The sequence below is a fragment of the Zophobas morio genome, unplaced genomic scaffold, assembly GCF_036711695.1.
Source record: "Zophobas morio isolate AGI-343-1 ecotype UQ-CSIRO unplaced genomic scaffold, CSIRO_AGI_Zmor_V1 ptg000030l, whole genome shotgun sequence".
NCBI lineage: Eukaryota > Metazoa > Arthropoda > Insecta > Coleoptera > Tenebrionidae > Zophobas > Zophobas morio.
In genome coordinates, this window is record NW_026972135.1 from 7,831,205 (window position 1) to 7,894,211 (window position 63,007).

The 63,007-nt window shown below is 32.1% G+C and overlaps 6 protein-coding genes across 8 annotated transcripts; 1 reads left to right on the forward strand and 5 right to left on the reverse strand.

The window, feature by feature from the left end:
• Positions 1–3,743: 3,743 nt before the first annotated feature.
• Positions 3,744–11,625, reverse strand: LOC135138471 (uncharacterized). Its single transcript, XM_064068445.1, has 2 exons — positions 11,484–11,625; positions 3,744–5,232 (listed from the first exon to the last, which is right to left on the reverse strand). Exons 1-2 carry the CDS (start codon positions 11,567–11,569, stop codon positions 3,744–3,746), a joined length of 1,575 nt encoding a protein of 524 aa, XP_063924515.1. The 5' UTR covers positions 11,570–11,625.
• A 7,174-nt stretch (positions 11,626–18,799) lies between these two features.
• Positions 18,800–34,211, reverse strand: LOC135138828 (cytochrome P450 6k1-like). 3 transcript variants are annotated; one of them, XM_064068851.1, is made up of 7 exons: positions 34,125–34,211; positions 20,768–20,932; positions 20,546–20,707; positions 19,645–20,494; positions 19,381–19,596; positions 19,076–19,327; positions 18,800–19,019 (listed from the first exon to the last, which is right to left on the reverse strand). In XM_064068851.1, exons 4-7 carry the CDS (start codon positions 20,492–20,494, stop codon positions 18,856–18,858), a joined length of 1,482 nt encoding a protein of 493 aa, XP_063924921.1. In that variant the 5' UTR covers positions 20,546–20,707; positions 20,768–20,932; positions 34,125–34,211; the 3' UTR covers positions 18,800–18,855. The 3 variants fall into 3 exon arrangements, with proteins under 3 accessions (XP_063924921.1, XP_063924919.1, XP_063924920.1); XM_064068849.1 differs by having other exon boundaries at positions 19,381–20,494; XM_064068850.1 differs by lacking the exon at positions 34,125–34,211 and having other exon boundaries at positions 19,381–20,494; positions 20,768–21,081.
• On the reverse strand, positions 26,767–28,438 carry LOC135138805 (insulin-like growth factor-binding protein complex acid labile subunit). The gene is made up of 2 exons (XM_064068825.1): positions 28,329–28,438; positions 26,767–28,267 (listed from the first exon to the last, which is right to left on the reverse strand). Exon 2 carries the CDS (start codon positions 28,256–28,258, stop codon positions 26,813–26,815), a length of 1,446 nt encoding a protein of 481 aa, XP_063924895.1. The 5' UTR covers positions 28,259–28,267; positions 28,329–28,438; the 3' UTR covers positions 26,767–26,812.
• Positions 34,212–45,800: 11,589 nt separating the features above from the next.
• LOC135137974 (UDP-glycosyltransferase UGT5-like) lies at positions 45,801–47,641 on the reverse strand. The gene is made up of 4 exons (XM_064067776.1): positions 47,282–47,641; positions 46,438–47,235; positions 46,163–46,382; positions 45,801–46,115 (listed from the first exon to the last, which is right to left on the reverse strand). Exons 1-4 carry the CDS (start codon positions 47,526–47,528, stop codon positions 45,824–45,826), a joined length of 1,557 nt encoding a protein of 518 aa, XP_063923846.1. The 5' UTR covers positions 47,529–47,641; the 3' UTR covers positions 45,801–45,823.
• Positions 47,642–53,325: 5,684 nt separating this feature from the next.
• On the reverse strand, positions 53,326–55,226 carry LOC135137915 (UDP-glycosyltransferase UGT5-like). Its single transcript, XM_064067695.1, has 4 exons — positions 54,805–55,226; positions 53,963–54,760; positions 53,688–53,907; positions 53,326–53,640 (listed from the first exon to the last, which is right to left on the reverse strand). Exons 1-4 carry the CDS (start codon positions 55,049–55,051, stop codon positions 53,349–53,351), a joined length of 1,557 nt encoding a protein of 518 aa, XP_063923765.1. The 5' UTR covers positions 55,052–55,226; the 3' UTR covers positions 53,326–53,348.
• A 541-nt stretch (positions 55,227–55,767) lies between these two features.
• Positions 55,768–57,389, forward strand: LOC135138388 (short-chain specific acyl-CoA dehydrogenase, mitochondrial). The gene is made up of 4 exons (XM_064068357.1): positions 55,768–55,912; positions 55,959–56,344; positions 56,499–57,166; positions 57,208–57,389. The coding sequence occupies exons 1-4, from the start codon at positions 55,882–55,884 to the stop codon at positions 57,332–57,334; spliced, it is 1,212 nt and encodes a 403-aa protein (XP_063924427.1). The 5' UTR covers positions 55,768–55,881; the 3' UTR covers positions 57,335–57,389.
• The last annotated feature ends 5,618 nt before the right edge of the window (positions 57,390–63,007 follow it).

Genomic DNA, 63,007 nt, shown 5'->3' on the forward strand with positions numbered 1-63,007 from the left:
GTATATTTTTAGTGTGCATTTTTCAATGTCAACAAAGAAATATTTCACATTAGCAACTGTACTTGCAGGTGAAGCGAATAATTACTGGTCCTGTTATTTCCAAAAGATTTCTACTACAGTATTCTTTCATTTATAAATATGGCTCTACAAGAGTCCCGAAAATGTATATTAAAAAATTAAAAAGCACGATGTGGATATATTTTTAAAAATTTAACTACATGGCGGCTCGTCCATGGAGTCAACAATCAAATATTTTTTGCACTTTTCAGTTGTGTATTCAAAAAATTCAACAACCATTTCACCCACAGGATTATCAAGTAAAATTTTGAGACGTTTTTATTTTGAACTAACATTTGCCTTTCATTGCGACTTTAACAAAGAAATATTCTGATTGTAATTGTTACCTGTGGTGACATCCTGCATGATGACCTAATATAACCGTTCGTGGCAAATTTAGCCCAGCGCGGTATTTCTGGCTTCTCTTAACCATCATTGTTTCAATACACTTAGCAAACGGAAGTGGCTGTCTTCTATGTTCTGAAAGGTCAGCTTCCTTTCCATCTAAAAATATAGCTATTTAATACTCACAAATACTTTAGTCTAACAGGACAAATGTAAAGCACCTGGTCTAAGTAGTTTATTTTTCACACAGTGTAGGTGTTAACTGTTAAATTCGACCGTAGAACACACTGTGATGACGAATTGGCGGAAGCAACGCAAAAGTAAACAAAGTAGCACCACCACCACAACACAACCCCTACCCATAGAATCCCCTACCCCTAACTTCAAGAACTATTGGAAGTTATCTAAACTGGTGCATACGAAATTGTATAGCTACTCCAGATGGTGCTCGTTGCAGTAGTTAAAATTTGTTAAACGAATGAAATTAAAAAAAAAACATAATAATTTTGAACGAAACTTTACCTTTATACCAAAAGGCTTAAATTCTGAAATTTAGCACAAGTGTGAAGATTATCATACCAAAATTTGCCGATTCAACCCTACCGACGTTTTGATGACGCCATCTAGAAAGATCTCTAAATAAATATTACTATAACTTAATTATACAGATTTTCTTATTACATTATTCCTTTTCTCGAGTTGCCAATATTCCCAACTTTTGCTTAAATTTTATTTACTTTTTCGCTTCCTGAGCATCAACTAAGAAAGTATAGTAATCGAGTCCATCGGACGACTTGCCACCTTCGTGTTTTCTCGAAGTTTCATGCCGCGTAGAGTACGAAAATAATGAATATAATCTCCGTAACTACTAGACCAATTGTTAAATTTTGTGTGTATTTTACGAATACAATATGAACAGTAAAACGATAATGAAAAATCTGGTTATTTATCCCCACCACCAATGGCATGACGTGGACTCCTGAATTTACAATGTACATACATTTTTTTAAGTTTTCACTCCAGACCTCCAGATTTTTGGAATTTTTTTCTTTAAATTTATTTTAACTTTACATTGTACACAATAAAATTCACAAATTCAAAGCTTATAGTTTTTCGAAAAAATTCGGATTTACTTACCTTCGAATTTTTTAAATGACAATTTTTCGTTCTTCCTTTTTCTTGGGTTTTACAGCTTTTGGTATCACAATTTTTCGTTTTTTCATTTATTTTTCAATTTTTCCACTCGCAAATGTTTCAGTTTTTCCATATGCAAATTTTCCAATTTTTCCTTTTTTTTATTTTTTGATTTGCAATTTTTCAATTCCTGGATTTTCCAATTTTTAAATTTTTCGCTTTCTCTCTTTTTCAATTATTCAAAGTTTTAATTCATCGATTTTTCACTTTTTCAATTGTGCGATTATTATTATTCTTTGTTTCGTTTCTTAATTTTTCCATTTCCCAATATTTCGATTTTTTAATTTTTACATGTTTGAATTTTTCGAATTGTCAATTTTTTTATTGTTCAGTTCCTCGATTTTTTAATTATTCGATTATTCGATCTTTCAACTTCTCAGTTTTTTGATTTCTCGATTTTAGTTTTTTTCGGTTTATCAATTTTTGGAATTTTCTCTTTTTCGATTTTGCAGTTTTTCAATTTTCCAATTTATTCGGCTTTCCGAATTTTCGACTTTCCAACCTTTCGATTTGTCTATTTCAGGAATTCTGAATTTTTTAATTTTACGATTTTTCAAATTTTCGATTTTGTCTTTCCCGTCCTGAATTTTTCTGTTTCTCGATTTTTCGATTTCTCGATTTTTTATCTAAATTTTAGCTTTTTCAATTTTTTGATTTTTTACTTTTTCGAATCTTCAGTTATTCGTTGGCTTAGTTTTTAATTTTTCCATTTCCCAGCGTTTCGATTAAGATCTTTCAATTTCTGGAATTTTCGATTACACTACTCATTTAATCGTATTCTTAAATCGTCGTCTTTTCCCCAGATTTGGAAAAAAGCCTTTACTTCGGAATTCAAAAATGGTGATTGACAAATATCAACCTATTTGTATCCTTTGCAACTTTTCAAAAATATTCGAATCAATAACTATTCACAAACGTATTTTCTTTTCCGTTAAAAGCTTCATCACCCCGTTTCAACATGGATTCGTAAAAAGGAGATCAACTATAACAAACGTGTCATGTTTCAGTCAGTACGTCTCAGAGGCTCTTGATGATAACAGTCAAGTAGATGTCATTTACACTGACTTTAACAAGGCTTTTGATTAGATCGATCACTATGTACTCCTTGCGAAACTCAGCTCATTTGGACCTTATAACTCATTGCTTTAACTGTTTAAAACCTATCGCCTGGACAGGAAACTTTTTGTTAAGTATCAGAATTTTGTTTCTGGCGGCTTTTGTCCCACCTCTGGTGCGCCGCAAGGGTCTAACCTAGGCCCTCTACTCTTTTTACTATACGGGAATGATATTGTGGACTTGCTGACCTGCCAAAAACATCTCTTCGCGGATGATCTTAAACTATTTTTGACAGTTAATACGGTACAAGACTGTCAGCTTTTACAGGATAATTTACACTTGTTATCTGCATGGAGCGAAAAAAACTTTTTTCTTTTTCCCAGAAAATTTTGTTAATACAGTATTGTTATTTTGAGTTTTACAGTGCACCGTTCGAAGTTGATATAAGTGTTCTTGCAAAAATGTTGATGACGTCATCACCAAATTCTGCCACTATAATAATGTTTTGAAAAATTATACTCTTTTGTATTACAAAAAGAAAATTGATGTCATTTCCGGCGAAACCGAAACTGGGATACCCGGTATTGTTTGAAATCAAGAACATTGCTAGATTGAAAAATACGTGATATTTCTTAATTAATTTTTGTTCGTGAAAATAGATATTTATTAGGTTAAAGGTAAAATTTTATCTTTTTTTATAAACTGGCTTCTTTATTATTAAAATCACAAAATAACTAAGCAATAGAATTTTTCACCAAGGGCTTGTTAAGTAAAATTGCCATGGATATTATTCTCTCAAGTGGTATCAACATACTTAAAATTTGTTATTTAGCGATTGAAAAACGGGCCCTAGGAATGTTTTTATGTTACAAAAGTCCAATCTGATTTTCGATGAACTTCCTTTTATTATTATCGACTTTATTTACTTCATATAAAACATTTTTCCGTTTTTTTAAACGGTTAAGACAACTTGAATTGGGGTAATTTTTCAAAAACGACTTAATTAATAGCCACAAAATAAAAGAAAATTTATTTCCAAAACTGCATAAACTTAACTAAAAAAATGTAAAATTAAAAAACGAGTAAATCAATTAATAAACAATGTCGTAATCGTCATTGTCGTCACTTCCGTCATCGTCAGGCAAAATCACGTTGTAGAGTTTTTTTTCCAAAGATATAATTCGTTTGAAACCGATCCCTATAGGAAGCGAACCGACCAACGTATAAAAGTCTTTCGTAGTCTTTATGTCAAATCTGCTCACCAGGTGTACTTTAAAAGCGTCTCTGGCTAGTTCTTGAAGTAGCGGCACTTTTGGAAGACACTGTATTTTATTAAAGACACGCTTCGGTAAATCTGGTGTGCCCAGAAGAGACTGGACTAATTTTGGATGAGCGAAAAAATCCAAAAGTTTATTTGCGTCGGTCGGTCTCAAGTAACCGTATTCTGTTTTCAAGATTGTTCCATAAAAAGTCCATTTTGAAAAAGAAATTGTTTCGGCGATATTATGCACAGTTATATTAAAATCGGCGACAATGACACTAAATATTTTCCTAAGGTTATTGTTGTACGGCCGACTGGGGTTATACACGTAATGAGAGGTGTCTACGTGTAACAGTGTTCGGAATAGCTGGCAGTCGCCATATTTTCGGTAGACGAAGTCCCGCAGGTGCGAAGGACATTTAAAACCATACTGTAAAATAAAAAATATAAATTTCATCGCATCTTGTTCTCCAGCGTCCTCCACAATCTCAAAAAGTTCTTCGTTGCATATATTTTCAAAAAAATCCACCGCACTGTTGAAGAAGATTTCCTGTGAAATCACCCAATCCATTCTTTTCGTAAATTCATAAATTTTCTCAGGAAGGTTGCACATCTCACTTTCTTCTAATACGGCCCTTAGAGCGTCCGGGCACCTCTTCACCATATCCACACAGCAAACAAAATCCATACACACAAAAGTTTCCATTATCTCATCCCTCATCTCGTTCTCGTCTACAGTGAACTCAAGTTCGAGATTCTTCAGCTCATCTATTATACGTCTTTTGCGGTTACATTTTCTGTACTTTCTCAAGTACTTCTCGGTCCCTACTACTCTAAGAAACGCCTTTAAAGAAATCTTCCCTGCACACTCTCCGTCTCCAAAAGTGTACAGAAACAGCTGTTCGAAAACAAACGACGAAACTTCGTCTAGCATGTGCAAACAAACGTAGTCAAAGGCTGTGTACATCTGACCATCATGTTGAAATTCTTTTGTAGGAAGTGCACCGTAATACAAAAGTAAGCAAACCATTTCGTCCAAATCTTCATAGTAGGTGTCCTCAAAGTTGAACTCTGCTAGAACGTGATGCAATAGATTGTCATCGCGTGTGCCGAAATTCGGGTCGAGTCCTTGACTGAGGCAATATTTTATCATTCTTATTTTTGTGTAATAATTTATAGGAGTAACACTGTAGTACTCCATGACATCCAACGGTGCATCGTTTGCCAAGAGGATGTAAAGAAGAGCCGGAGACTTTTTGATACATACATCTATTTCGTTGTCGGATTTGGGAATCACCAAAAAGTGAGTAATTTCTTTCCTGAAACAAAATTAATGACATAAGTATTCAACTACAAGAAACAATACATTATCAAAAACAAGCTCTTACTATTAGAGATGATTAAAATAGGAAGCCAATCTACTAATAATAATGAAAATTTAAAAATTCAAAAGTATGTCGTAAAATCCTATGGTGGTTTCAACAAAATGGAGATCCACTCCATTTTCTACGCATTTATACCGGGTGTCTGAAAAATCGCGGATAACTCTTCCGTACGTTATATATGAGAGTTTCGGGTGTCCTAGAGAAATAATAAAAAAAATTCTTTATGATGTAAATTACGAAAAAAACGTAATTTTTTAAAAGTAAAATTTGCAACACTGCACGCACCTAATGAGTGCTTACTTTCTGATTTCTTAATAACGATGGTGACTGAAATCCACCTTTTATTTTTTTAGAACAATAACCATAACAACCAGTAGTCATTAATCGTTGTGCCTGCTAAGATGAGGCTGATTTTGGTAAATAACATACCCTCCATGAAGAGAGAGGGTGGGGCGATAACATTTATCAATTTGTAGACGTGAGAGTAAAACTAAACTAAAAGATGTTTTCTACGAATTCCAATAACCGGATCAAAATGCCGACGGTCCAGACTATTTTATTTCTCTGACTTCCGCTTGTTCAATAAAACACTACTTTTTTTTTCATAAAGATCTCAAAGATGTAAAAGATCACAAAGACCCTAAATATCAACAGATAAAAGGATTATAAACATTTCACCGGTTTTAAAAATTCTAAGTTTATTAATAGATTCGAAAATTCCAAAGCTCAAAGATTCTAACATCCTAAAAGCTCTAAACATTTTTAGCATCTCAAAAAACATCAATTATTCTAAAGAGACAAAAAGATCCTAAGCATCGTAAAGTCATCACCCTAAGAAATTCCTAAAAACCCTAGAAACACATGTCTCAAAAGTACAAAAGGCTCCGTCATTCCAGAATTCGTTGAGTTCCAAAAGATTATAGAGATCATAATCATTGTACAGATTCTAGAGTCTCGAGAGTCTAGGAATTCAAAAAATTCAAGGGATTCCAGGGTTTAAAGAAATTTCGGAGATTGTAGAGGTTCCAAAGATTCTAGAATTTCTAGAGATACTATAGAGACCCCATATATTTTAAGAAATTCAAAAAATTCCAGAAATTCCAGAGATTCTAGATATTTTAAACATGATAGAAATATAGTGTTTCTAGAGATTTAGGGATTATAAAGTTTCTAGTTTCCCCGGAAATTCTAGAGCATCTAGAGATTCTAGAAATTCTAAAGATTCAAGAATTTCAAGAGATTTCAGAGATTTCGGCGATTCCAGAGATTCTAGACATTCTATATGTCCTAAAGATCCTAGTGTTTCTAAGAGACAATAAAAATTCTAGAAACTACTGATTCCAGAGTTTCTATATACTGTAGAGATTATAAAGCTACTAGAGATTTCAGGGAACCTAGACTTTCTAGAAATTACAAGAATTTTAAGAATCTATTTATTCCAAAGAGGCCAGATATTTTAGACAAAATAAAAATCCCAAAAATTCTAGAAATTTAATGATTATTATAGATGTTATATATATTTTAGGGATTACAAAGCTTCTAAAAAGTTTTAGGAATTCTGATAATACTAACGATTTTAGAGATTATAAAGATTCAGGTGATTCGAAAAATTCAAGAGGTGGAAGAAATTCAAGAATTTCAAGAGATTCCAGAGATTCTACATCCATATATTTCAGAAGTTCTACAGATTATAGATATTCCATAGATTTTAAAAATCCTAGAGATTCTAGAGGTACTAAAAATTCTAGAAATCTATTGCCTCAAGAAATGCTACGTATACTTGGGATTATAAAACTTCTAGAGATACCGGAAAACTTAGGGATTCTACAAGTTCTATAAATTCTATAGTTTTTAGATATTCAAGATACTCCAGAATTTGAAGAAATTCAATAGATGCCAGAGACACTAGAGTTACACTAAATATTAAAATCTTTAGTATCCCGGACTATGTTCTAGAAATCTAGTGATTAGATATTTTAGTTAGTAATGTTATTATAAAGCTCCTAGAAATGATAGAAATTTAAGAGATTTAATAGATCCCAGAGAATCGACATATTCCAAAGGTTCCCGGGATTCAAAGAAACTCAATTGATTCTAGAGATTTTAGAAATACTAAAGATGCTAGAACTACAATAATTTTTTCAGAAATTCCAGATCCTCGAAATTCGGCAGATGCTATAGAGATACTGTATATTTGAGGGATTATAAAACTTTTCCAGACTCTATAGACTGAAGATTCCACAGATTTTAGAGATTCTCGACATTTTAAAAATTCCAACGATTTAATAGGAATACGAGAAATTCAAAAGATTTCAAAGTTTTCAGGAATTCCGGAGATTCTAGATATTTTAAAGATGCTAGAAATCTCGTGATTCTAGAGATTCTAGATTTTCTAGAGATTTTAAAAATTTTAGAAAAGAAAAAGAAAGCTTCTAGAAATTCTAGGGATTCTAAAAAATTTAGAAATTTCAACGATTCCAGAGGTACTAAAAATTCTAGAGATCTACTGCCTCAGGAAATGCTAGGTATATTAGGAATTATAAAACTTCTAGAGATTCTGGAAAACTTAGGGATTCTACAGGTATTATAAATTTTATAGTTTTTAGATGTTCAAGATATTCCAGAGATTGAAGAAATTCAATAGATGCCAGAGACACTAGAGTTACACTAAATATTAAATCTTTAGTATCTCGCACTATGTTCTAGAAATCTAATGATTCTATATATTTTAGTTAGTAATGTTATTATAAATCTCCTAGAAATGATAGAAATATAAGAGATTTAATAGATCCCACAGAATCCACATATTTCAAAGTTCTCGAGATTCAAAGAAATTCAAATGATTCTAAACATTCTGGAAATTGAAAATTTTTCAGAAATTCCAATAATTCCACAGATCCTCGAAATTCGGCAGATACTATAGAGATTCTGTATATTTGAGGGATTATAAAATTTCTACAGACTCTATAGACTAAAGATTCCAGAGATTTTAGAGATTCTGGAGATTTTAAAAATTCCAGCGATTTTAAGGATACGAGAGATTTAAAAGATTTCAAAGTTTTCAGGAATTCCAAAGATTCTAGAAATCTAGTGATTCTAGAGATTCAAGAATTTCAAGAGACTTCAGAGATTCCAGCGATTCCAGAAATTGCGGAGCTTCTAAACGTTCTATAGATTCTAAAAATTTTATATTTTCTAGAGATTTTAAAAATTCTAGAAAAGAAAAAGAAAGCTTCTAGAAATTCTAGGGATTCTAAAAAATCTAGAAATTCCAACGATTCCAGAGAATTTAGACATACCTATTAAAAATCCTAAAAATTGTAGAAATCGATTTACTTTTGTTGTTAGTTCCAGAGATTGCAGAAATCCAATAGTTTCCCGATATACTAGACACACTAAAGATTGGAATCTCTAGTATCTCTCACTAGTGTCTAGAAATTAGTGATTCTAGAGATTCTATATATTTTATTATAAAATTTTTGAAGTTGCAGAGATCCTTGAGATTCTAGAAATTCAAGAGATTCCAGTGAATCCAGATATTCTAAAGATTCCCGAAATTTAAAAAATTTTTGGTAAAGTAATAATCCTAAAGATCTTATATATTTAAGGAATTATAAAATTTCTAAAGGTTTTCGAGATTCTAAAAATTCAGGAGATTCCAGAAATTCCACAGATTGCACAAATTCATATCAGGTTAATTATAATTTGTCTAGATATAGGGGAGGCTCAAAATCCCCTAGCCTCTTCCTAAGCCTTGTCTAGGGGTTATGAAATATCGAGAATATATATAATAGTAACAAAATGCCCTATGAACTCTATTACTGTACGTGGTTAGGTTATCCTCGTTAAGAAAAACAAATTGAAAGTGTTTATGTTTATACATCGGAAGAATGTCACGTAGAAATTAGTTTGATTTACTTAAAACAGAGGATCAAAACTATTAAGTAGTAAGCTACAATCGACAATATGTTCTGAATATCATTATTATAATTCTTATTAAATAAAGACGTTTGAATTTTCACATTTTCGGGAAAATGGGGTGACTCGTTCTTAATTTAATAAATAAAAAATATTAATGCAATGCTGAATCACATATAAAAACTCATCATATTTTGCACATTTTGGGTAGAATTTATTCGGCAAAATTTTGACATTAACAATTTACCATGCTTACAATGATCTTAAAACGTCTGCAAGATTTCAAAGCATTCAGTTTTGCAATTCTTGCTGTATAAGCAAAATCTAAAATTCTGTTTATAAATAAAGCTGGGCGGTTTGAAATTTGCGGTATTTGTACGATATACAGTACAAATAATACGTCTCATTAAATGTAAATATAAAGTGTGGAGGAAATATAAAAGATATAAACGGGTGGATGATTATAAACAATATAAGGATTTAAGAGCTCAACTAAAGAATGAAATGATAATAGCTCACAGGAACCACCTTACTAAAATTGATAATGATATCAAATCTAATCCGAAAAGAATCTTGGAGAATTTCAAAATTTTGTTCTGTTTTTAAGAAGGGTGATCAATCTGAGATCAAAAATTATCGTCCCATTTCTATCATTAATAATTTCAGGAAAGTTTTTGAATTCATTTTGTATGACAGAACTCACAATCATGTCATGAACCAGATATCTCATTATCAGCATGGTTTTGTCTCAAAAAGATCCACTGTTACGAATGTTGCGTCTATTGCACAATTTCTCTGTGAACATCTGGATAAACAGATTCGAGAGGAAGTTATTTACACTGATACGTCTAAGGTTTTCGATCGTGTTGATCACCAGATTTTAATTCATAAAATGGAGTCTTGGTTTTTCTACTGACTTACTAGCCCTGGTTAAGTGCTACCTTAGTGATGTCAATAGATGCAGTATCGTGGGTATAAATCTTCATTGTATAAGCAAACATCAGGAGTTCCACAAGGCTCAGTGCTAGGCCCACTTTTTTTTACCATGTACGTCAATGATCTGACAGACAAATTGAATGCTCACGCCTAATAATTGAGGCATTTGCGATATTCGAACTAGGTTCATTCAGTATAAACGTACCTATATCTGGGCCCAGCAGTGAGAGACAGCTGCTGTTATAGTTTATACTTTAAATGTTAAGGTGACGTTGGTTTGTAAATGGGAAAACCTGTTGACCAACTTGAATAATAAATAATAATAATAATAATAATAATAATAAAAAAAACTCAGCTCGTGTGTGCATCAGTGTGGTAGCCAAACCAAGACTTCTTTTTTTCTCAGATTAAAAGCAACAACAGTATACAGTGCGTTTTTTTACAAATACATCACAGGGATTTACAAAATGAGTTTGGAAATACTCAGTTGAAAAACCATTAACACGACTTAAATTTTACACCTTGTTGTTCAACGTTAATAATGTAGCATTTGACTGTTGTTTCGATTTGTGTCAAAATTGTAAATTTTGTGGATTTTAGCGTAGCAGCGCCCTTAACAGTTAGAGTAGAAATCATTTGAAATGAGCACAACGCTGGTTCGGGCGAGTCCACTTTCAAATTTGAGGGGCGCTTTCAGCTGTTTTACAGTGGTGTGCCTGCGGTTGCTGTTTTCGATTTCGTCCGTGTACGCCATTTTATTATTATTATTATTCTATATTTCCGTTTTATATAATCATTTCTTTTCAAAACTTTAGTTCCTGTTGGATAGTTTAAGGTGGAAGTAACAATTCGTATATTTTCAGTGTGCATTTTTCAATTTTTGTACTTGCAGGTGAAGCGAATAATTACTGGAATATTTTTTTACAATTTTCTACATTTACGTCCGCAACAATATTTTTCATTGATCCCTAAAGAACAACAATCTCGACGCCACTGGTCCTCTTATTTCCAGAAGAGTTCTACTACAGCATTCTTTCATTTATAAATATAGGTCTACAAGTGTCCCGAAAATTTATATTAAAAAATTAAAAAGTACGATGTGGATATATTTTTGGACATTTAACTACAATTTAACGTTCTGATCAGTGGCGGCCCGTCCATGGAGTCAACAGTCAAATATTTTTTGCACTTTTCAGTTGTGTATTCAAAAAATTCAACAACCAATTCACCCACAGGATTATCAAGTAAAGTTTTGAGACGTTTTTATTTTGAACTAACATTTGGCTTTCATTGTGACTTTAACAAAGAAATATTCTGATTGTAATTGTTACCTGTGGTGACATCCTGCATGATGACCTAATGTAAGCGTTCGTGGCAAATTTAGCCCAGCGCGGTATTTCTGGTTTCTCTTATCCATTGTTTCAATACTCTTAGCAAATGGAAGTCGCCTGTCTTCTATGTTCTGAAAGATCAGCTTCCTTTCCATCTAAAAATATAGGTATCTAATCCTCACAAATACTTTAGTCTAAGAGGACAAATGTAAAGCACCTGGTCTAAGTAGTTTATTTTTCACACAGTGTAGCTGTTAAATTCGACCGTAGAACACACTGTGATGACGAATTGGCGGAAGCAACGCGAACGTAGACAAAGTAGCACCACCACCACACCACAACACAACCCCTACCCATAGAATCCCCTATCCCTAACTTGAAGAACTATTGGAAGTTATCTAAACTTGTGAATACGAAATTGAATAGCTATTCCAGATGGCGCTCTTAGCAGTAGTTAAAATTTGTTAAACGAATGAAATTAAAAAAAAAACATAATAATTTTGAACGAAACTTTACCTTTATACCAAAAGACTTAAACTCTCCAATTTAGCACATGCTTCATCTCGAAAGATTTCTAAATAAATATTATTTTAACTTAATTATACATATCTTCTTATTTCATTATTCCTTTTCTCGAGCTCCCAATATTCCCAACTTTTGCTTAAATTTTATTTACTTTTTCGCTTCCTGAGCGTCAGCTAAGTAAGCATAGTAATTGAGTCCATCGGGCGACTTGCCACCTTCGTGTTTTCTCGAAGTTTCATGGACCGTTGAGAACGAAAATAGTGAAAATAATCTTCGTAACTACTAGACCAACTGTTAAATTTTGTATGTATTTTACGAATATCATATGAATGGTAAAACGGTAATGAAAAATTTGGTTAATCATCCCCACCACCAATGGCATTGCATGGACTCCAAAATTTACAATATACATACATTCTTTTAAGTTTTCACTCCTGACGTCCAGATTTTTGGAATTGTTTCTTTAAATTTGTTTTAACTTTACATTGTACAAAATAAAATTCACAAATTCAAAGCTTATAGTTTTTCGAAAAAATTCGGATATACTTACCTTCGAATTTTTTATATTTGATTTTTCAATTTCTGGATCTTCCAATTTTTAAATTTTTCGCTTTCTCTCTTTTTCAATTATTCAAATTTTATTTCACCGATTTTTCACTTTTTCAATTGTGCGATTATTATTCGTTGTTCCGGTTTTTTAATTTTTCCGTTTCCCAATATTTCGATTTTTTAATTTTAAATGTTTGAATTTTTCGAATTGTCAATTTTTTTATTGTTCAGTTCCTCGATTTTTTAATTATTCGATTTTTCGATCTTTCAACTTCTTAGTTTTTTGATTTCTCGATTTTTATTTTTTTCGGTTTATCAATTTTTGGAATTTTTTTTCGATTTTCCAATTTATTCGGCTTTCCGAATTTCCGATTTTCCAAGTTTTCGATTTGTCTATTTCAGGAATTTTGATTTTTTTAATTTTGCGATTTTTCAAATTTTCGATTTTGTCTTTCCCGTCCTGGATTTTTCGATTTCACGATTTTTCGATTTCTCGATTTCTTAATAATCCAAATTTTAGCTTTTTCAATTTTTTGATTTTTCACTTTTTCGATTCTTCAGTTGGCTTGGTTTTTAATTTTTCGAGAAGATCTTTCAATTTCTAGAATTTTCGATTTTCTGAGACCTCAGGTCTTCGACTTTTCGATTTTTGAATTTCATAATTTTTTGATTCGATCTTTCAGTTTTTCAGTTTCTCGGATTTTCGGTTTTCGAATTTTTTATATCACAATTTTTTGTTCATTTTCTTGAATTTTACAATTTTTTGATATCACAATTTTTCGTTTTTTCATTTTGTAAGTAAGTAATTTTTCAATTTTTCCAGCTTTCAATGCTTGGGTTTCACGATTTTTTGTTCTTCCAACTTTAATTTCATTCAATTTTTCAATGTCATTCCATTTGCAAATTTTTTTAATTTTTAGACTTGTAAATTTTTCCTTTCTTCAATTTGTCGATTTGTTATTTTTCGGTATTACAATTTTTATTTTTCATTTTTCAGTTCTTCAATTTTCAATTTTTCGATTTTTCAGTTTTTCAATTTTTCATTTTATCGATTTTTCAAATTCTTGATTTTTATTTTTCATTTTGCCGACTTTTTTAATTTTCACTTTTTGGATTTTATATCACAAAAGGTTTCGTTTTTTCATTTTCTTTACTTTTTCCATGTTTATTTCGATTTTGTAATTCTTCGTTAGTTCAGTTTTTCAAATTTTCAATCTTTGATTTTTCTATTCCTAGATTTTCCAATTTTTAAATTTTACAATTTTTCAATTTTTAGATTTCCAACTATGCGATTTTCCGATTTGTTTAATTTTCAGTATTCCGATTTTATAATTTTCATTTCTTCAATTTTTCAAGTTCTTGATCTACGATTTTTAGATTTTTCGAAATTTTCATTTTATACTTTTCGTTTTATTATTTTTGAAGTTGAAAAATTAAAAATCGAAAAATAAAAAAAATTGGAAAAAATTTGATAAATCAAAAAATTGAAAAAACGAAACATTACAAAATTGTAAAAAATTGTAAATCGAAAAATTATATTAACCTCAAAACTATAAAGTCGAAAAATTATAAACACTGAAAAATCAAAAATTTGAAAATTAAATATTGAGAAATTAAAAATAAATAAAATAAATGGAAAAATTGAAAAATTAAATGAATAGAAAAGTTCAAAAATTCAATCATTAAAAAATGGAAAAATTCTAAAATTGTGTAAAATTGAAAAAGCGGTAAATTGAAAAAGTAAAGAAACTAAAGAACGGACATGAAAATTAGAATTCGAAAAATTGAAGATTCCAAAAACTGAAAAATAAAAATTGAAAAATTGAAAACGCATAAACGAAAAAGTTTTAAAATCCGATAATTGAAAAATTGAACAATTCAAAAATCCATAAAATTGAAACGTGAAAAAAATTTTAAATCATTATTGTATATTGCAAAACCGAAAAACCGAAATATATCTTGTAAAATCGAAATATTGGAAAATGAAGAAATCGGAAAATCGGATAGTTGGAAATCCAAAAAAAGCAAAATTGTAAAATTGAGAGATAAAAAGACCGTAAAAAACCGAAACAAAAAATTATAGACATAAAAAATTGAAAAATCTGGAAGTTGGAAAATCAAAAAAACTAAAAATGAAAACTCCAAAAGTTAGATTTCGTGAAATTTTAATAAACAAAAAAAAATGAAAAAGTGAAAAATTGCAAATCGGAAAAATTGAAAAAAAAAGAAATTGAAAGAACAAAAAAGTATATAAGTCCGAGGCATTGAAAAATTGCAAAAGTCTAAAAATAATGTTTCAACTTTTTGATTTTTCAGTTTTTTGATTTACAATTTTCCGATTTTAGACTTTGTAATTTTTCGTTTTTTAAGCTTTTCGATTTTTCAGCTTTATCGAATTTTTTAATTTTTCGATTTTTAGTTTTTCGGTTTTTTCAATTTTTTGGCTTTTCAACTTTTCGAATAAAAAAATGGAAAAATTAGAAAATTAAAATTTTGAAAAATCAAAAATAAAACACGAAAAATTATAAAATGAAACCTTTGAAAAATCTAAAATTTGTAAATCAAGAGCTTGAATAATTGAAAAGTTGTTGAACATAAAAATCGAAAAAGTGCAAAACCGAAAAACTGCAATATTGTAAAATCGAAATATTGAAAATTGAAGAAATCGGAAAATCGGATAGTTGGAAATTCAAACAAAGCAAAATTGTAACATTTAAACGTTGAAAAATCGAAAAATTGAAAAAAAGAAAATTTACAAATCAGAAGAGAAAAAAAAACGGAAAATTGAAATATAAAGACAGTAAAAAACCGAAACAAAAAATTGGAGATATGAAAAATTGAAAAATCTGAAAGTACGAAAATCAAAAAAAATAAAAATTGTAAAGTTCAAGAGTTGGATTTCGTGATTTTTATAAATTAAAAAAATGAAAAATTTTAAAAATTACAAATCGGAAAATTGAAAAAAAAGGAAGACCGGGGCATGGAAAAACTACAGAATTCTAAAAAGAATGTTTCAATATTTTGTTTCTTTAGTGTTTTGATTTGTAATTTTCCGATTTTAGATTTTCTAATTCTTCGATTTCTAACTTTTTCAATTTTTCAATTTTTTGGTTTTTCACCTTTTCGAATAAAAAAAAGGAAAAATTGCAAAATTGAAATTTTGATAAATCAAAAATAAAAAAACGAAAAAGTAATAAATGAAACCTTTGAAAAATCTAAAATTTGTAAATCAAGAACTTGAAAAATTGAAGAAATGAAAATTTGAAAAATCGGAAGATTAAAAATTATAGAGGATCTTAAAAATCAAAAAAGTGCAAAACCGAAAAACCGAAATATATATTGTGAAATCGAAATACTGAAAATTGAAGAAATCGGAAAATCGGATATTTGGAAATCCAAAAAAAGCAAAATTGTAAAATTTAAACGTTGAAAAATCAAAAAATTGGGAATCGAAAGATTGAAAATTTAACATTGAAAAAAAGAAAATTTACAAAATTAGAAGAGAAAAAAAAACCGGATAATTGAAATATAAAGACAGCAAAAAACCGAAACAAAAAATTAAACGTACGAAAATAAAAAAAAATTAAAATGAAAAGTTCAAAAGCTGGATTTTTTGAAATTTTCATAACAAAAAAAATGAAAAATTTTAAAAATTGCAATTCGAAAAATTGAAAAAAAAAGAAAGACCGGGGCATGGAAAAACAACAAAATTGTAAAAACAATGTTTCAATATTTTGTTTCTTCAGTTTTTTGATTTGTAATTTTCCGATTTTAGATTTTGTAATCTTTCGATTTCTAACTTTTTCGATTTTTCAATTTTTTGACTTTTCACCTTTTCGAATAAAAAAGGAAAAATTGCAAAATTGAAATATTGAAAAATCAAAAATAAAAAAAAACAAAAAGTATAAAATGAAACCTTTGAAAAATCTAAAATTTGTAAATCAAGAACTTGAAAAATTGAAGAAACGAAAATTTGAAAAATCGGAAGATTAAAAATTATAGAGGATCTTAAAAATCAAAAAAGTGCGAAACCGAAAAACCGAAATACAGGGTTAGTCACGAGAGAATTACTTCTGAAAATTATTTTTACGCAACTCAAAATACTAATACCCTGTACCACTTGATATTATCTAAATTTAAAATGAAATGCCTAATCCATGATTGCTTTGACTTTGGCAGTGTCACTTTGACGTTAGTTAATTTTTAACATTTTTTTTCATCGTTGACTCGCCTATAGAGCCCCACTGGATCGACGACATGCAGTCAGATCAATCTGGGCTATACTGAAGCCGTAAGTGCTCTACCAATGTTGTTCGCCGCTAATGTGCATGTGTTAATTCGCCATCTCTGCGTCACCTAGAGCCTCTTCGAAGTGCAAATCTGCAACCTCTGGACTTCTTCGGCCATCCATTTACAAAAAAGCCGTAGCATCCCCCCAAAATGCCCAACATTTTCAACAGATTAGTAGTTAAATTATTTACTTACTTGTTTGAGTTTGTGTTGTAACCTTTGAATAAAATGCCGTAAAAGGAATTTTTAGAAATAATTTTCTCGTGATTAATTGGTTGCAAAAGATCAAGAAGCACACTGACAAATTTATTAGCGGGGCCGGAGGAGATTTCTGCCTGCCTGCGGTACCACCATGGACACTCGCGTAACCTCCTTTTCCACAATTGTCAAAATGAGATTGCCAAACTCAAAGCATTCATGGATTAAGCATTTCATTTTAAATTCATTTAGTATCAAATGGTACATGGTATTCGTATTTTGGGTTGCGTAAAAATAATTTTCAGAAGTAATTCTCTCGTGACTAACCCTGTATATATTGTAAAATCGAAATACTGAAAATTTCAGGAAATCGGAAAATCGGATAGTTGGAAATTCAAAAAAAGCAAAATTGTAAAATTTAAACGTTGAAAAATCGAAAAATTGGGAATCGAAAGATTGAAAAATTTAACATTGAAAAAAAGAAAATTTACAAAATTAGAAGAGAAAAAAAAACGGATAATTGAAATATAAAGACAGCAAAAAACCGAAACAAAAAATTAAACGTACGAAAATAAAAAAAAAATGGAAAGTTCAAAAGCTGGATTTTTTGAAATTTTCATAACAAAAAAAATGAAAAAACAATCTTTCAATATTTTGTTTCTTCAGTTTTTTGATTTGTAATTTTCCGATTTTAGGTTTTGTAATCTTTCGATTTCTAACTTTTTCGATTTTTCAATTTTTTGGCTTTTCACCTTTTCGAATTAAAAAAGGAAAAATTGCAAAATTGAAATTTTGAAAAATCTAAAATAAAAAAACCAAAAAGTATAAAATGAAACCTTTGAAAAATCTAAAATTTGTAAATCAAGAACTTGAAAAATTGAAGAAACGAAAATTTGAAAAATCGGAAGATTAAAAATTATAAATGATCTTAAAAATCAAAACAGTGCAAAACCGGAAAACCGAAATATATATTGTAAAATCTAAATACTGAAAATTGAAGAAATCGAAAAATCGGAAAGTTGGAAATCCAAAAAAAGCAAAATTGTAAAATTTAAAGGTTGAAAAATCGAAAAATTGCGAAATAAAGACAGTAAAAAACCGAAACAAAAAATTGTAGACATGAAAAGTTTTAAAATCTGAAAGTTGTAAAATCAAAAAGAAATTAAAAATGAAAACTCCAAAAGTTGTATTTCGTGAAATTTTAATAAACAAAAAAAATGATAAAGTGAATAATTGCAAATCGGAAAATTGAAAAAAAAAGAAATTGAAAAAACAAAAAAAAGGTATATAAAAATCGAAAAAGTGCAAAACCGAAAAACCGACATAAATATTGTAAAATCGAAATACTGAAAATTGAAGAAATTGGAAAATCGGTTAGTTGGATCTCCAAAAAAAGCAAAATTGTAGAATTTATAACTCGAAAAGTCGAAAAATTGAAAATCGCTGAAATGGAAATCGAATAATTAAAAAATTTAACATTGAAAAAAAGAAAATTTACAACATCATAACAGAAAAAGAAAAACCGAAAAATTGAAAAAATAAAGACAGTAAAAAAAACCGACACAAAAAATTACAGACCTGGAAAATTGAAAAATATGGACGTTAAAAAATTAAAAAAAAAATCCAAGAAGTAAAATTTTGTTTCTCTGTGTTAAAAGTGTAACTTCCTATAAAAGTAAAAACAATGTAAGTCAATTTTTTTGAGGTTATGATCGCCATATACTTGTCACAATATAAATTAAAGATTTGTAAAATTTATTATGTACAGCTTTATTCTAAAACAAATTTAGAAACACACATTAAAATAATCTCAAACTTTTGTGACTTTCAAGTGCAGACCGCCCCTATTTTGCACAAACAATGAACCAGGATCAAACCGTAGCGGCACAGGCGTTTTATCAGTGACGTCAAACACGAAATCCTTAATAATGGCCGCCATGGCCACCTTGCTCACTAGCAACGCAAATCTTTGCCCTAAAACAAAATTAGTGGCAAAATAGGACAAAAATTTGACTACAATAAAAAAATACCAATACAATTTCTGGGTCCTTCTCCAAACGGCAAGTACGTATATGGCGTCAAATTCTTCTTATTGTCGTCACTAAACCGTTCAGGGTCGTACTTGTCCGGCTGTGGGTAGTACTGAGGATCGTAGTGTAGCCCAGAAATTGGAACAATAATAGAAACGCCTTTGCCTAGTGTGAATCCGGTTTCTTCAAACGTGTAGTCCACGTCGGCTTCTCGGGTTAAAAATGGCGCCAAAGGGTATTTTCTCAAGGTTTCTAAGTAGATTCAAAGTAACGTAAAAAAGATCAAGGAGGTGATAAATCCTTACCACTTATGACCATGTCCAAGTACTTCATTTGTTGTATGGTCTCATACGTAAACGAACCATTTTCGTGGAAATTTTCGGTAACTTCTTGCCTCAGTCGATCCTGGATAGCTTTATTTAACGAAAGCTCGTAACACGTAAGCGCTAAAGTAATAGACGTTGTGTCGTTTCCAGCTGAGAAAAAAGCTATAGCTTGTGCCGCCATCTTGATATCGTCATCTACAAAAAAATGTTCAATTTTTGTCAAAATTAGTATCCACAACGTACCAAATTTGTAACCATCAGTGATCGTTTCACTCTTTCTTAAATTATTCAACAAGTCGATAAAATCATGCCTGATGATCTTCCTCTTCTCTCTTTCTTGCAGCGTGTTCTTGAACACGCTTATCAAATAATCCGATGCCGACTTATCCGCGAACGTCAGTCTAAAAATATCCACAAACCTCGGCAGAAAGAAGAAACTGAAGATCGAAATACTCCTTACAAACGACTTAAAATCTACTAATTTGGTCGCCATTTTCAAAATTTCGGAATTATCGTTACGGAAACAGAACGTGTTGATACCAAAAGCACAAGTCGAGATGATATCAACCGAGTACTTCTTCATCATCATCTTCACCTCGATTTCTTCACCTGCGTGTTGACTGAGAAACGAGTGTAGATCATCAACGCACTCTTGCATCAACGGAAACATCAACTTCATTTTACCCGAAGTGAACACTGGGGATAGTTTAGCCCGAAGGTTCCTCCATACCGCATCTTTGGCGATGAAGAGCGTGTGGAAGGCCAGAGGATCAGCGGCTTCGTTGGTCGCGATGTTCCTGTTCGTGAACTTGTCGAAGTCCTTGACCAAGACCTTCTTGAGGATCTCGGGACTCCTGATCAGAAGAATGGGTTGGTGGAAGATGTAGATGCCCACGTATGGCGTCGAGAATTCGTTGTAGATTGTCCGGATGCGCTCAAAGACGTGCTCTTTGCGGGCCGCGATGTTGTAGAAGCTTCCGAAGAGGAAGAAGGGTTTGTCGAAGGGGACTTTGAGGGACTGCCAGAAGGTGTAGTTCTTGGAGTACAGGTAGTACAAGATGAGGAAAAAGAAAATCAAATATATGAGAATCATCTAAAACAAAAAGGTGACTACTCTTAGTAAAAATGAAAGTGGTACCTGCACCTTCCCGTTTTCTTGGTAAACGCCAATTGACAATTTTTAGTTCGATTAGAAAAGTCTTATCTATTTCTCGCTAAAACGGATGGAAGTTTCCATTTCAGTGCATGTAGGGAATAGCAGGGGCACGATTTTCCCTATATATATTTCCTTCTAAAAGAATTGATTCTGAAAATAAGTATCAATTTTGACTTTCGTGTGACAATATTTTGATTAGTTCGTACTTACTTTGTATTTAAGGAGGTGTTTTGCGCTTAAAATACCCAAATTCTTGTCCTCTACCTTCCCCTACCAAGTTCTAAATTAATTAATCAACGTCTAGGATATTAATAATTGAATATTTATAGCCGTGTTTAGTAATGGTGTTGCGCGGAGTCAAAGATAAACCAAAATCTGTAAAGTCAACAATTTTTATAAAATCAGCCGTCTGGTAATACTAGGAAATCTGCTATAGATATTTTATTATTAGATAATCTGCAACTATCTAACGGTTCCTTGAATCTAGAAAAAGTGTCCGAAATTAGTGAAAAAATTAACACCTGGTGTCTCGAATTTTGGGGTCAAAGTTGATGTTATCAAAAATTGTTTTCGTATGTAATGAATTAGATATCGTTATTTATTAACACAGATGACCTCGACCCAGGCACCATTAACGAGTGATATTTGGCAATACAAATAAAAATATGTACAGTGTGTCTCACTTTTCGTTCGCCGTTTCTCATTTTATGAGACAATTCACCACAAAAATAGTTTTGGTAAACAACATTTTTTAGCAAGGTCATTTTTTCAAAATCATATTTTCCAAAAAAAGAAAGAAAAAATTGAAAAGTGGAAAAATCGAGAGATTTAAAAAATCGAAAAGTCGAAAAACAGAAAATCCAGAAAGTGGAAGAAAAAATTGAAAAATCGGGAATTTTTCGATTTTTATATTTTCCAATTTTTCGATTATACAATTTAACTTTTGTAGTTTTTCAATTCTAGATTTACCGATTTTTCGATTTTTATTTTTCTCGTCCTCAACTGATATCGATTTTTCATTTTTAGATTTCTCATTTTTTCAATTATACATATTCAAATTTTATATTTATCGATTTTTCACCTTTCGATTGTTCAATTATTCGATATCTCGGTTTTTTAAATTTTCCATTACCAATATTTTTCGATTATACAAATTTTCGATTTTTCAATTTTTGAATGTTTCTTAATTATTTGACTATTCGATATTTCAACCACCCATTTTTTCAATTTTTCGATTATTAGATTTTTGGTTTATCGATTTTTGGATTTTGTTTGTCGATTCTTCAATTATTCGTTCTCCCGGTTTTTTAGTTTTTCCAGTTCCCAGCCGATTATACAAATTTTCGATTTAACGATTTTTAGATCTTTCAATTTCTTAAATTTTCAATTTTCTGAGATTTCAGGTCTTCGATTTTTCAATTTTGTGTTTCTTAATTTTTGACTAACCGATGTTTCAGTTTTTCAGTTTTTCGGATTTTCGATTTTTCGCATTTTCGGTTTTCGAATTTTTTAACTTTCCGATTCCCGATTTTTTAAATTTTCTGTTTGGTCTTTCTGGTCTTCAATTTTTCGATTTTTCATTTTTCGATTTCTCTCCTTTTCAGTTACTCAAATTTTCAATGTATCGATTTTTCACTTTTTCGTTTCTTCAATTATTTGTTGTGTTTTTCAATCTTGTTATTTCCTAATTTTTCGATTATCTAAAATTTTCGATTTTTCAGTTTTTAGATGTTTCAATTTCTCGAATTTTCAACTTTTGTACTGTTCCCCGATTTTTCGATTTATCGATTTTTTATTTTTTCTACTATTCGATCATTCAACTTTTCAGATTTTTGATTTTTCGATTTTTAGTTTTCTGTGTTTATTTATTTTTGGATTTTTCTTTTTTCGATTTTTGAGTTTTTCGACTTTCTCGGTTTTTCAAACTTCCGATTTGTCAATTTTTTTTTCGGTTTTTCGATTTATAATTTTTCTATTTTTTAATTTTTAGAATTTTTAACATATTTTCAAGTCGAAAAATCTGGAGATTTAAAAATCGGAAAGTCGAAAAAAAGAAGAATCCAGAAATTAGAAGACCACAAAACTAAAAAAATGGAGAATTTGAAATTTGCGCTTTTTCAATTTTTAGATTTTCCAATTTTTCGATTTTACAAAATTTTCGATTTTTCAAATTTTAGATGTTTCAATTTCTCGAATTTTCAATTTTAGTTCCTTGGTTTTAAACTTTTCAATTTTTCAGTTCTGAAATTTCTCGACTTTTAGATTTTTATATTTCACTACCTCGATTTTTTCATTTCTCTATTTCTTTATTTTTCAGTTATTTAAAATTTCAGTTTTTCACTTTCCCGATTTTTCACTTTTTCAATTCTTCAATTATTCGTAAACTTGGGTTTTCAATTTTTCTATTTCCCAGTTTTCGCCTATTTATATTTTCGATTTATTAATTTTTAGAATTACAGTTTCCCGAATTTTTCAATTTTTTAATATTTCAGTTTCTTGATTTTTCCATCTTTCAGCTTTTCCATTTCAGGATTTCTGATTTATCCGATTGTTTGATTTTCGGTTTTCCGATTTTTCGATTTTTCAATTTTTCAATTTTTATCATTTTTAACATTTTTTTAAAGTCGAAAAATCGGTAGAATACTTATCGATTTCACGATTCCTGAATTTTTCGATTTTTCGGTTTTCCCATTTTCCAATTTTTCGATTTTCCGATTTCTCGATTTTTCAAATTTTCGATGTCTTTCTCGTCCGCCATCTTTCGATTTTTCGGTTTTTCAATTATTCAAATTTTAGATTTTTCAATTATTTAATTTTTCAAGTTTTCGATTCTTCAATTATTCGTTGTCTCGGTTTCTTAATTTTTCAATTGCCTCGCAGCTTTTCGGTTATACAAATTTTCGATTTTTCAATTTCTCGAATTTTCAATTTTTTGAGTTCTTTGATTTTTTTATTTTTAGATTTTTTGATTTTTCGACTATACGATCTTTCAGTTTTTCAGTTTTTCGGATTTTCGGCTTTCCACTTTTTCGATTTTTCAGTTTTTCAATTTTAGTTCCTTGGTTTTAAACTCTTCAGTTTTTCAGTTTTGCAGTTTTTCGACTTTTACATTTTTCGATTTTCGTATTTCGCTACATCGATTTTTCCATTTGCCTATTTTTCACTTATTTAAAATTTCAGTTTTCAATTTCCCGATTTTTCAGTTATTTGTAAACTTGATTTTTCAATTTTTTTGTTTCCCAGTTTTTCGACAATTCATATTTTAGATTTTTCAATTTTGAGATTTTCATTTTCTTGAATTTTCAATTTTTCGATATTTCAGTTTCTGGATTTTTAGATTTTTCAACTTTTCGATTTCTCGGCTTTTGGAATTTTTAGAATTTGTCAATTTTAAGTCAATATATCGAAAAATTTTAAAAATCTTAAAATAGAAAAATCCAGAAATTGAAAGACTACAAAACCTGAAAATTCAAAAATCGAAGAATTGAAATTTGCGATTTTTCAATTTCTAGATTTTTCAATTTTTCAACATTTGCGGTTTGTCAATTTCTGGGTATTCCGATTGTTCGACTTTTCGATTCTTGTCTTTTTCATTTTCGTTTTTTCGGTTTTTCATTTTTCGATTCCTCTTTAAGTTATCCATATTTTCAATTTATCGATATTTCACTTTTTCGATTATTCAATAATTCGTTTTCCGAAATTTTCGATTTTTTAAATGTAAGATGTTTCAATTTCTCGAATTTTCAATTTTTTTAATTGTTCTGTTTCTCGATTTTTCAATTTGTTGATTTTCGATTTTTCGATTTCTGATATTTCATTTCCTGGATTTTCGATTTATCAATTTTTTAATTATTCAACTATTCGATCTTTTAATCTCTCAGTTTTTCGACTTTTCGATTATTATATTTTTGGTTTATCGATTTTTGAATTTTTCTTTTTTCGATTTTCCAATTTTCCGATTTTCCGTTTTTTGATTTTTTAAATTTTCGTGTTTGTCTTTTCCGTTTTCAATTTTTCATTTATTCAAATATGGGATTTTTCAATTTTTCCTCTTTTCAATTATTCGTTGTTTCGTTTTTTAATTTTTCCATTTCCCAGCTTTTCGTTTACACAGTTTTTCGATTTTTCAATTTCTAGATCTTTCAGTTTCTCGAATTTTCAATTTTCTGGTACATATTTCAGGCCTTCGATTTTTCGATTTTTGGATTTCTTAATTTTTCGATTATTCGATCTTTCAACTTTTCAATTTTTTTATTTTTCTAGTTTTAGTTTTCTCGATCCAACGATTTTTGGATTTTGTTTTTTCCGATTTTTCAGTTTTTCGATTTTTCAATTAATCAATTTTTCAATTTTTTTTATTTTTCAATCTTCCAAAAAATCGAAAACTCGAGACAATGAAAAATCGAAAAATCCTAAAATCCAGAAATTGAAAAACGGCAAAACCTAAAAATTCAAAATATTGAAATTTGTGAGTTTTCAATTTCTCGTTTCTTCAATTATTCGTTGTCACAATTTTTTTAATTTTTCCATTTCACAATTTTTCGATTACACAAATTTTTAATTTTTCAATTTATAGTCGTTCCAATTTCTTGAATTTTCAATTTTTTATAGTTCTGTTTCTCAATTTTTCAATTTATCGATTTCTTATTTTTTCGATTATTTGATTCTTCAACTTTTCAGCTTTTTTATTTTACGATTTTTCAGTTTTTCGATTTTCCAATTTTTATATTTTACCATCTGTCAAAAAGTCTAAAAATCGAGACAATGAAAAATTAAAAAATCCAAAACCCAAAAATTGAGAAACTGCAAAACCAAAAAATTGAGAAATCTAGAAATTGAAATTTGTGATTTTTCGATTTCTTGTTTCTTCAATTATTCCATTCTCGGTTTTTAATTTTCTCATTTTCCAACTTTTCGATTATAAAAATTTTCAATTTCTGATATTTTTTTTCTTCGATTTTTCGAATTATCGATTTCCTAATTATATTCGACTATTCGATCTTTCAACTTCTCATTTCCTCGATTTTTCTATTATTATGTATTTGGTTTCTTTTTTTCAATTTTTCGGTCTTTCGATTTTTCAAATTTTAAATTTTGTCTTCCTCGTTCTCGATCGATTTATTTCTCGATTTTTCGATCATTCAAATTTTAGTTTTTTTAATTTTTCGATTTTCCTTTTTTCACTTTTTAGATATTTCCGTTTTTTGGATTTTCTTTCCGATTTCTCGATTTTTCAAACTCTCGATGTGTCGATTTCACAATTTCTGAATTTTTCGATTTTTAGATTTTTCTACATACCTATTTTCCAATTTTTCGATTATACAAATTCAAAAATCGAAAAATCCAAAAATCTGGAAATTGAAAAACAACGACACCAAAAAATTGAAAAATCGGAAAGTTGAAGTTTATGATTTTTCAGTTTATCCTTCAATTCTTCGTTGTCCCTATTTTTCAATTTTACAGATTTTCGATTTTTGATATTTCATTTCTTCGATTTTTCGATTTCTTAATTTTTCGACTATTCGGTCTTTCAACTTCTTAGAGTTCCGATTCTACGATTATTAGATTTTTGGTTTATCGATTACTGGATTTCTTTTTTTCGATTTTTCAGTCTTTCGATTTTTCAATTCATCGACTACCCGATTTTTCGATTTTTCAAATTTTTTTCGTCCTCGATTTTTCGATGTCTTTATCTTTCAGTTATTCAAATTTTAGAATTTTCAAGTTTTGATTTTTCACGTTTTTAATTCTTCAATCATTCGATTTTAATTTTTCCATTTTCCAGCATTTCGATTTTTCAATTTTTGGAATTTTAAAATTTTTGGTATTTCAGTTCTTCGATTTTTTATTTTTTTTAATTTCTTAATTTTTCGACTATTCGATCTTTCAATTTTTGAGTTTTTCGATTTATCGATCTCTCGGATTTTCGGCTTTTCAATAAAATTTTCAAAAAAAATTTCTATTTTTCAGTTTTTAGATTTATTCAATTTTTCAAAGACAAAAAATCGAAAAATCTAGAAAGTGAGAAATCGCAAACTTAAAGAGTGAAAAATCGCAAAACTGAAATATCAGGCAATTAAAAATTCGATCAATCGAATAGCTGAAGAATACAAAAATTGACAAATCGAGAATTCGAAAATTAGAGTAATCCAAAAACTCCTTTAAATAAATTATTAATAAAATATTGTAGCAAAAATAAAATCATACACTAATAATTCATGATTTATTCAAAATACTCTGTTACACAAAATCACATTACTGTTTCTTCTTGAACGAACACATAGTATTATTTACATTATGTTTAGTAATATATTTGGGCACATATCCAGGCTCAGTGCTTTCACAGTTCCAGAACGTTTGGTCCAGTTGCAAGGACAAATCATCACTGTTGAGCACCAGGGTTACCACATACTGCCACTCAATGTCAGTGTTACCAACAATCACATTCGCCTTTTTCAGTTCAGACAACACGGGCGACTCCAATTTCACCAAATCGTTATCCGAAATATCCAACTCCTCAAAATTAATCAACCCCTTGAAAGCATCCACTTCAATCGCTGCAATCTTATTATGAGCCACATCCAACTTACGCAATATCGGAGTATTCACAAAAGTCCCCTTTTTCAAAACCGCAATCTCATTATTATTTAAATTCAAATGTTGCAGTTCTACCAACCCCTTCAACACGTCAGACGTAACTTCAGAAATTTTATTACCATTCAAATACAAATTTTTCAGTTTTTTGTTTCGCCCCACGAAAGTGTTAGTGATTTTAGTAATCTGGTTAAACTCCAAATACAAATCCACGACGTTTTCAGAAATGTCAAACGAGGTGATTTTGTTGTGGTGCAAAAACACCCGGCGACAGTCCAACTTATCCCAGTTTTTCACAGAACTAATTAGATTTTTTTCGAGTTGGAGCATCGTCATGGAAGGAAATTTCGCAAAGTCGATTTTTTCCAATTTCCCCTGCGTCAGTTTGAGATGATCAAGCGGCGATTTCGTGAAGTCAATATCAAGAGTCTTTAGTTCAGTTTTAATAGCGATGATGCTCTTCAAATTCGGGAATTCCGAAGGCGCGAATTCCGTCAACGGGTTGTGCGAAATCCACAAATTGTCCAGGCTTTTCAAATCGCTGAAGGCGTTTTCCCCAAACGAGGTGATCTTGTTTTCGTAGATGTTCAAAGTGGTTAGGTTGTCGAGCCCCTGGAAGCTGCCTTCTTCTATTTCGCTGATTTGGTTGACGGCTAGGTTGAGCGTGTCCAAGGTGGGTAGGTTGTTCAGAACTCCCTTGGAGATTTTGGTCAGGTTGTTGACGTTCAGGTTGAGTTCTTTGAGTTGTGTTAGTTTATCAAAAGCGCCGGGTTCGATTTGTTCCAGACCCACTCCGATGATGCGCAAGGTCTGGATGTGGGTGAATCTTGACAGGGAGGAGTTGGCCGGAATTTTGGGGATGGAGGAGTCGCGAATCCAGAGTTCCTGTCGATAGGGTTTCACTTCGTAGGCGATGTCGAGGTCTAGGTTTGCGGTGACGTTAGTACAAACGATTTCTTCTAATTTAGGGGTGTCTCGTTTGAAGCGGGTGTGGGTTATACCTGTGAGGATGGACTCAGGGGTGAAGGTTTGTTTGACGCATTTTGAAGATTCGCAAGTGGACGAAAAGTAAAAAAGGAATAAAATTAGGGTGATAATTGGCTTCATTTTTCGTCACTAAAAATTATTAATTTTAAGTTAGACGTGTTTTGATATGGAAAATGGAAAATGAACTTACCGGTGTAACGAATTTGTTGTCAACGTGTCGCTGCACCTTATAAACTGACTACATAATGTGTGTTTTTCTTCGTATCGTCTTTTATCGTTACCGAACGAGTATAGGTTAATGTTCTGATAGGATGATGAAGGTCAAGACTTGTTGGAGACGCTTGATCACCGGTAAAGAGTTAATTTTGCGAAAATATCGATAATGGGACATTAAAAATTAACAGTTTGAATTTAAAAAAAAATAAAAATGTTGCTGGTAATAATTTGGCAAGAATTAGACGAAATAATTTTCTACACTTTATATGAAATTCGCTTGTTTAAGAGAATTTAAAGTTAATTCATTAACATATCCAACAGAACTTGTATTTAATTTGCTTTTAACTATGGAAACATTTTTTTGAAAATTTAAAGAAGGTAATTCCTGGACAAAATGTTGATTTGAAAACTCTGTATTTAGTATTTACACGAAATGAAGCTTGATTGCAAGTTTTAAATTGCTACTTTGTCATAATATTAAATTAAAAATTTTAAAACTCTCTTCTATGTTTCGGGTTCGAATTTTTGGTTTCTTTATTTCCGATAATTTTTGTTGTTTCTTTTGATTTACAATTCTTTGTTTATTCAATTTTTCAAATTTTCAGGCTTTGATCTTTCAATTCCATGATTTTCCACGTTTAAAATTTTTCAATTTGCAGTTTTTGGACTTCCAGTCTTCCAATTTTTCAATTTCTTTCATTTTCAATATTTTGATTTTACAATACATATTTCTTTTTTTTTATTTTTCGCTTTTTCGAATTTTAAGTTTTTCAATTTTTAATCTTCCGATTTTTCAAATTTTCGTTTCTTCAAATTTTCATGTTTGATTTTCACTTTTGACATTTTCTCAGTTTTCATCATAAACTTTTTCGTCTTTTTATTTTTGACTTTTCAATTTTACAGTTTCTCGACTTCCAAAATTTTCAATTTTTCGGTTTGCATAAGTTTTTCAATTTCGCAATTTTTCAATATTACAGATTTTCATTTTTCGATTTTTCAGTTTCTCAATTTTTCATTTTTCCCTTTTCCAATTTTTTGTTTCCGATTTTTATTTTTCATTTTCCGGTTTTTTAATTTTCACTATTTCGATTTTATATCACAATTTTCCTTTTTTTGATTTCCTTTATTTTTTTGTTGTTTCTTTCGATTTTACAAAATTTTCCTTTATTAAATTTTTCAAATTTTCAGGCTTTTAGCAATTTTTCTTCAAATTTTCAAGTTTGATTTTCACTTTATACATTTTCAAGTTTTTATTAGACTTTTTAGATTTTTTTTTTTCGATTTTTCAGCCTGTCGATTTTCCAATTTTTCGACTTTACGAATCTCGGTTTTTCAAATTTTCAATATTGTCTCAGTTTTTCGATTTTTGAAACTATTCGATCTTTCAGTTTTTCAGTTTTTCGATTTTTTAGTTTAGTCTACTTTTCGATTTCCCAATTTTTCAAGCTTTCATGATCTTTTAATTTTTCAATTTTTTGATTTTTAAGTCTTTCGATTTTTCAATTTATCAATTTTTTGATTTTTCAATTTATATATTTTTCAATCTTTCCAAAAAGTTGAAAAATTGAGACAATGAAAAACATAAAAATTGAAAATTTTCGATTTCTGATATTTTTGCATTTCCCCGATTTTTTGATTTATCGATTTCTTAATTATTCAACTGTTCGATCTTTCAACCTCCCAGTTTTTCAATTTTTCGATCATTGGATTTTTGGTTTATCAATTTTTGGATTTTTTTTTTTCGATTTTGTCTTTCTTAATCTCAATTTTTGGATTTCTCGATTTTTCAATTATTCGTTGTCTCGGTTTTCTAATTTTCCTTTCGGATATACAAATTTTCGATTTTTCAATTTTTAGATCTTTCAATTTCACTAATTTTTAATTTTTGTTATTTCAGTTCTCCGATTTTTGGATTCTTTAATTTTTCGACTATTCGATTTTCAGTTTTTCAATTCGAATTTTCAGTTTTTCAATTCGAATTTTCGGTTTTCCAATTTTTAATCTTTCAATTTTTCAAATTTTCGTTTCTTCAAATTTTCATGTTTGATTTTCACTTTTGACATTTTTCAAGTTTTCATTATAAACTTTTTCGTCTTTTTTAATAATAATAATAATAATAATAATAAGTAAATTTATTTCCAGCAGACAATTATGTCTCTAGTGGATACAACGACATTACAACATAGCAACTACAATTTTCAGTATCTTATTCCTAATCCCAACGTTACAAAAATTATTAAAGAAAATGTCAATATTTTGATCTCTGCTAATAATATAATTATACAAACGAATACAAGCTATTAGAGGACTATTGAAGTGGTGAAGTGTGTTTGGAATGTTATATGAAAAACTTATCTGGATGCGGCTGCCTAATCTGGGTACATTAAATTTAATTTCATTGAGAAGAGTTTGACTATAAATTTGTCCCGTTACAATTTTTTGTAAAAATATCAAACATGACATATTCCTCCTACTAAGTAGAGAATTTTCACTAACAATGTCAAGTAAACTACTTTGATCACAGTGTCTGACAGGATATCTACCAAACATCTTAAAATATACATACTTCGCAAACTTTCTCAGTACATTCTCTAATAGATCTATATATGTTACATGGTAAGGTTTCCATACTGTACAGCAATATTCTAATTTTGCTCTAACCAATGTATAAAATAATAATTTAATGCATCGAGTATTAGAGAAGTCTTTCGTATTTCTATAAATAAAACCTAATAGTTTCATAGCGTGTTTTGCGATATGTATAACATGTGAATGAAAAGAGAGCGTACTATCTATAATGACACCTAAGTCTAATACTTCTTTACAGTTTTCTAGAACGTATCCTCTAATGTTATAATAAAAATTAACTGGATTATGTATTCTGGCAAACGTTATTTTTTTGCACTTAGTTTTATTAACAGTTAGCAAGTTATCATCACACCAGTTAAGTAAACGATCTAAACTATTTTGTAATTCAATGCAATCTTCAACATTCGTTATAACCTTTTTATTTTTGACTTTTCAATTTTACAGTTTCTTGACTTCTAAACTTTTCAATTTTTCGATATTACAGTTTCTCATTTTTCGATTTTTCACATTCTCAGTTTTTAATTTTTGTTTTTCCGCAATTTTTCATGTCCCCGATTTTTATTTTTAATGTGGCGAATTTTTAATTTTTATTTTCTCGATTTATATCACAATTGTCCGTTTTTTCATTTCCTTTATTTTGTGTTTTTTTTTTGATTTTACACTTTTTCAAATTTTCAGGCTTTGAATTTTCAGTTCGTTCATTATTCAATTTTTAAATTTTTCACTTTGCAGTTTTTGGATTTCCAGTCTTCCGATTTTCCAATTTCTTTAATTTTAAATATTTCTATTTCATAATACATATTTCTTTTTTTTTGATTTTTCACTTTTTCGATTCTTAAAATTTTTCAAGTTTTCATTTTGTAATTATTCGTTTTTTATTTTTGATTTTTCAATTTTACAATTTCTCGACTTCCAAAATTTTCAGTTTTTCGTTCCTTCAATTTTTCGGTTTGCATCAGTTTTTGAATTTAGCAATTTTTCAATATTACAGATTTTCATTTTTCGATTTTTCAATTTCTCAATTTTTCATTTTTATTTCCCGAGCGTCTCTACTTTTACATTTTCTCGACCTTTCATGACCCCTAGAAGACGAAGAAATAGGTCTCCCATTTCCGTCTATCTGTCCGCCTGTCCGTCTGTCTGTCTGTCTGCCGTCCCGGATTTTTATTAGACAGATAATAAATCTCCGAAAGTACTGGGCCAATTGTTGTCAAATTTTGTATTTACATTAGGTATATCATGTAGATGGTAAAACGCTAACCAAAATTTGTCTAGTCAGCCCGACCACTAATGCGATGACGTCACTTCAAAATTGTACATAATAATTGGGTTTTAAATTGTATCAAATAGCATAGTCTTACACATGTAGTTTATGACTCCGAATTGAGATTTTACCTGAAACTTCCAGATTTTCGGGAAAAAAAATCAAAATTAGGAAACGATATTTTGACATTTAAATTGGAATCTACAAAAGCGAATGCTTTGAAATCTTGCAGATGGTTTACAGTTATGATAAGCATGATATAATTTTAATCATAATATATTTAGTTATCCCCTCCAAAAAATTGATGACGTTTCCCCAAAATTTTGCTGAATAAATCTAAAATGTATGAAATATGATGAGTCTCTTCTTGTGATTTATCATTCCATTCATGTTTTGGATTTGCATATACAGGATGACCCAAAAAATTAATGAATGGGTAAATTTATTTTATTGATTTAATCAAGAACTACAGAACCGAATGTTGAAATCTTGCGAATGTTTCAAGTTTATAACGAGCATAATAAATTTTTAGTAAAAATATATTTGCTTATCCCCTCCAAAAAATTGATGACATCAGCTCAAAATTTTGCCGAATAATCCTATCTAAACTGTACAAAATATGATGAGTCTCTTCTTGTAATTTATCATTCCATTCATATTTTTTGGATTTGGATATACAGGGTGACTCAAAAAATTCATTGAATGCGCAAATTTAGTTTAGTGATTTAATCAAGAACTACAAAACCGGATGCTTTGAAATCTAATGCGAGAAAAAATATAATATATTAGGCATGCAGTCGTCACGTTTCCAACAGCGAGGGAAGTACTGTCTAAACTCTTTAGACCAATTTTTTTGTTATATTTTTTCCTTTTCCAATGGGTATCATCCCGTTCTAAATTTTTTTGGTCTCAAAAATTATCGGCCTTGGCCTATTTTTGAAACATTTAAAACAATCTTGAGGTTCTAGGTATTCCTGTTTGGAAAAAATTTGAAAGTGCTTTGGAGCCTCTAGTGTCTTTTTTTGTAATAATTTAATTGAATTTCTTAGAGGATACGTCATTTGCAAAAATCAGTCTTATCTTAGCAAATGATCTCTTTTTCTTACAGGGTATCTCATTTGCCAAAATCAGTTTTATCTAAGCAAGTAGTGTGAAACAGAAAATAAACTAATATCCTGACTTCCGCTTATTGAATAAAACACTACATTTTATTTTGATTTTCGATGTTGCAATTCACATTTGGTTAATTATAACTTGTCTAGATCTATTGGACGGTCAGCACACCCCAGCCTCCTCCTAGCTACGACCTGGTCTAGAGGTTATGAAATATCGAGAAAATTTGAAAGTACCAAATTGCCTGATGGCCTCCATTACTGTAGGTCATTAGTTATCCTCGATGAGAAAATCAACTTGAAAGTGTTTATGGTTATACATCGGAAGAATGTCACGTAGAAATTAGTTTGATTTGAATGAGTTCGTCGCCTTAAAATAGAGGATAAAAACTATTAAGTTGTAAGCTACAATCGACAAAATGTTCTGAATATCATTATTATAATTCTTATTAAATAAAGACGTTTGTATTTTCGCATTTTCGAGGAAATGGTGTGACTCGTTTTTAGTTTGATCAATAAAAAATATTATTCCAATGATGAATCACAAATAAAAACTCATCATATTTTGCACATTTTGGGTAGAATAAACAATACAATTTATTGACTCAGTCACTATTTTTTTTGAGTGACCCTGTATAAGCAAATCTAAAAAATATGAATGGAATAATAAATCACAAGTATGATGTAATTTCAGAAAAATTTTAACTAACCCTAACTAAAAAAATGCAATAAGGTGATTATTTAACAAAATGACTAGACTCCAGTTTGACGATTTATTATAATAAATAAGTATGTAACACCTTACCTTCAATTATCGTTTTTAAATACTCGTATTATCCACAGCAAATAAACCTAGCCACTACTAATCAAATCTAAATGTGGATGGAAACTACAAGACACCATGGACTAAACGATATTGACGATGTCCGTTTCCGTTACATTGTCAAGTACTTAAACTCATCTTGTTGGCCAAAAACGAAATAAATTATTAAATTAGGTCTGTCTTTGGTAAAGCTGAAACTTCATTCCTTATTGAATTATTGTAAGTACTTATTATCATCTTCTTTTCAGACAAAAATATAAAGTCACATTTTTATTGTCATTGTTCTGGTTAATTCTCATCATAATGTTATTGTTTTCCAGATGTCTACAGAAACCAGTTGTTGCTTTTTCGCGCTGTTGGAAAAATTACCCGTTGAACTGAAAACTATTTAAAAGTTATTTTTCGAACTACCCATTTATTCAATTATTTTGTAAGCAAGTGCAGCCGAATGTATTCCTTAATAAACTGTTATTTCAAACCGTTTTTAATTCATCAATGTTATTGTCAAAATGGGGAAAATTATAGACTTATAGATATGCAACCAAACATACACCTGTCTTCTTGTAAGTGAAGAGTTCTAACGCTATATTAATAAATTCCTCGTCTTTAAGTTTTTATTACACCATTTTACTTAGGTATTACCAAAATGTATAACTTAATTGTTTTTTTTTTTTACAAAAACAAGGCTTGTTTTACTATGTCTTTTAAATCTCTTCATCTAAATAATGCGTCTTCATGTGCCTTTTTCAAGAATAACTCCTTTTGGTTTCATAAGGACACACTAAGTACTGACATTTCTTAACATTTACGTTGACTTCGCAGTCTTTTGTTATTATTGTCCATTGAGTACATAACCTGAAAATTGTGTCTAGTCACTGAAAAATCATTATTTTTTAATATTATCACACCACCTACATTTTTTTTTTACCAGAAACACCCAAATTGCATAAAAATGAGCAAACTTTGAGTCCGCTTTGAAAATTTTAAATCTTTACCTATAAGTAACTGGTGTATTAACATAAAATTCCCTAATCCGAAACTGCTTGTAAACCAGAAATACTCAAAGGATCATATTTGAATTCAGTCAAAGTTATAAACTTTGCTACCTTCTATTCAGCCTGTTTTTTTCTTAATATACATAGCCATCTTTTCACAACAAGAAATATAAAACATGGTCAAAATGGTCCATTTTTGCAAGGAAATATGAATCTTACAATTATGGGTCGGAGCCTAATTGCAAAATCGATATTTCCTTATAGAAATTTTCCATTTTAAACATGTTTTAAGTTTCATGTTGTGAAAAGAACAAAAAGAAAATGTAAGCCCGCCCACCCGCCCTATCTCAATTGTGATGATTTTTTTTATTCGCCCTGAACCAACATTTTGGCTTTGTTTTCTTAATATACGTAGTCATCTTGTCACAAAAAAAATTAAAACAGATGATTACATATATTACGAAAAACAGTGATAAAAAGATATATTCAGAAATTAGAGAATAATATTTCAAGTGAACCGAAATCCTTCTGGACATTTATTCAAAATAAAAAAAAGTGTACTCGAATACCAGGTGTGATGAATTTCAATGACTGCGAATTGTCTTCTCCTAAGGCCATTGTGGATGCTTTCGCTCAATATTTTGGCAGTGTATATATAAAACATGACTCACAGTACAATTTTAATAATTCTCTTGAGGTTGCACCGCAGCTATTTGTCTCTGCAAGCCATATGTCTCAAAATGATGTATTTCTTGTCTTGAAGAATTGTAAAGACACTTTTACTACAGGACCGGATGGCGTTCCTTGTTTTTTACTAAAGGATTGTGCAGGTGTCTTGGCTAGTCCTCTGTGTAAATTATTCAACTTTATCTTAAAACAAAATCAGATGCCTAAACAATGGAAAAAAGCATATGTATGCCCCATATTCAAATCAGGTGATATAACCAACATTACAAACTATAGACCGATTAGTCTTTTGAGTAATTTTGCGAAAGTATTTGAGACTTTGCTATACAAACAGCTTTTTTCGTCTTTAAAATGTTACATATCCCCGCAGCAGCATGGTTTCGTTGAGAAAAGGTCTACCATAACTAATTTAGCTTCCTTTTCACAATACGTTTCTGAATCTATCGATAGTAGAGGTCAAGTAGATACAATTTACACTGACTTTTGCAAGGCCTTTGATCAGATCGATCACTTTGTATTACTAGATAAGCTCTGTAGGTTTGGTTTTTCTGAATCCCTGTGTAAACTGTTTCGCTCCTATCTCACTGATCGGGAGCAAGTAGTTAGATATCAAAACTTTTTTTCAAAAACCATTATACCTACGTCTGGAGTACCACAAGGATCTAATCTAGGACCGCTGTTATTTCTGTTGTTCATTAACGATATTGTTGAAAATATTACTTGTGAAAAACTATTATTTGCCGACGATCTCAAATTATTTTTAGAAATTAATACTACAGATGATTACTTGAAACTGCAATATAACATCGATGTCGTGTTTGATTGGTGCAGTCAAAATCGGTTGTCACTTAATAAAGACAAATGCTTCGTCGTCTCATATACAAGAAAAGTGGAACCTTTACTCTTTGGCTATAATATCAACGGAACTGTATTAAAACGTAAAGAGAGTTCAAAAGATCTGGGTATAATCTTTGATATCAAATTTAGTTTTTCAGAACATATTAATAACATAACGAGAAAAGCTTATAAGATGTATGGCTTTTTATACAGAAACTGCAGTGATTTTTGTAACATAGAAACTTTAATTAATTTATACTATGTTTTAGTCAGGTCAGGTCTTGAATATGGGGCAATTATATGGTATCCGCAATACGACATATATATAAAAAACATAGAATCAGTACAACGTAAATTCCTAAAATTTTTATGTTTTCGATTAGATGGAGTTTACCCTGAACGAGGTTATGACCACTCTCAATTATTAAATCGGTTCAACTTTATTAGTTTACAAATTCGACGTAACCTCTTAATAGTGAAGTTTCTGTATAACTTAGTCAACAATAAAACTGATTGTCCGTTTTTGTTAAATAAGCTTAATTTTATTGTTCCCCGTATTAATTCAAGACAAAATTTAACGTTTTATACTTTTTCTTTCAAAACCAATATTTTACGTAGGTCTCCAGTTGTATTAATGTCAGAATCGTTTAACAAAATTTCATTGTTCTGCGACATTAATGCAGATTCATTTAATGTGATAAAACAGTCATTGTTGCGAGTTTAGGTTCATACATGTTTATTTTTCGTTTTTAACTTTTATCAAGTAGTAATTTGGTTATAATATTAGGATCCTATATATAGTTTGTTTAATTTATTTTTTTGTAAGCATATCTGCCACACTTTATTGCACAGAGTTAAGTTAATTTTTCCTGTAATTGGGTGATGTATTACCTGTTGGAAATAAATTTATTTATTTATTTATTTATTTATTTATTTTATTTATTTATTTATAATATAAGCCCCGCCCACCCACCCTATCTCAGTCGTGATGATTTCTTTTACCCGTTGTAAGTCGTGGGGCGGAATCTAATTGCAAAATTCTTGTTATCCTACTAGAAATTACTATGTGAATCATGTACTTCAGTAATCGTGTTGTTTAAAGCAAACTATATATAATTAATTTAATTTTTAATATATGCACATATTTTTTTTAACACGATGCTCGAAAACATGTTTTACATGGTAATTTTTTGTAGCGAAATAAGAATTTTGCAGTTAAATTCTGCCCTCTTGGCTCACGACGAATAAAAAAAATCATCACAATTGAGACAGGGCGGGTGGGTGGGGCTCCTATATATTTTGACATTTTTTTCTTCAAGATAGGTAGTTATCTCTTCACAACAGAGATTTAAAATAGATGACTACCTATATTAAGAAAAAAGTCACAATATCAGCCCCGTCCACCCGCCCTATCTCAATCCTGATGATTTTTTTTATTCGTCGTAAGTCGTGGGGCCGAGCTTAATTGCAAAATCCTTGTTTTCATACTAGAAATTGCTATGTGAAACATGTTCTTGAGTAATCATGTTGTTTAAAGCAAACTATATGTATTAAGTAAAAAAGAAAACCAAAAGATAAGCCCCACCCACCCGCCTCGATCTCAATCTGGCTTTAATTTTTAATATATGTACATAGTTTTTTTTTTAACAACACGATGCCCGAAAACATGTTTTACATGGTAATTTTTTATAGTAAAATAAGGATGTTGTAGTTAAACTGCAGCCTCTTGGCTCACAACGAATAAAAAAAAATCATCACAATCGAGACAGGGTGGGTGGGTGGGGCTTCTATTTTGACTTTGTTTTCTTAATATACGTAGTCATCTTGTCACAAAAAAATGTAAAACAGATGACTACGTATATTACGAAAAACAGGCATAATATAAGTCCCGCCCACCCGTCCCATCTGAATCGTGATGATTTTTTCACCCGTCGTAAGTCCGAGGGTGGAGCTTAATTGAAAAATCCTTGTTTTTCTACTAGAAATTGCTATGTGAATCATGCTCTTCAGTAGTCGTGTTGTTTATAGTAAACTATATTTAATTAATTTAATTATTATAAATATATGTAGATATTTTTTTTTAACACGGTGCTCGAAAACATGTTTTATATGGTAATTTCTTGTAGCGAAATAAGGATTTTTGCAACTAAGCTACGCCCTCTTGGCTCACGACGAATAAAAATAATCATCACGATTGAGACAGGGCGGGTGGGTGGGGCTTATATTTTGACTTTTTTTTCTTAAAATACGTCGTTACTTTTCCATAACAAAGATTTAAAATAAATGACTACCTATATTAAGAAAAAAACCACAATATAAGCCCCACCCATCCGCCTTGATCTCAATCTGGCTTTCGGTTTTAATATATGTACATAGTTTTTTTTTAACAACACGATGCTCGAAAACATGTCTTACATGGTAATTTTTTATAGCGAAATAAGGATTTTGCAGTTAACCTCCGCCCTCTTGGCTCACGACGAATAAAAAAAGATCATCACAATTGAGACAGGGTGGGTGGGTGGAGCTTAAATTTTGACTTTTTTTTCTTAAAATACGTAGTCATCTTTTCACAACAGACATTTAAAATAAATGACTACCTATGTTAAGAAAAAGACCACAATATAATAGTATCTGCTAAGATAAAACTGATTTTGGAAAATGATACACGCTCTAAGAAAAGAGAGGGCGGGTGGGTGGGGCTAGTGCTTGATAAGATAAGAATGATTTTGGCAAATGATATACCTTCTAAGAAACTTAATTAAATTATTATAGGAAAAGACACTAGAAGCTCCAAACCACTTTCAAATTCTTTCCAAATAGGAAAATGCGGTCCCAAAATTAACTCAAAAACAGGTCGGGTCAGAATTTTCCAAAAATAGAACACCAAAGTCCCCCAAAATTGTTTTCAATAATTTACAAAAGAATGTCCATGGGCTCCCAAAATAAGAGTATCACTCAAAAAAATTATTGAATCAGTGAATTTATTTTATTGAATACATCAAGAATTGCAAAAACTGAATACTTCGAAATCTTGCAGACATTTTAAAGTTGTTGTAAGCATGGTAAATTGTTAATCAAAATCTATCTGTTTATTCCCCCCAAAAAACTTGATTAACATTCTCGGGGCTCCCAACCGTATTTTTTTAAAATGTACAACATTTTCTGGGCTCCCAACTGTCTTTTTTTAAGATGTAAACCCTTCTCGGGGTTCCAATTTTTTTTTTAATGTGAAACCTTCTCGGGGGCTCCAAATGTACTATTTTTTTTATGCAAAACCTTCTCGGGGGTCCCAACTGTGTTTTTTAAAAATGTAAAACCTTCTCGGAGCGCAAAATATTTTTTTTTAAAACGTGAAACCTTCTCGGGGCGCCAAATATTTTTTTTTTTTCTAAAACCTTCTCGGGGTTCCCAACTCTTTTTTTTATTAATGTAAAACCTTCTCGGGGCTCCCAACTGGCTTTTTTAAAAATGTAAAACCTTCTCGGGGCGCCAATTGTCTTTTTATTAATGTAAAACCTTCTCGAGGCTCTCAACTTTTTTTTTTAATGTAAAACCTTCTCGGGGCTCCCAACTGGCTTTTTTAAAAATGTAAAACCTTCTCGGGGTTCCCAACTCTTTTTTTTCTAATATAAAACATTCTCTGGGGCCCCAACGGGTTTTTTCAAAAATGTGAAACCTTTTCGGGGCTCCCAACTCTTTTTTTCTTAATGTAAAACCTTCCCGGGGCTCCCAACTGGCTTTTTTAAAAATGTAAAACCTTCTCGGGGCGTCAAATGTCTTTTTATTAATGTAAAACCTTCTCGGGGCGCCAAATGTCTTTTTATTAATGTAAAACCTTCTCGGAGCGCAAAATATCTTTTTTCTAAAACGTGAAACCTTCTCGGGGCGCCAAATATTTTTTTTTTTCTAAAACCTTCTCGGGGTTCCCAACTCTTTTTTTTATTAATGTAAAACCTTCTCGGGGCTCCCAACTGGCTTTTTTAAAAATGTAAAACCTTCTCGAGACCGCCAAGTGTCTTTTTTTAAGAATATGAAATCTTGGGGGTCCCAACTGTCTTTTTTTAACTGCAAAATACTTATTTCTTTACAAGAAATTTAAAACATGTTATTGAGTATCGGGTTGTTCTAAGAATACTATGTATTAAGAAAAAAAGCGAAAATATAAACCCCACCCACCCACCCCGTCTCAATTGTGATGATTTTTTTATTCTTGGAAACCTATAACGTGTTTAAAATGCTAAATTTTTGTAAAGGAATATGGATTTTGCAATTAGGCTCCGCCCCTAGGTCTGACAACGAATGAAAACGTCATTACTTTTTAGATCAGGTCAGGTATGGGTGGAGCTTAATCTTTGGCTTTGATTTTTTCAGGATACTCAAAAACATGTCTTACATGGTAATTTCTTGTAGAGAAATAATAAGGATTTTGCAATTAAATTCCTCTCGTTGGGCTCTCAACGATTGAAAAAAAAATCATAACAAACGAGATAGGGTGGGTGGGCGGGGCTTATATTTTGCCTTTTTTCTTAATATATGTAGCCGTCTTTTCAGAACAAGAAACTTAAAACATCTTTGGTATGGTAAATTCTTGTAGAAAAATATGTATCTTGCAATTAAGCTCCGCCCCTCGATCTGACAACGAATGAAAAATTCATCACGATTGAGAATTGAGATCGGGGCGGGTATGGGTGGAGCCTAATCTTTGGTTTTATTTTAATATACAAAGTATTCTTTGGAGTACGGTCCTGACTACGATAAGCAGAACACGCTCCGAAATCCAAACTCGAAAATCGAGAGATATCGAGCGTCAAAAGCGAAAGAGAAGTAGTAGAAAACAAAGAAGTGAAGTGGAATAAGAGTAAGAAGCACCAAGAAGTGTAAGGACAGCAATTATTCGAGAAAGTGTGGAATCAAAAGAACCTAACCTCCGAAGAGATAGTCTGGGTGACAGTTCTTATCGCGGCGCGAAGTAAACAACACAGGAACGTACTAGATACACAGGAAGCAAGAAAGTCGGCCAGGGAATGCTAAACGGGAATCCTGAACCGGAAAGAGGACACAAACTAGCAACAGAAGAACAAGACAACCAGAAACGAAAAAGAGAAACCTCCTTTTCACCATCACCGGAAGGTCAAAGAGTGCAGAGGAAGCAGAAGAAGGTACAAGCAGGAGACATGGACGAAGTAAAGAATATGTTCAAAACGTTAATGGAGGAAATCGCAGAAATGAAAAGAGACCAAAGAGCATATCAAACAGAAGTAACAACACTAAGAGTAGAAAACCAAAGACTGACCGAAAGATTAGAAAGAGTGGAGCAACACTTAGAAAAACTGGAAAAAGCAGAAAGGAGAAACAACATCGTAATCAAAGGAGGGAAACTACGAGGAAGCGAAATAACAGCAGAGTTTGAAGAACTCCTAAAAAATAAGGTAGGAATCCAAACTAAGATACAAGACGCAAGATTAGTCAGCGAAAAATACGACATAGTAGTAGCAAAGATAGAGAACTGGGACACAAAAAGAGCAATCATGAAACAGAAGAACAAATTAAAAGGATCAAAAACGTTTATTGAAGACGATTACACTAAACAAGAGAGCGAGATACAGAAGAAAATAAGAGGAATAGCAGCAGCAGAAAAAGGGAAAGGAGTCGAGGCAAAAGTAGAGTACAAAAAGATGATATGGGCAGGAGAAGTCTGGCATTGGGACACTAAATTAGACAAATTAGTGAAAGCACCGTCGCACCCCAAAGAAAATCCAAAAAACTAACAGAGGAAGAAACCACACACCGGAAAACAATGACGACGTATGCAAAGCTCATGGATGACCCGATAGGAATTACGAAGAGAAAGAAAAACCCGAAAATTAGAACAGGAACATGGAATGTTCGAGGAACATATAGCGAAGGAAAACTCAAACAAATAGTTCAAGAATTACAAAGGTATAATATAGATGTAGCAGCTATACAAGAGACAAAACAAAAAGGCAAATTCATCACTGAAATAGATAACTACATATTATTTAATAGCGGAATTGACAACAGAGAACTAGGAACAGGATTCATGGTGAAGAAGAGCCTGAAAGGAGCAGTAATTACCTTCAAACCAATCTCAGAAAGAATGAGCTATATAAGATTGAGAAGTAAGTACAGGAAAATAAGCCTACTGAATATACATGCACCGACTGAAGAGAAAGATCTACAAGTAAAAACAGAATATTACGAAGAACTAGAAAGAGAATATGTGAAAATACCAAAGCATGACATTAAAATGGTTATAGGAGACGCCAACGCAATGATAGGTAAAGAGAATTGCTACAGGCCAACAATCGGGAAAGAAAGCAAACACCAAAAAACGAATCAAAATGGAGAAAAACTGATAGAGTTTGCATTAGAAAATAAAATGGTAGTCAAAAGCACCTTCTTTGCGCAGAAAGAGATCTACAAAGGCACATGGATGTCGCCTGACGGAAAAACGGTCAACCAAATAGACCACATACTGGTAGAAACGAGAGATGCCCAACTAATAACCAGATTAAGAAGCTACAGGGGAGCAGAAGCGAATTCAGACCACTTTCTAGTAAGAGCAGACCTCAAACAAGAAATACCGAAGAAAAAAGAAGGAAAGAAGACGCAACGTGATATAAATGTAAACAAACTTAAGAAAGCTGAAGTACAACAGGAATACGAACAAAAGATGAATGAGAGAATAAGATCAACAGAGCAAGATATACCTATAGAAGAGAGGTGGGAAGAACTACAAGAGAACATATGGAAGACCTCGGAAGAAATACTAGGGTTCGTCAAAAAAGACAACAAAAATAGAAACGAATGGTTTGACGAGGAATGTAGAAAAGCAATAGAAGCGGGGAGGTCAGCCAGACAGAAATATCTAAAATCAAAAAATGAGAAAAACCAAAAAGGTTACCAAGAAAAAAGGAAAGAGTACAAGAAGATATGCAGAAATAAGAAACGAGCAAAGATGGAAGAACAAATACGACAAATAGAAGAAAACTTCAACAAGAATGAAATAAGGAACTTCTACCAGGACGTGAAACAAGAGAAAAGAGGCTATCAACCACGAGTAATATATAGTAAAGACAAGAACGACTACCTGATAGGAGACGAACAAGCAAGAATAAAACGATGGGCAGATTACTTTGAAGAGCTGCTAAACGAACAGGATACACAGAAAGATACGAACGAAAGAGTGAACGACTCGGATGACCCAGATGAAACAATAGAAATTGACGAAGGAGAGATCAGAGAAACACTAAGGCAGATGAAAAACAACAAAAGTCCTGGTAGAAACGGAATAAAGGGCGAGATTCTAAAGTACGGAGGAGAAGCAGTAGCATCAGAGATACATCGACTAGTGCTAGAATGTTGGAGGGAAGGAAAAATGCCAGAACAATGGAGCGAAGCAGTACTTTGCCCGATATTTAAAAAAGAAGATATTACGAAATGCGAAAATTATCGCAGAATAGCGCTGCTAGACGTAACGTATAAGGTAATGGCCACTTGCATCAACCGAAGAGTAAAGCAGCATATGGAAAAATAGTAGGAGAATATCAAGCAGGGTTTAGGAAAAATAGATCTACTGTAGACCAGATATTTATATTGAAGCAACTACAAGAAGTACATTACGAACAGGGAATCAACTTATATCTGCTGTTCATAGACTTTAAAAAAGCCTATGACACGGTTAACAGGAAAGAACTGCTAGAAGCCATGCAAGAACTGGGAGTCCCAAGAAAACTAATAAAACTGACAAAGATGACCCTGCAGAGCACCAGAAACAGAGTCAGGATAAATGGTCTGTTGTCAGAACCATTCCAAGTAAGAACAGGACTCCGGCAAGGAGATCCAATATCAACTACCCTGTTCAATCTAGTACTCGAAGCAATAATAAGGAGAAGTGGCATTCACAGAACGAGCACGATATACGAAAAAAGACACCAAAAGATAGCCTTTGCAGATGACGTGACATGTATAACGAAAACAGAAGCAGAAATGAAGAAAATGACAAAAAATCTAATCAGAGAAGCGAAACGAATGGGTTTAGCGATAAACCAAGAGAAAACGAAGTTTATGAAGATGGAAACAAAACAAACCCCAGCAAAACCACTGAAAGTAACTACAGAAGAAGGAACAACATACGAATTCGAAGAAGTAAATAGGTTCAAATATCTAGGAGTAGTAATTACAAACAAAAACGAAATGAACGAAGAGATAGAAGAACGGATTGCGAAAGCCAAAAGAGTGTAGGAAGATTAAACAGATTTCTGAGGAGCAAGAATGTAACACGACGAACAAAGAAACAAGTATATAAGACAATAGTAAGACCTACGTCTTACACTACCTAAGTCCTGTACGCTAGTGAAACATGGACGCTAACGAACGAAAAGGAACAGAAGTTGGAAGCATGGGAACGCAAGATACTACGAAAGATATATGGAGGTATAAAAGAACTAGACCAATGGAGAAGAAGAACAAACCGAGAGATCGAGGAAATATACGGAGAACCAACAATCACGAAGATAATCAGAGCACAGAGACTAAGATGGCTAGGCCACGTCGGAAGAGCACCAGAGGAAAGGACAATTGGGAAAGTATTAGACCGCCTAAAAGGAGGAAAGAAAAAGAGAGGAAGGCCAAAACTGAAGTGGATAGACGATGTTCGAAAATATCTTCAAAACTTAGGCATTGAAGATTGGAGATCCAAAGCAGCCGACAGGAACAAATGGAAGATTATTGTTAAAAAAGCCCAGGGCCTTTAAGGCCTGCAGAGCTGAATTATATATTATATATAGTATTCTTTGAACAACACGATACACAAACACATATTTTTAACTTCTTGTAGAGAAATAAGGATTTTGCAGTGAAGCTCCGCCCTCTTGACTCATGAAGAATAAAAAAAAATCATCACAATTGAGATAGGGTGGGTGGGCGGGGCTACATTTTGCCTTGTTTTCTTAACATGTGCAGACTTATTTCGACAACAAGGATCTTAAAACATGTCTAAAATGGTAAATTTTTGTAGCAATCAGCTTAAATCTGCCACTCTTCTTCTACAACCGCTTTAAGTTCGGCAAAAGTTGAACTGAGTGCGTGATTTCGATTTCTGACAGAAACAAATATCTTAAGCTTTCAACATATCTTTATTTACTTATTCTTCTTCTTCTTCGTTACTTTCGGCTTCTGCGTGAAACACAAACTCGTTATCTTCTTCAGGACAACGAAAAATGCAACAGAACCTACAACCACCACAAAACCCAAAAACGCATACGCATCCACCATGTGTCGTTGGTACCACATCAAATCCAATCCGGCATTTCTAAAATGAGGAGCTCCTTGATGACGAATTACGTGTTCAATCCAATAAATAGCCGTATCTATGGGTTTGAGTGGTTGATCGTGCATTATCTCCGAACGCCGCTTAACATTTTCTCTATATCTGTGAAAACAACGTAGGTATTGGCACTTTTAAAAAATCACACTTACTTAGGGTTGTTGATGATTTCATCAAGTGCCCATGAGAGCTTTTCCTCTGATAACTCATTTAGAGGTACGCTTACAGCGTAGCCATTTTGTACAGCATTAGCTACATTAGTTTTCTGGTCAGCTAAAACAGGAATTCCAATAATAGGGACTCCGAAGTAGACGGTTTCGATGGTACTTAGGAGACCACCGTGAGAGATAAACGCTTTAACATTCGGGTGGGCTACAAATAGTCGAAATGGTTGCTTTTGCCTAAGAACTAGCAAGCTTTTGGTTACCTAAGACATCTTGCTGTGGTACCCACTTCATCACCTTCACGTTTCCAGGAGCATTCGGTAGCTCTTCTTCAAACTTCCACAACACCTTCTGTTTCATTTTTGCAAACGAACGAAGAAAAGCATCTCGAACTTGAGGTTTCAAATCTTTACCCTTCAAATTCGACCCCATGGAGAACAGAATGACACCTTCGGAAGACTGATCTAGGAAGGTTTGTAGATCGTGAGGTAATTTTTTCGGTGGATTAACATGAAAACCTCCAATTTCTACCATGCTTGGGACGTGAGGCAACGCATCGTTGATGCTCACGTGCGACGTTGTAAGCATCATACTCACGTTATACAAAACGTCATCTAATTCTAGATCCGTGTGTATGTATTTCTTGAAAATTTCTCTTTGTTTGGAAAGAAACACCGTTTCTCTCATAACATCATTCAAGACATTGTAGTAGAAGTTTTCCAACCTTTCCCAAAAATTCATGTGACTGGTGAAGGTGGCAAGAATATTTGGAACGTAGGAAGAGGGAGCTGGGTTGGCAAAAATGTAGTTGTTGAGATTGCTAGCGCGCGTGCACCCTATTAGTACCACTGGTACTTTGAAACGATGGGCAATACCCACCAAAGCGTCGTTTAGAAAATGCTCCAAGATCATAACATCGAAAGTCTCGTCAGACTTTAACAAATCTTGGACGCTTTTGAGGCTGAAGGTTTTCTCTGTTAACAGATTGCCCATTGTGAACACAAAATTGAGACTGCCATGTATGTTGAATGTGTTGGCACCAAAGAAACTCTTCTTTAACTCTAAAATAGTGTTAGTTATTAGTTGTCGACTAGGGCTAAAACCTACCTTCTGCGAAAGGCACAAGTTCTTCCACTGACACATCTTTGTAGTTTTTGATGGGTGTTTTTTGAGGGTATGCACTAATTGCAGTGACTTGATGACCACGGTCAGCCAGTTCTTTGGCGATTCGGAAACCCAGTTGAAAGTGGCTGTAGGACGGTGTTGGGAAGACGGCCAAAATTTTTGCACCATCTGTTTGCCATGTTAAAGTAGCAAGAACTGTTACCAAGATTAGCAAAAAAGAGTTAGTCATTTTAGCGTAAGATTAACACTTTTTTAGCCCAGATTTGACTCTTAAAGGTGTTACATATCACACTTTGTAGGTAAGCTGAGATCAGTTGCCACCGTGTAATCTATTGGTCCAATAAACATTTTTGTTTTTATTAGTTGTCCTTGACTAAATTGGTATATCTGTTTAGTATTTTCCTCTTCTTATCTGTTTTTTATCTTATTTATATTATTCTATATATAGACATGCATTTATACCCGATAGTTTGGTTTGGTATTCAGGCACATTTATACATATGTGGAACTATCTCCTAACACAAATATAAGTTGACTTAAGCAATCCGTTGTACAAAACGTATACAATAGATACATTTTCTTATTAATACCGCTACTAAAAGAATCAAGGAGTGTAAAATCCGGATATTGTGTGAACCAACAAAGGTATCTTTGGTATCCCCGGTATTTTGTGATCTTATTTAGAAAAAATGTCTCTCACAAACCTAGAAGATTTATCCAATCCCACGATAAACGATAATTAGAGCTAACCGTTAAATATCTATAAAAAAATGTCAGCTTTAACTAAAAACCATGTATTTCGCCAAGCGCATGTTAAATGTGCTCAAATTCAAAATAAAAAGATTTCGGAAACGCGTCGCGTTAGTTACCTTGAGAATAAATGTTCAAATTCAAGCTGTACAAAATTAAGGATATAAAAGAATAACATAAATGTGATACAACACATCTCCCGTTTAGAGTCCACGATTGACGGATGATAACTTCAAGGTTCTTTCTCTCAAAATGTATCAGTGAATAAGATTAGGTCAAATGCTACTAATGAACTGTTTTAAATATTGGGTGAGAATTTATGCCACCAGTCGCCAAATTACGTAGGTCGTCTCTTAAAACATACAGTTTGTGTAAGTTAAAACCATGACCAATTAAAAATTTCAACGTGAGTTTTCAACCAATCAAATTGCGGTGGTGTGCGACGCAGCCAACATGAAGGAAAATCCCCTGAAGTAGGGGGGTCATCATTTTCTACACTGTAGCTTTCTGTCTGAACTTGTGCATTGTTAAAGATAGTTTTCGACGTTTAAGATTTATTGCTACTCATCTCAAAAACAGATTAGGTGTTATAACTACAAACTACTACTTACATTTTGCCCTTTTTTTACTTCCCGAGCGTAAGCAAAGGAAGTATTGTAATCGTCGGCCGACTCTCTACTTTTACGTTTTCTCGATCTTTCATGACCCCTAGAAGACGAAGAAATAGGTCTCCCATTTCCGTCTGTCTCCCATTTCCGTCTGTCTGTCCGTCTGTCCGTCTGTCCGTCTGTCTGCCGTCCCGGATTTTTATTAGACAGATAATCTCCGAAAGTACTGGACCGATTGTTGTGAAATTTTGTAGTTATATTAGGAATATCATGTAGATGGTAAAACGCTAACCAAAATTTGTCTAATCATCCCCACCACTAATGTGATGACGTCACTTCAAAATTGTACATAGTAAATAGGTTTTAAATTGTATAAAATAATATAGTCCTACACATGTAGTTTACGACTCCGAATTGAGTTTCTACCCGAAACGTCCAAATTTTTGGAAAAAAAATCAAAATTATAAAACAACATTTTGAAATTTAATTTTTAATCTGCTAACCAGAATGCTTTGAAATGTTGCAGATGTTTTAAGGCTATAAAGAGCATCATAAATGTTTAGTCAAAATATATTTGCTTATCCCCTCCAAAAACTTGACAACGTCAGCTCAAAAGTTTGTCAAATAAATCCTATGTAAAATGTACAAAATATGATGAGTCTGTGCTTGTGATATATCACTTCATTCATATTTTTTGGAGTTGCATATACAGGGTGACTCAAAAAAATTAATGAATGGGTAAATGTATTTTATTGATTTACTCAGGAACTACAAAACCGAATGCTTTGAAATCTTGAAGGTATTTTAAAGTTATCATAAGCATGGTAAGTTTTTGATCAAAATGTATTTGCTCATCCCCCCTAAAAAATTTATGACGTCACGACAAAATTTTGCTAAATAAATCCTACCTAAAATGTACAAAATATGATGAATCTTTTCTTGTGATTTATCATTCCATTAATAGTTTTTGGATTTGCATATACAGGGTGACCCAAAAAAATTAATGAATGGGTAAATGTATTTTATTGATTTAATCAGGAACTCCAGAATCGAATGTTTTGAAATCTTGCAAATGTTTTAAGGTTATAAAGAGCATAATAAATTTTTAGTCAAAATATATTTGGTTATCTTCTATAAAAAACTGATGACGTTGGCTCAAAAGTTTGCCGAATAAATCCTATCTAGAATATACAAAATATGATGAGTCTGTACTTGTAATTTATCATTCCATTCATATTTTTTGAATTTGCATATACCGGGTGACTCAAAAAAAATGAAATCTACTGCGAAAAAAAAACATAATAGACATGCAGTCGTCACGTTTCCGACAGCGAGGGAAGTACTGTCTAAACTCTTTAGACCAATTTTTTCTTAATATGTGTAGTATAGTCTTCTTTTCACACCAAGAAAGGTAAAACATGTTTAAAATGGTAATTTTTTTCAGAAAAGTATCGATTTAGCAATTAGGCTCCGCCCCTCAGTCTGACAACGAATGAAATTCATGACAATTGAGCTTGGGATGGATATCGATGGGGCTTAATTTTTGGCTTGTTTTTTTCTGAATCACATAGTATTCTTTGAACAACACGATACTCAAAAACATTTTTTTTATTTCTTGTAGAGAAATAAGGGTTTTGCAATTAAGCTCCGCCCCCTCGGCTCACGACGAATAAAAAAATCATCACAATGGGGATAGGGCGGGTGGGCGGGGCTTACATTTTGCCTTTTTTTCTGAGTATGTGTAGTCATCTTTTCACAACAAGAAACTTAAAACATGTTTAAAATGGTAAATTTGTATAGTGAAATATCCACAGCAATTATGCTCCGCCTCCGGTCTGACACAACAAAAGAAAAATTCATCACAATTAAGATGAGATGGCTTCTCTTTTGGTCTTTTTATTTAATTAATACATTTAGTCTTCTTTATGTAACGTGATTACTTAGGAACATATTTCACATTGTAATTTCTCGTAGGGAAATAATAATTTTACAATTAAACTCCGCCCCTCGACTTACTGCGAATCAAAGAATCATCAGAATTGGGACAGGGTGGGTGGGCGGGGCTTATATTTTGCCTTTTTTTTTTGTTAATACACATAGTCATCTTTTCACAACAAGAAACTTAAAACGTGGTACATTTTTGAAAGGAAATATGGATTTGCAATTATGAGCCGGAGCCTAATTGCAAAATCAATATTTCTTTATACAAATTTTCCATTTTTAACATATTTTAAGTTTCATGGTGTGAAAAAAAGTCTACACATATTAAAACAAAAAGGCAAAATGTAAGCCCGCCCACCCACCCTATCTCAATTGAGATGATTTTTTTTATTCGCCGTGAACCAAGGGGGATGGAACTTAACTGAAAAATATTTATTTCTTTACAAGAAATTAAAAACATGTTTTTGAGTATCGTACTGCTCAAAGAATACTATGTAGATTAAGAAAACAATGGTAAAAATATAAACCCCACCCACCCACCCCCTCTCAACTGTGATGATTTTTTTATTCTTAAAAAACTTAAAACACGTTTAAAATGGTGAATTTTTGTAAGGAAATATGGATTTTGCAATTAGGCTCCTCCCCTAGGTCTGGCAACAAATGAAAACTTCATTACTATTTTGATCAGGACAGGTGTGGGTGGGGCTTAATCTTTGGCTTTAATTTTTTCTTAAAATACATACAAGTACATAGTATTCTTTAAATAACACGATACTCATAAACATGTCTTACATGGTAATTTCTTGTAGAGAAATAATAAAGATTTTGCAGTTAAATTTCGCTCTCCTGGCTCTCGCCGATTAAAAAAAATCATCACAAATGAGAACGGGCGGGTGGGCGGGGCTTATTTTTTCCCTCTTTTCTTAATATACGTAGCCGTCTTTTCAGAACAGGAAACTTAAAACATGTTTAAAATGGTAAATTCTTATAGACAAATATGGATCTTGCAATTAAGCCCCCAGGCGCGGATACAGGATTTTGTTTAGGAGGGGGCAATTTTTGTGCGATTTTACCTATCTCTCAGAAATTCGTTCTAAACAAAAAAATTTATAAAATTTTAGCTAGTATACTCTTTTTCACATAACATGGGTGACATTTGTTTCTTTTCGTTACACGTATAGTGTACAGTAGAACCTCGATAATCCAAATTAATTGGGAAAAAGGTATGTTCGGATTAACGATTTGTTTGGATCAGCGATTTTCCCAGAAATCTGAAAGGGAATTTAATAACAACTTCATACACAGTTGAAAACAAACTTCAAGAAATAAACCTTAATTTCATTAAACAAAATTAAAAAATTCTTAAGTAACAATGGATAATAGATGCATTTTAAAAAAATATTACTCCGTGACCAGAAACACGCTATATTTTTGTACTCAACACGCCGGGATCTATACCCTGAATTTTTTCAGAATTTTTGGATGAATTTTTCAAAAATTAAATTTTCCATTACGTATTACCTCCATTATGCAAATTTCGACCCATTCTCGACGATTTTCGAAATTTATCTAAATACAGTTTCTTGTTGATTTTCGGCCTCAGAAGTCATATCCGCTTTCATTTCATCGATAACTTAAACCATTTTTCCGGATTCGTCCAGTTGAAATATCGAAATTTTTAAAAATTTCGAAAAATTCTAATTTCACTCCGAATTTTCCGAAAATATTGCTCGGTTACCATTAACATGCTATATTTTTGGAATCAGCACGTCGGGATATACATATATCTCTTAAAATTTTGTCAGAATTTTTTTCAAAAATGAAATTTTCCTCATGCAAATTTCGACCCATTTTCGACGATTTTCGAAATTTAACTAAATACTTTTTCTTGTAGATTTCGGGCCTCATTTCTTCGATAACTTCAACCTTTTTTCCAGAAGTAGTTCATTAGTTCAGTGCATTGAAATATCGCAATTTTTAAAAATTTCAAAATATTCCATACAACATATGCAGAAAGATCTTGCGTCATTTTTCCAAGCAGGTCCGTGTTTTCAAGTTCAGTTCGGATTGCAGAGTTTTTGTTCAGATTAAAGAAGCATCGACTTCAAATAGCTTCTGTTCGGATTACTGGATGTTCGGATAATCGTGAATTCGGATTATAGAGGTTGTACTGTATTTACAAAATGAAGTGCGATTTCAAAATTTTGAAATTGGTCAAAATAAAGTACCTCGATCGTGTGTCAGGGGGGGGGGGGGAATGCACCCATTGCTCCCCCCCTGGATACGCGCCTGTTTAGCCCATCGATCTGACAACGAATGAAAAATTCATCACAATTGAGAATTGAGATCGGGGCGGGTGTGGGTGGGGCCTAATCTTTGGCTTTATTTTTTTCTTAATATACATAGTATGCTTTGAACAACACGATAGGTACACAAAAACATATTTTTAATTTCTCGTGGAGAAATAAGGATTTTGCAATGAAGCTCCGCCCTCTTGACTCACGGCGAATAAAAAAAATCATCACAATTGAGATAGGGTGGGTGGGTGGGGCTACATTTTGCCTTTGTTTTTCTTAATATGTGTAGACTTATTTCGACAACAAGAAACTTAAAACATGTCTAAAATGTTAATCAAGTTAAATCCTCCACTTTTCTTCTACAACCCCTTAGAATACGGCAAAAATTTAACTGAGTGCGTGATTTCGATTTCTGACAGAAACAAATATCTTAAGCTTTCAACATATTTTTATTTACTTATTCTTCTTCTTCTTCGTCACTTTCGGCTGCTTCGTGAAACACAAACTCGTTACCTTCTTCAGGACAACGAAAAATACAACACAACCTACAACCGCCACAAAACCCAAAAACGCGAACACGTCCACCAAGTGTCGTTGGTACCACATCAAATCCAATCCGGCATTTCTAAAATGAGGGGCTCCTTGATGACGTATTACGTGTTCAATCCAATAAATAGCCGCATCTATAGGCTTGAGTGGTTGATCGTGCATTATCTCCGAACGCCGCTTAACATTTTCTCTATATCTGTGAAAACAAGGTAGGTATTCACACTTTTAAAAAACCACACTTACTTAGGGTTGTTGATGATTTCATCAAGTGCCAATGAGAGCTTCTCTTCTGATAATTCAGCTAAGGGTACGCTCACAGCGTAGCCGTTTTGTGCAGCGTTAGCTACATTAATTTTCTGGTCAGCGAAAACAGGAATTCCAATAATAGGGACTCCGAAGTAGACGGTTTCGATGGTGCTTAGAAGACCACCGTGAGAGATAAACGCTTTAACATTCGGGTGGGCTACAAATAGTCGAAATGGTCACTTTTGTCTAAGAACTAGAGAGCTTTTGGTTACCTAAGACATCTTGCTGTGGTACCCACTTCATCACCTTCACGTTTCCAGGAGCATTCGGTAGCTCTTCTTCAAACTTCCACAACACCTTCTGTTTGATTTTTGCAAACGAACGAAGAAGAGCATCTCGAGCGTGAGGTTTCAAATCTTTACTCTTCAAATTCGACCCCATGGAGAAGAGAATGACACCTTCAGAAGACTTATCTAGGAAGGTTTGCAGATCTTGAGGTAGTTGTTTTGGTGGATTGACATGGAAACCTCCAATTTCTATCATGCTTGGGACGTGAGGCACTGCATCGTTGATGCTCACGTGTGACGTTGTAAGCATTAGACTCACGTTGTACAAAACGTCATCTAATTCCAGATCTGTGTGTATGTATTTCTTGAAAATTTCTCTTTGTTTGGAAAGAAACACCGTTTCTCTCATAATATCATTCAGGAGATTGTAATAAAAGTTCTCAATTCTTTCCCAAAAGTTCATGTGTTTGGTGAAGGCTCCAAGAAGATTTGGAACGTAGGAAGAAGGAGCTGGATTGGCAAAAATATAGTTGTTGATACTACTAGCGCGCATACACCCTATTAATACCACTGGGATTTTAAAACGGTGTGCAATTCCAACCAAAGCGTCGTTAACAAAATGCTCCATTATCATAACGTCGAAAGTTTCGTCAGATTTTAACAAATCTTGGACGCTTTTCTGGCTGAAGGTTTTCTCTGTTAATGTATTGCCCAGTAAGAACATAAAATTGAGGCTGTCACGTGGGGTGAATGCATTGGCAGAGAACAGATTTTTCTTTAGTTCTAAAATAATGTGTTATTAGTTGTCGACTAGTGCTACAACTTACCTTCTACAAAAGGCACGAGTTCTTCCACAGACACATCTTTGTAATTCTTGATGGGGGTCTTCTGGGGGTATGGACTAATTGCGGTGACTTGATGACCACGGTCAGCTAGTTCTTTGGCGATTCGGAAACCCAGTTGGAAGTGACTGTACGAGGGCATTGGAAAGACGGCCAAGATTTTCGCACACTGGCCTTGCCATGTTAATGTAGCAAGTACTGTTACTGAGATTAGCAAAAACGAGTTAGTCATTTTAATGCAAGAGTGCAGCTAATATCATATCTTATTTGAACTAGTTACAACACCAGACTTCACTAATTTATAAAGCGTGGATTTAGTCTTTATTACATAGACGAGAAGACGTGTGTGGTCACAAATCACGTTGTGCAGATAAGCTGAGATTTGTTGCTGTTATGTAATCCTCTGGCGTAACTAACAATTTGTTTTTGTCAATTGTCCTTGATTAGGCTATCGTCTCTATTAATAATTTAGGGTTCTTATCTTTATCTATTGGTTTGCGTTATTCTAAGAAATAGTTTGGAATTTTGTACAAAACTTGCAGTAAGTTTGTCAAGTTTATCCTAATAATAATTCATAGAAAGTATCAAGATCATGGACAAATTAATATAAAGGAGGGAGTGAAAGTTCAAATAAGCGATCCCGCGCCAAAATGCATGAAAACTTCAATATGGCTGCGGATTCAGTGGCGTACCTTAATAGTATTCATTTCAAAATTATATTCACTGAAAATATTTTATTTACAATATCTAAAATTTGTATTTTACTCATAGATAGGTATTTATTTTATAATAACAATTTAAAAAATACAATTCGAGAAACTAGAAACAATATTAATTTATTTTGTGAACACTGTATACCCCGAAAATCCAAACTTAGCGCCGCCAATGCCTAGAAAACACACTAACCTCAAGGCCCACAAATTACTAAACAAACTAAACATAGGGACTTTGAACCAACCACAACTGTCATCCGTCACAATCACACTTTGACAACCTACTTAACCTTGAACCACTAGTAAACAAAGCTAATTTAAATTGAGCAAAGTTCAGTTCTTTACCACAATGGCTTTATTCGGCAGAATTATCACAAAAAGTAAGTTAACATTTCAGTTAACCAAAACAATGATAAAAACGTGCAGGCCACCACTTCAAAACAAGGGGCATAGCCACCTTGGGGGCCCTCCCCGAAACCCACCAAATGCTCCAGAAAACCTGCCGAGACTTCGCAGACAACGAACTCAAACCCATTGCGTCAAAAATCGATCGGGAGCACTTCTACCCTAAGGAACAAATAAAGAAAATGGGGGAATTGGGGCTCATGGCTGTAGCAATACCGGAGAAGTATGGGGGCACCGGTTTAGATTACGTGGCGTATGCTATCGCAATGGAGGAAATTTCCAGAGGGTGTGCCAGTACTGGTGTTATTATGTCCGTTAATAATTCGTTGTATCTAGGTCCGATTCTGCAGTTTGGGAGTGAAGCGCAGAAAGAACAGTATATCACGCCGTTCACGAATGGTGATAAGGTTATTAATATTTATATTTTTAGTTTCCCAAGTTTACAGTTTTAGTATTAAAATGCTATTACACTTTTTAGATTAATTAATTAATTAATAAAATGCGGTGGAGCTTCATTTTGTTGAAACCCTACACTTTTTAGTTTTTTTTTTTTTTATTCAGGTTGGCTGTTTTGCCCTCTCGGAACCCGGAAACGGCTCAGACGCAGGTGCCGCCTCCACCACCGCCAAATCCGACGGTTCAGACTGGATCCTGAACGGTACCAAATCATGGATCACCAACGGTTTCGAAAGCGAAGCCGCCATAGTCCTCGCCACTACCGACAAAAACCTGAAACACAAAGGCATATCTGCCATCATCGTGCCAAAGCCTATCCAAGGTCTAGAACTAGGAAAAAAAGAAGATAAACTAGGAATCCGAGGTTCCTCTACGTGTTCACTCATATTCGAAGACTGCAAAGTGCCTAAAATCAACCTCCTAGGCCAACCAGGCTTAGGCTTCAAAGTCGCCATGATGACTCTGGATGCTGGTAGGATCGGGATTGCGGCGCAAGCCCTAGGGATCGCTCAAGCGTCCCTGGAAGTGGCAGCAGAGTACGCTGCTAAGAGACTGGCTTTCGGAAAACCGTTGCTCAAGCTCCAGACGATTCAGAACAAGTTGGCGGAAATGGCGGTCCAGTTGGAGTCCGCTCGACTGTTGACCTGGCGGGCCGCTTGGCTTAAGGATAATCACAAGAGTTATACCAAAGAGGCGGCGATGGCGAAGTTGGCGGCGAGTGAGGCGGCGACTTTCTTGAGTCATCAGTGTATACAGATCTTGGGGGGGATGGGGTGAGTTTTGTGGGTGAAGGTTGTTGCATTTTTTGGTGTAGGTATGTTTCAGATATGCCGGCTGAGCGGTTTTATAGGGATGCCAGGATAACGGAGATTTATGAAGGGACTAGCGAGATTCAAAAGCTGGTGATTGCCGGGAATTTGATTAAGGAATTGGGGGTTTGATTTTGTACGGATTTTGTTTGTGGGTTTACAAGTTTTAATATATATTTACGTTTTATGTGGGTTTTATTTGTGTTTGGTATTTTATTTGGTGTTGAGTATTACTGGTTGCCTAAAAGTTGGGAACAAAATGCAGAGTCAAAGCACAGTATAGAGATCATTCAGTAGGGACAACTCGGCGCGTTTGATCCATACTCCGGTCAGTGAGTATGTAGTATTTAATCAATGCTATGTATTTAACATCTATACTCACTGCTCCGGTGGATGAATTTTCGTTTGCTTTGCGCACCAGCCACGTGACGTCACATTGCCTTGAAAACCGTGCCCATTGCGATAGGATAACTGTTGGCTAATACCATTGTTTAAGTATATTATAGTTGGACAACCTAATACAAATTTTACTTCGCCTAAATAGTGAGCTTTAGGACAAGGAATCCAGGGGGCGTGGGACAAATTTTTCGTCAACGCGCATTTTCACTACAGTGAGCCAACGTATTAGATTTATTTTACTCTACATCAGATGGCGCCATCAAACATTAGCAAAGGCAAACACCCTTCACTCTACTCTTATACGAGGAGTTATCCATAAATCCATAATTAACATTGTTCCGTAAACAGTAATGTGTATAAACATATATACAAAATATGAAAATATACTTGACATAAAAAATATGAAGCAACGCGTTGTAACGTGATACGAAAGAATTGTATTTAAATGAATTTGACGCCTATTTTTATTTGACTATATCTGAAGACTGACAGAAACTTACCAAGGGTTTTTAAACTGATATAATTGTTTAGTTTTACAAGATTAAAGTAAAACAAGATTTTAAGTAAAATTTAGATTCGTGGTGTTACAAAAATATTAACACAAAATGAAAATATATATTCAAAGTAAATAACAGAATGACATAAACTTTCGGCGTTGACATTACAAATAATTACAAGACAGAAAAAAACGCATGAAGAACTTAAGAGGCATGTTTATAATATCGAGTTGTTAAAGGTTGCTTTAAAGACTGTTTGTTTCAATGAAAATCAGTTGCTGTTATCCGACGTTTTGGTAGATTTTGTTTCAAAAATACGAGATAACTAATTGTTTCTTGAACTAGTTTCCGTAACTTCTAAAATTTAAAAAGGACACGCCGTTCTGCTGTAATAAAATCTAGAATAAGGTCAAAATCACACTAATATTACATCTGATTTTGTTAACCACATGAATATAATTTACATTAAAATAAGTTACAGACATTGTTTGAAATGTTTATTATATTTCGAAAACAAGATCAAATAAATAAATAAATAAATAAATAAATAAATAAATAAATAAATAAAATGTGCAATTTATAAACTTCAGAATTTTAATAAAAAAATAATCATGTTTGAAGCTTTATTTTGTCTGTTCGATTTTATTGGGTGTATTGGGCCCCTCTCGGGATATAACATCGACATCAGTGCACCGACCCAACGTTCTTCAACCAATGGGATGATTTATTACTTCCGTTATGCTGGCCCTGCACACAGCGATCTGGTTTTCGGATTTTCGGCTAGATCTGCACAGTTAACTCTTTGCGCACTGCACAATGACATAGAGTATTTTGTTCACGCGAGCATCAAAAATATTACCCCGAAAGCACTTCTTCAAGTGTTATTTTTTTTAAGATGTCATATTTGTCAGCGTTTCCAAAATTTTCTTCTTTGCACAGGTCAACTAATTTTTCGTAAACCGCACTTTAAAATTTTTGTTATTGTATTTTTTACTTTTTAATTTTCAAAGGCATGAAAAATCCCATATAGGTTTCTATGAATTTATTAACGAAATCAACTGATAACTTGCGCGCCATTTTGTGTTAATTAATACCAATAGTGATTATGATAATTTTATAATTATCATTTTAATGAAGTTGTGTTCTTCACTTCGCGAACGACAGCAAACAATTTAAAATTACCGCTAGTCAAGCACCTGAAAATCCATCTCTCCCAAATATGTCTTTCTTGGCACGATTTGTAATCCGAAGTCTCCCTCCACGTGCAATTTTTCGTCGCTTGAGAACTTGTTTGATCTACAGACAATTTTCCAATTTTTTAATTTCTCAGTTTTTTGAATATTTCTTTCAGTTATGAGATTTTTCAATATTTCAATTTTTCGACTTTTCGATTTCTGAATTGATGGATTTTTTTTTATTTTTAAACTTTAAATTTTTCAATTCTGCGACTGTTTAATGCTTCGATTTCTCAATTTTTCAACTTTTCGATGTTTTAATATTTCATTTTTTAAAATTCTAGGTTTTTCGATATCTCGAGTTTTCAATTCTTCTATATTTCAATTTTTCAATTTTTCGATTTTTTTTAATTTTAATTTTCGATTTTCCAGTTTTTCTTTTTTAAAATTTTTCGATTATTCAATTTTTTAATTTCTCAATTTATCGAATTCAGATGTTTCATGGTTTTGATTGTTCAATTTCTCAATTTTTCAATTTTTAACTTTCCTTTTCGGCTTCCGACTCCTCAATTTCTCGATCCTCCAATTTTTCGATTTCTCGAAGTCTCAGTTTTTGAATTTTTCGATGTTTAGATTTTTGGATTTTTCGGTTTTTCAATGACCCATTTTTCAATTTTTCAAATTGAATTGGATTTCTCGATTCTTCAATTTTGCGATATTTTAATTTTTCAATGTTTTAAATTTTAGATTTTTCGATTTCTCGATTTTTGACTTTTCAGTTCTTCAGTATTTAAATTTTTCAATTTTTCAAATTTTTGCGTTAAATTTTCAGTTTTCTGATTTCTCAATTAATCTATTTTTGATTTTCCCACTTCTCAAAATTTCGATTTTTCAGTTCTTCAATTCTTCGATTTTTCGACTTCGCTTTATTGGTTTTTAGATTTCTCAATTTTTGGATATTTCTTTCAGTTTTGATATTTTTCAATACTTCGATTCTTTGATTTTTCGACTTCTAGATTTTTCTACTTTTCATTTTTGGATTTTCAGTTTTTCGTTTTTTATACATTAGATTTTTCAATTTTTCAACTTTTCCATATTTTAATTTTTAAATTTCTAGATTTTTCTGTTTCTCGAGTTTTCAGTTCTATATTTTAATTGTTCAAATTTCCGAATTTTTAAATTTTTTGAGATCTCAATTTATTGAGATTCGGATGTTTTGATGTTTTGATTATTCAATCTCTCGCTTTATCAATTTTTCCATATTTAAGTTTTCGATTTTTCGATTTTGGCCTATTTCGGTTTCTCAATTTTTCGATTTTTCGACTTCTCGATTGTTCGACTCCTCGATTTTTTTGTCTTTTGACTTTTCGATTTCTCGATGTCTCAATTTTTGAATTTTACAATGTTCCGATTTTTCGATTTGTTGGTTTTTCGATTTTTTGCTTCTCGGTTTCTCGATTTTTCGATGTTTCGATTTTTGATTTATCCGATTTTTCAATTTTCCAATTTTTTAAATTTTCGACTTCTCGATTCGATGATTTTTCAGTTTTTCGATTTTTAAATTTTAGATTTTCGAATTTTTATTTTTTTGAATTTTTGATGTTTGGATTTCTCCATTTTTCAGTTTTAGGATATTTTAACTTTTCAATGTTTTAAATATTAGATTTTTCGATTTTTCAGTTCTTCTTAATATTTTTTTATTTTTCAAATTTGGCGTTTCTGAATTTCTAGTTTTCGGATTTCTCAATTAATCTATTTTTTTATATTTCCATTCCTCCACTTCCTAAAGTTTCGATTTTTCAGTTCTTCAGTTCTTCAATTTTTCGATTATTCAGGTTTTTGATTTTTCAATTTTTAGATTTTTTAAGTTTGCGATTTTTCGACTCTGCTTTTTTGACTTTTCTGTTTCTCAATTTTTTAATTTCCTAATTTTTGGATATTTCGTTCAATTTTGTGATTTTTCAGTTTTTCGATTTCCCAATTTTAACTTTTGAATTTTTAAATTATTAATTTTTTTCGATTTTTTGAGTTTTCAGTTCTTCTATATTTCAATTTTTCAATTTTCGGAATTTTTAAATTTTCGATTGTCCAATTTTTTTTTCGATTTTCCAATTTTCGATATTTCGGTTTTTGAATTAACTTACTGTTCAATTTCTCGATTTTTAAATTTTAGATTTTCCAATTTTTGTTTTTTTGATTTTTTTATGTTTCGATTTCTCGATTTTACAATTTTCCCATATTTGAATTTTCCAATGTTTTAAATTTTCGATTTCGAGGATTTACTGTGTTACAGTAGAATAGTCATCAGTCATTACTCATCAAGAACGATTATTGCTGTGCGTTAAAATGCCTACATATTGATAAGCACGTACATACAAGACGCATTTAAGGTTGTTTTAAGTTTGCTAAATTTAATTTTTGCGATTTAAAATTTATTTCTTGATGTCTAAATCGTATTTAAATGGTGGTAAACAATTTGTGATAAAATGCATTTTAGTTTCAAAGATAATATGTATTTAATGATTTGACTACTATTAATAAAAAAAAATACGTAAGATGTTCATATTGAATTAATTTGGTGTTCATAGTTTGATGATAACCCATAGTTATTCTGGAGGCAAATTAAATGACTTGTTACTTATTAATTAAAGTGGTGGTCGTTTAATTTCGTGCCTTTAAAGTGGACGAAGGGACGCATATTTGTTAGCCATGCAGTTCATGGATAATATACCGCGATAATATTAAATTTTTATTACCTTAACCTTTATTTGTTTTTGTGCAAATATAGGTGGTACCACACACATGAAACAGGTATGCACTACATATACATATATTACATATATGTAAAGTCTTCAACACGTACGTTTGCTTATTTTGTGACTGCTCCCCGTACAACGTACTGATTAATACGTCCGTTTACAACCTTATCGACATCATGTGCTTACAGACTATTTTTACCCCCTTTCGTAAGGTACCGCCACTTCATAGTGAAGCGAGTGAGATGTAAAATGTATATTCATTCTTTTCTACATAGGAAAGTGATTGTCCGTATAGGTTGTCCAACTATAATATACTTAAATTAAACAATGCTAATACGGTCGAAGGCCAGATTTAAACTGAGAAAATATTGTGAGATCAGTAACTGTCCCGACCTTTCATGAAATCGTACTGCTTAGTCAGTGGCGTAACAATCAAACTGCGGGCCTGTGTTCTACAACACTGTGGGGCCCCTAATGAACAGCGAAATAAAAATATTTAAAAATACGAGTATAATGAATAAAGAATGAGTAGATTGCAATTAGCGCTAACGTTTTATTAAAATCATTCTACCTGAAACATTGAATTAAAAAAATAAAATACAATAATTACCTGAAGACATATAATTAAAATATATACAATATTAGAAACTAGCCGACCCGGCAAACGTTGTTTTGGCATTTCTAGTGAATATTTTGGTACATAGTTAAATAAAAAATTAAATTAAAATAAATACATAAAAATTTATCGTACGACAATGATTATTTATATTCAACGGCCATCTTGCAACCCTATTGCGCATCTGTGGATGAAAGCAAAGATACTCATATCGTTATTAAAAAATGGGGGTTGGTGGTAGGAGGGTCAAAATTTAGGGTTATATGTATTTTTTGATGCCAAATCTTAAAAAAATAAAAATAAAAAATGTTGTCTAAAAAATAAAAAAAGTTTGGTGGGTCACCCTTATCACTTAGGGG

Excerpts from the sequence above, each read along its gene's own strand:
- LOC135138471 (XM_064068445.1), bottom strand. The coding sequence starts at position 11,569 with ATGGATAAGAGAAACCAGAAATACCGCGCTGGGCTAAATTTGCCACGA. Across the intron at positions 5,233-11,483 it reads CATGCAGGATGTCACCACAG|GAAAGAAATTACTCACTTTT; the intron begins GTAACAATTACA and ends ATTTTGTTTCAG.
- LOC135138828 (XM_064068849.1), bottom strand. The coding sequence starts at position 20,494 with ATGATTCTCATATATTTGATTTTCTTTTTCCTCATCTTGTACTACCTG. Across the intron at positions 19,328-19,380 it reads CTTGGACATGGTCATAAGTG|AAACCTTGAGAAAATACCCT; the intron begins GTAAGGATTTAT and ends GAATCTACTTAG. Across the intron at positions 19,020-19,075 it reads AGGACCCAGAAATTGTATTG|GGCAAAGATTTGCGTTGCTA; the intron begins GTATTTTTTTAT and ends ATTTTGTTTTAG.
- LOC135138805 (XM_064068825.1), bottom strand. The coding sequence starts at position 28,258 with ATGAAGCCAATTATCACCCTAATTTTATTCCTTTTTTACTTTTCGTCC.
- LOC135137974 (XM_064067776.1), bottom strand. The coding sequence starts at position 47,528 with ATGACTAACTCTTTTTTGCTAATCTTGGTAACAGTTCTTGCTACTTTA. Across the intron at positions 47,236-47,281 it reads ACTTGTGCCTTTCGCAGAAG|AGTTAAAGAAGAGTTTCTTT; the intron begins GTAGGTTTTAGC and ends ACACTATTTTAG. Across the intron at positions 46,116-46,162 it reads GAAATCATCAACAACCCTAA|ATATAGAGAAAATGTTAAGC; the intron begins GTAAGTGTGATT and ends TTGTTTTCACAG.
- LOC135137915 (XM_064067695.1), bottom strand. The coding sequence starts at position 55,051 with ATGACTAACTCGTTTTTGCTAATCTCAGTAACAGTACTTGCTACATTA. Across the intron at positions 53,908-53,962 it reads ACCACAGCAAGATGTCTTAG|CCCACCCGAATGTTAAAGCG; the intron begins GTAACCAAAAGC and ends GACTATTTGTAG. Across the intron at positions 53,641-53,687 it reads GAAATCATCAACAACCCTAA|ATATAGAGAAAATGTTAAGC; the intron begins GTAAGTGTGGTT and ends TTGTTTTCACAG.
- LOC135138388 (XM_064068357.1), top strand. The coding sequence starts at position 55,882 with ATGGCTTTATTCGGCAGAATTATCACAAAAA. Across the intron at positions 55,913-55,958 it reads CGGCAGAATTATCACAAAAA|GCCACCACTTCAAAACAAGG; the intron begins GTAAGTTAACAT and ends AAAAACGTGCAG. Across the intron at positions 56,345-56,498 it reads CGTTCACGAATGGTGATAAG|GTTGGCTGTTTTGCCCTCTC; the intron begins GTTATTAATATT and ends TTTTTTATTCAG.